We start from the raw sequence: 72,089 nt of genomic DNA, 5'->3' as shown, positions 1-72,089 counted from the left end.
AAAATATATTACAACGGGTATATTTTAACCGTTGTAATAAACTTTTGACAACGGTTTACTTTTATTGACCCGTTGTTATTATCATATAACAACGGTTCTTCTTTGAGCACCCGTTGTCAATAGTTTGTCTTAATAAAAAACTAATATAGAAACCCATACAGCATGCCATACACAAACACACACAACATTATTAGTTCAACCGTTGGTATCCTGAGTTAATTCTTCTCTCTTCCTCGCTTTTTTACATTCTCGTCATTGGCGCGCCCCGATTTAAAGCCCGATTCCGTTGCCTTCCCTTATCATCCTGCTCGTTCTCTTTATCATCATCATCAACAGGTATGTTCACTTTAATTTTTTGTTTCGTCATTAGGGTTTTAAGACGATCATGTTGTTTCTTTTTCATGCATCTGTTTGTTTTTCGTCTTCTTTGTTATCTTTATCATCCCGCATCATCTACTTTACTCCTCTTATCAGGGTTTAGGATTTTAGAAGCTCAATCTGTTGTTTTAAATTTTCATTCCTATTAGGGTTTAGGGTTTTAGATAATACTCTGCATGTACGTTGTTAAGTTGTTCATTTCCAGCTATATCATTCATATTTGGGTTTTAGGATTATCATGGGTGAAAAACGTAAAAGAAGTCAAAAGAATAATGAGCCTGGTGATAATAAGCCTGGTGAGAGGGTGCTACGAAGTGCAAGAAAGTCCTTGCGGCTATAGCCACTAAACAGTAGTTCCAAATAACATGGAGTGAGATGGGTTTTCCTACTGGTCCAAATGCAGGTCTTTTCTCCAGTTGGATTGGTGCTTGCACAAGACAGTTTGTGCCTATCCATTTAGATGATGTTAGAACTTTGAATCCAAAGTTGGCGGAGTTATACTTGGCTCGTGTAAAGGAAGGCTTTATTATACCCGATAAAAGCCATGATGAGTATTTAATGCATAAGGCAGCGGATGTCCACATGCAGTGGAGGTGTGGCGTTGCTAGGGATTGGTTGTATATGGACAAGGCAATGGGGGAGATGCGTAAGAGCCCACCGGAAAACAAGTGTCCCACCATCAAGCAGGAAGAATGGGATCTTTTCAAAAAGATGAGAACTACTGAGAAGTTTCAGGTTAAATATCCTCGCCTTTTAACGATTTACCTATCATTTTTTTAATTAATGAGTCCTTTATATAATCTTTTTATTATCTCATCTACTTGCGCTTTTATATAATTATTTGAAGGCCGTTAGCAGAAGAAATCGTGCTAACATTTCATGCAAGAAGGGGAAATTCTATGGTTCTCGAGGCGATTCTGAGAAAGATAGAAGAGGACCTCATAAGTAGCATGCATTATTCCCCTGTGAGACTTTATTTTTTTAATCACACTTGGACTTGCATTGATACACATTTACGTGTATAAATGTCACCATGTTAATGTGTAGGTGGCAAAGGGAGTGAAAGAGGTGGATCGGCATGTAACTTATAAACAAGGGCACACGCCTAAAGGATCCCGGTCGTCGCGTGACAAATATGATGAGGAAGTTTTGGCCAACATAGTAAGCATTATTTTATTAAGACGAGTTCATTACTAACTTTATTATTTTAGTCATAAATATAATTTGAAGTTTATTTAATATATTATAGGATAACGTATTGAAAGAGGTAGAAGAAGGGAAATTCACTCCCAGTGGTCGTAATGACGTTCTTGCTAGAGCGATCGGCCGACCCGAACATCCAGGTCGTTTGAGGGGCGTCCCGTTACAGGTTGGAGTAACGAAATATTATGGGAAAACTGCCCAGATAAAGAAGAAAAGGAAGACTAAGTCTGAGAAGGCTGACATGGTAACATTTATTCTATTATTTTCATTTAAGTTCAATTCACATGTTATTGTTGGGATAAAAATTGCGACACATTACATTCTTGGCAAGCGACTTGATTAATGGCATCCGTACTACTAAGGCTGAATCTTTGGAGGTAAGCTTTCCGAAGAAGAAGTGAAGATGATGGAGGATGTCATTTCTAAAGGGGGTAATAATAAGGTACAACAGATTGGTCAAGAGGCCGCTACTACCTTGGCAATACATGAGAAAGAAGTATCGGTCAACGAGATTCGAAAGATCGGTACCTAATAATGCTTCGAAGTTGTAACACTAAAGCCGATCAGGTACCTAATACTTCCTTATTTTTTTTTTTTTTTTTTTTTTGGTAAGATCGGGGGTGTGTTCACCGCCACTCTAATGCTATAACTTCTGACATGGTGCCATTGAATTGGTTAATTTTATTAGGTAAATAATGGGTCCGAAAAGGAGATGCAACTTGAGAAGACGGTGATGGAAAACAAGCATACATCCCCTTCAAGTCGGTTCCTGTTTTCGATAAGGTATGCATGAAGTGTTTAATTAGTTAAATTTATATGAATGCTTAAGTTTGTGCAAAAATCGGCCGAGACGAAAGCGTTTTTGCAAAATCTTTTGAATTTTGAAGCGTTTTTGCAAAGATATAATAATGTATGTGTATATTCTTCAGGCCGTAAACAAGAGGCCAATTATTCTTGCTGACCCTAATAGAACCGAAAAGCCACATGTGCGTGTTGGCGGGTCTCGTAGAAAACAAATCTGCGCGCGAAACGTAGTTCATGGCGAAAAACTTTTGCCGAATCATAGAATAGTAGAGATAACTATAGTCTTTCCAGGCCATGAAAACTTTCAACCGCTGTCCCAGATTCGTGACGACATTACCATTCTGGGAGATGCGCTTGGAAGTTTCATCCAATGGGCTGAAACTCACATCTACTTGGCGAAGATATCTCCGCCGCCTCGGCGAGCGAAAGCGATTGGGGTTAGAAGAAATACCTTTATATATATGTTACATTTTTAATTGTTGAATGTTTTTATATGTTAAATTTATATGTTATTTTTTTTTTTTGTAGGGAACAAAAAAGACGGCTTTGGCGGATAAGCCTAAGTCCACAGACATGCCAACGACCTCGACTTCACAACAACTTGATGAGGTATTTAATTAACTTCTCCATTTTTTAAAAATTAACCTCGCTCCCTTTATTTATATTTTGTCTGTATTTATAAAAAGCATGGTAATTTTGTGTAGCGGACAAAAAAGACCGATAAGCCTAAGTCCCCGTCTTACTGCTACTACTACCTCATCATTGAAAGAGCAGGTTGACGAGGTATTTAATTAAGTACGCTTTTATTTTTATTACTCCAACTAGGATATGTTACCTTTGGATTTTTTATTATTTTAATTATCTACTACATGTGTAGGCTGGTGGTAGTAGCACAAAATCAAAGACTCATTCTTTCCGGACACAAAGTTAGGACTTTAAACTCCACACAATATAAAGGGAAGGATTACATGCAAAAAGTAAGAACGGTGACGATGATGAGACTGCATGAGGAGGCTGGCCATCGCATAGCCACCGAGCAAGTGATAGTTATTCCGCTCGAGGAGGATATTCTAGGGGCTGAGCGCCAAGCGCTTATATCATGGGATCTGCTAGCCGTATGGGGGGCCTAGACCAGATTGATATATCACACATATTTGTTTGGATGAAGTAAGTTTCTTAATAAATAATTTCATAGTCTAATATTCTGACTACTAGATAGTGTTTTAAATACCGGAATTAATACCGTAATAATGTAGGATATTGAAATTGAGAGTGATCCCCGAGAAGAATATTCCATCTGATCTATACGGATTCCTGTGCCCCTATGTTTTATCTTTATTTATTCCGGATTTCTCGTTCGAACAACGGGTAGATTATATTGCTCAAAGAATTGGCGACAACCAAGAAGCTGATTTTTGGCGCTTATAATGAAAAAGGGTAATAAACAAATTAATATTACGTTTCCCCTACAATTGCATTTTCATAACTAATATATGTACTTGTTAATAATGATGATGTCTCTTGATGTAGGACTCATTGGGTGCTAGCAGCCATCATGCCGACAAGGAATAAAGTTTTCTGGTTGGACTCTTTACATCATCAACCAAGCGAGACTTTTAAGCACTTGATTAATATGTAAGTTTATAATACTGATTTATTTATAATAACATTTTCATTTTTTATTTATAGAAAAAAGTTCTTTCATATTTTTGCCCCTAAAAAAATTAGTTTCTGCCTCCTTTTTTATTTTTTAAAAAAAGGGCCTTTAAGAAGAAAAGAGCAAACGAGCATGATCAACCCACGGAAGATTCTGATGTTGGCCCCGATTTTATTACGATAACGAGGGTACGTGCTCAAATACACTAACATTAAGTGCAAAATCTGTGTTTAATACTAATACAATACCTAAAGTTCAAGATTCCGATGTGAGCCTTCTCTCGTCTGTTTTTTTTATGTAATAATAGGCCCCTCGCCACCCGGATAGCATACAATGTGGATACTACGCTTGTCGGTTCATGTTGGAGATTATTAGGCGAAGATATCTCGTTATTCCAGAAAAGGTTAGTAATAATTTAAACATGTGTTTATTACTTTTTTTTAAATTAGAGCTAATGTTGTCTTGCTTGTTGCTATATATACCATGATGTTGCTAATGTTGTCTTGCTTGTTGCTATATATACCATAATGTCTTCTCTTTGTTTTTTCCGCATGATGCAATCAACCCGTCTGCAACAGATTGAGCAGTACTCAAGTGTAGATATAGACGAGGTAAGAGACATGTGGGGCAACTGCGTCTTAGAATATATTAGAAATGCATGATACTCAGAGTTTAGATCAACTTATTAGTAAATTTTTTGTTGAAGTTAGGGAATGATTAGTTCATGTAAATTCAACTCCTTGTAAGTATATATATATGATCAAATTTCTTTGTTGTGGTTGAATTGAATCTATTGAGTTACGATGAACCCAAATTTGTGATTTATCTTTGGTCTTTGGTATATGGTGCTTTCGACATATGCAGGTTTTTGAATGGCATGAAACAAATTTATTTTTTCAAAACATTAGGAGTTTGTAATGAAAACGGTTACTAAAAAAAAACCGTTGTGAATACCTTTCACAACGGTTAATAAAAATAACACCGTTGTGAATGACATTCACAAATACCACAAGCATAATATTCAACAACAGGTTTTAATCGAAGAACCGTTGTTAAAAGTCTTCACAATTTTGGAGGTAAAATTACAACAACGGGTATTAAACAAAGAACCGTTGTTACTAAAAATTTCAACAACGGGTATGTACCATAAACCCGTTGTCAAAAGACTTCACAATTTTGGAGGGAAAGTTACAACAACGGTTATACATACGACAACCGTTGTTATATTATTCCCTCCAAAATTTTGAAACACTTTCCACAACGGAGAACACCCAACAATAACGGCTTTTAACCGTGGTGAATACTTTAGACAACGGTTTCACTAAATAAGCAAATCGTTGTAAATACCTTCTACAACGGCCGCTTTAACAACGTCCGCTTTTTTATTTTACAACGGTTTTTACCCGTTGTTATAGGCTGTATCTGTAGTAGTGACATCTATAACAAAGTAATGACCAAAGTTGTGCCAATAAAACAAATTTAAAAGCACGGGTAATAGACTAACGCAGCTCTTACTCAAGATGTGACATGATACCGAGACTCAGCCAAATGCTTTTCAACCTTGCAAGACAATTTTGTTGGACTCTCGCGGTTTCACTCATGCACTCATAAGGGGTGAGATATATGTAAGATAGAAAGAATAAAGACTCTCACTCAACTTATGAAATATGCATGCAATCTAATGTGATAAGAGATTCTCCAACTAATACGCATTCACAAAACAGACCAAGTACATGTATCAAAGACAGAATGGTGGTAAAGTGGCATGGGTATAGAAGTGGCTTGTGCAAAAGCACGTATGGGTATGTGAGGCTCAGACGGTAGTCGCAGCGCTAGACCAATAGCCAAATCTTATAAGAAATAAAACAATCATCCAACTGGAGAAATTATCTTAACTTTGACAACATATGAGAGAATGTAAATTCTCTCCAAAAGTGCATTAGACTCCAGTAAATACCACACACGACCTCCTAACAAAACTCAATGAAGCAAGCATTTTTTCCTTCTTTTCTTTTCCTTTTCTTTTCTTTTCTTTCTTTTCTTTTTTTTTTCTTTTTCTGAACTCTTTTTTTTCGAAACTTTTTTTTTTCTTTTTCTTCTTCTTTTTTTTTTCTTTGCTTCATAATACTTCTCTTTTTCAACATAAGAGGTCGCACAATTGCTACAAAAAGATAGCTACTACCCACATGACAATAAAAGTCCCAACCCAACCAAAGTAGCTATAACAATAAGGACTCAAGCAACTGCGACTGTCCCGAAAAAGGTAGGCAAATTCTGGAATGTAGCTAAGAAATAGGATATAAAATGGCTACATGGTTCAAACGGGCTAACAAAAACTGGGTGATGTTTGGCATATTTGAACAAAAAGAACCGCCTTTCCTCATGTACTTAATCACATGAACGCGCAAAATCTAAAAAACTAATGTCACACTTATGCAGTTTGATATTACATATTCCACAAGGAGACCACACTCTTCAGCCTAAATAACAATGAGACCGGTTTATTGATGTTCCCGGCCTAGGAAGCTCTAAAGACCTCAGTAATTTAAGTGGTTTACCAACAAAATAAAGTCAAATCTACTCGGCATAAGGCATATTGTGACGCTCAAGACTTGAGTAAAGAGCTTTGTTCATCATAGCTAACAGGTCAAAACAATGTACATGGACAACTAAATGAGACTCAAATGCAAAGACAAAGCAAATTATCATCATTGCTACACAATTCACCAAGACTCGACTCAAAATCAATAAAAACATGTTTTTGTATTTTATAATTTTTCAATTTTTTTTTGAATTTTTGATTTTTTTTTCCACAACAATAAATAAAAGCACACAACAGAAATAAACACACTCCCCCAAACCTAAATGTCACAGTGTCCTCATTGTGACGCCTATAGCATATCAGTCACACAGAAATCCAGCAACCTATGGGACACTACTAACAAAGGGAAGAAGGGAAAAATAAGAAATGCAATAAAACAAAAACAAGAAAGATAATACCAGCTGTAATGCAGTAGCCTCCCCCAAACCAGCTGGAAAGAGAGGGATGTAGTGACGAGCTGTCACTACTGGGCTCCATCATCATCATCAAAATCATCAATCTCGGCATACAGGGACATCAGCTCAGGATCAGGAACTGGACTACGGCCTCGACCACGGGTGGCTCTCCTAACACGGCCTCTACCACGGCCGCCTCCTGGAATAGCAGCAGCGGAAGTAGAAGCACTAAATTGACCAAACAGTCCTCTCTGGGAGCAAGGAACATCGACATCCTCAGGAAAAATAGAAGTAGGCTGAGTGGGGCGGACTGGAGTGTAAAAGGGACGACCCAAGGCACCATAGGGCATATGCAGTACTAAACTGTCTGAACTCTGTAGGAGTCACTCCATAGAGGTGGAAAACACGGCTGTCGTCACCAGGAGCGGTGTAATAGCTAGGTGTCACACCCCGATACTGTCCCCCCGAAGCAAGAGACATGGCCTCCATCTGTTCCCACATCCGCCGGTATGTCAAGGCGGTGTTGATGCCCTCATGTAATCTCACCTCTCGTGCAATAACTGGATCAAAATGGTAGCCCGGAGTAGGATAGGCTGTAGGAGGTGGAGGAGGAGCAGGCTGGAATGAGCCAGGCAGATGGGTGGTGGGCCGACAATGTCTCCGGCGCCCGCCGGTAGTGGTAGTAGTACTAGACCCAGGAAAAGTGACCAGAAGGTCCTGAGGAATCAGATAAGTAACGGGCGGGGGTCGCTCCACAACCGTACTCTCCTCAAGGGGGTCTACAGCAGGTAAACGGTCACAAGGTAGAAGCATGTAAGACTCGCCATGGACCTTCCAGTAATGGTCTTTCCCATTCTTGATGTCAATATAAGAGATGTCATAACGGAGGTGGTCATCATCAGCAAGTGGCTCATGGTCATCCATGGGCTCGTAGGGGTCATCACCCCTAAAATCACAAACAACCCTAGCTATCTTGGTGACAAGAGCACCACAATCAAGGTCCCCATACCTCCCAATCATCCTGTCAAAAGCCGAGCACACAAGAGCAGGGGGAGAGAACTGGAATGTCTCCTCCCGATAAGGATTCAGGTAACTAGCAAGGATCAAGACCTCAATAGTGGAGGTCTTGCTCTTGTCGTGCCGGCCATACAACAAATAGCTCAAATACCATAAAAATAAACGAAGACAAACATGTTGGACGTCCAACAAAGACATAGCACTGACATCCGCATCCGTATAACCAGTAAACAATGGGAAGTATTGAATAGCGGACAGCCCACCAACACTGTATAAATCTCCGTCGGTATGCTTATCTATTCCCAGAATTTCTGACAGACGGTCAAAGGTGAGGGACCGTTCTACGTTAAGCAATCGAAACTTGATAAGGTGGTCACTGGGAAAGTAAGTAAATGAGCTTAGAAACTCGAGGGTTAAAGCAGGGTAAGATAGTTCATGGAGTAGAAAAAGACCCTATAACCCTGTCCTTTTGTGCCTTGTCACGAAATTCAATGAAGGGGTAATCGTCCAAAGGAGACAAGTCGTCCTCCGAAGACACCACTTCTTCGGGAATCACCTCGGGTTGCTGGACCGGGGCTCTCCTTTCTCGAGTCCTCTTATTTCCTTGCCTAGAAGTTGACATTGTCTACATAAAAGACAAGTAGACAATTATACTTCAACCATAGCATAAAACAGTCCCGGTTTTTGGCATCAATGGGTCAAGAAATCAATTTTTAAGACTCAAAATCACAATTAAAGCATCCAAAAAGTTAGGGGAACATGAGTATGTATCAAATAATGAAGATTCCAAGCATAAGAACACAATTTCTAACCAATTTAATGCATAATTTCTACCCGGATTTTGAAGAACCCTAATTCCCAAATTAGCAAATTAGGCATGAATTTCAACAAACAAGGGGCTAGAAAGCAAGGAAATAGCAATTGTATACTAGCAATGGAAGATTTAATACAATAAACTCAAGTTTTAAGCAAGAAATTTCAGATTTTTTGAGACAAAATAGGACAATTCGGGACTTACCTTGGCAAATATGGCAATGAAATTGCGAAAATAAGCACAAGAGATTGATGCAAACACTTAATAAGCAAGTAAACACAAGTTGTAAGAGAGATTTGATGATGAATGATGATGAATGAAGAGAGAAAGAGCAATAGAAGAGGGGTAATGTAGGAGAAGTGTCGAAATAGGAGAGGGGAATTGAAAGAAATAATAACAATGAAGCATAGAAACTGTCATAAATTAAAACGCGGAACCGGGTTTTTTTAGGTGCCTCGATCGAGTCGCGCCTGGCTCGATCGAGGAACCAATTCCCTGACATGCTGACTTTCGTTTTAAGCGTTTTTAATCCTACATAGGTGCCTAGATCGAGCCACACATTCACTCGATCGAGCTGAAAGGTTCCTCGATCGAGTCGCCTCTGGCTCAATCGAGGAACCACCAGATGGCTTCCTTTTTCGTTCTTCGTCATTCTTAGCTCCAAATTTCGTCAATCCTGCACATAATACTTGGGGAATACATGAAATTCCCTCCGCTCATCTCTCAAAATCCAAGAAAAACGTAAAAGCAATTACAAAAGCTTAAAATGAAATCCTAATTACAAACTAATAAGTTACAATAATCCGAGCTGCCTCTCGGTAGCGCTGGTTTTTACGGTCCCGCACAACCGTAATTCTTCATCAGTGAGAAGAATCAACGGCAAAGAGGTCCAAAGCCTCTATTACCCCGACATACGCTCCTTCATGGTAGATCTTCAATCGTTGCCCATTCACTTTGAAGATTTCCCCTTTGTCAGTTTGCAGTGTAACTGACCCAAACTTGTTCACATCAGCTACAGTGAACGGTCCAGACCATCTACTCTTCAACTTACCTGGAAACAAACGCAAACGAGAGTTAAATAAGAGGACTTTCTCACCAACATAAAATTCCCTTGGCAAAATATGCTTGTCATGTCACTTCTTCGTTCGCTCCTTATACACTCGAGCACTATCATAGGCATGCAGTCGAAACTCATCAAGCTCATTCAACTGCATCAGTCGCTTCTCACCCGCCAGTGAGGGATCCATATTCAGCTCCTTTATGGCCCACATTGCCTTGTACTCGAGCTCCACAGGTAAATGGTAAGACTTGCCATAGACTAGATGGTACGGTGATGCTCCAATCGGGGTCTTGAATGCAGTACGGTAAGCCCACAAAGTGTCATCGAGCTTCCGACTCCAATCCTTCCTGTTCTTGCTCACTACCTTTTCCAAGATTTGTTTCAGCTCTCTGTTGGAAATCTCTACTTGTCCACTGGTTTGAGGATGATATGCCAATCCTCTACGGTGTGTAACACCATATTTCTTCATAAGAGAATTAAGACGACGCTCATTGAAATGCCTGCCTCCATCACTGATCACTGCGCGAGGCACTCCAAACCGTGGAAAGATAATCTTCTGAAACAGCTTAACAACAGATTTAGCATCACAAGTGGGGGTGGCAATTGCCTCCACCCATTTAGAAACATAATCTACAGCTACTAAAATATACTGATTCCCATGAGAAGTAGGGAATGGCCCATGGTAATCAATGCCCCAAACATAAAAAATCTCCACTTCGAAGATTCCAGTTTGAGGCATCTCATGCCTTTGCGAGATATTGCCCGTCCTTTGACATGCATCACAAGAACGGACAAAAGTAGTAGCATCCTTCAAGATAGTAGGCCAATAAAAACCCGATTGCATTACCTTAGCAAATGTCCTAGAAGGACCATGATGACCTCCATAAGAAGAAGAGTGACAATGAGAAAGGATGGCACGTACCTCACCCTCTGGAATACATCATCTGTAGATACCGTCTGCGCATTCCCGGAACAGATATGGGTCGTCCCCGAAATATCGCTTCACGTCATGCAAAAACCTCTTCTTCTGATGATAGGATAGATCAGGAGAAAGCATACCTCCCACCAAATAATTGGCATAATCTGCAAACCATTGAGTATTTGCAGCTACAGCTAACAGTTGATCATCTGGAAAAGAGTCATCAATGGGCAAGATCTCTCTTCCTGCAAATCTCAGCCTAGACAAATGATCTGCAACAACATTTTCAGCACCAGACTTATCACGGATTTCTAAATCGAATTCCTGTAACAGTAAAATCCATCTAATAAGTCTAGGTTTAGCCTCTTGTTTGGTTAAAAGATATTTCAAAGCTGCATGGTCAGTATGAACAATAACTTTAGAACCAACAAGATAAGCTCTAAATTTGTCTAAAGAATAGACAACTGCAAGAAGCTCCTTCTCCGTAGTAGCATAGTTAATTTGTGCATCATCAAGAGTCTTGCTTGCATAGTAAATAACATGTAACACCTTGTCCTTTCGCTGCCCCAAAATAGCTCCAACTGCATAATCACTGGCGTCGCACATAATCTCAAAAGGAAGGCTCTAATCCGGAGATCAGATAATGGGAGCTGAGATAAGAGCTTGTTTAATCCTGTCAAAGGACTTAACACACTCGTCAGTAAACATAAAAGGTGTATCTTTATGGAGTAGCCGGGTTAGAGGTTGAGCAATTTTAGAAAAATCCTTAATAAAGCGGCGATAGAACCCTGCATGGCCAAGGAAATTACGCACACTTTTAACATTAACCGAGTACGGGAGTTGCTCAATTACCTCAACCTTAGCTTTGTCCACTTGAATACCCTTACCTGGCACCAAGTGACCGAGTACCACCCCTTCAGTAACCATGAAGTGGCACTTCTCCCGATTGAGAACAAGGTTGCTCTCCTCACAGCGCTGCAAAACCTTAGTCAAGTTTCTCAAACAAATATCAAAATCAGTACCATATACACTGAAATCATCCATAAAGACTTCCATGATAGACTCTATGTAATCAGAAATATGGCCATCATACAACACTGAAAGGTAGCAGGAGCGTTACATAAACCAAAGGGCATCCTCCTATATGCAAATACACCATATGGACATGTGAAAGTGGTCTTTTCCTGATCGTCAGGATGTATGGGTATCTGAAAGAAACCGGAGTAGCCATCTAGGTAACAGAAATAACTATGACACGCTAATCTCTCTAACATTTGGTCAATGTAAGGAAGTGGGAAATGGTCCTTTTTAGTGGTCGTGTTCAACTTCCTATAGTCAATGCACATCCTCCACCCTGTAACAAGTCTAGTAGCAATAAATTCATTCTTATCATTTTTTTACTACTGTAGTACCTCCCTTCTTAGGTACAACTTGGACAGGACTTACCCATTTAAAATCAGATATAGAGAAAATTATACCAGCATTAAGTAATTTTTGTACCTCTTTTCTTACCACCTCTTGCATTGGAGGATTTAGTCGTCTCTGACCCTGTGCACTAGGCATGTGGCCTTCTTCCAGATGAATTCGGTGCATGCAAAAATCAGGACTAATACCTTTCAGATCATCAATGCTATACCCAATTGCCTTTTTATGATTTCTCAAAATAGTCAACAAAGCAGATAGTTGACCTTCAGTTAGGCTAGCATTGACGATCACTGAGTTCATTTCACAGTCATCAAGAAATTCATACTTAGAGGTGGCAATCGGGTCAGTCGGGTCGGGTTTGGGTCGGGTCACGTCGGGTCGGGTCATATCGGGTTCGGGTCATATCGGGTCAGCATACCCTTTCGGGTCGAGTCGGGTCGGGTTCGGGTCGTTATCGGGTCGGGTCATTTCGGGTCAACTGATATATCGGGTCGGGTCGGGTTTGGGTCGGGTCATTATCGGGTCCGGTAACTTAATCGCATTACTATAATTTTTTACCATTAAATTTAGTTTTTAACCTATTATTTGGTTTAATTAATCTATTACTAAGTCAAACATATCAATCTAAACACAAAATCACTTTTATTTTGATCAAACTTAAGCTTAATAATTGTCGGGTCATCAATTTAATCGGGTCAGTATCGGGTCGGGTCAATATCGGGTCGGGTCTAGGTCGGGTCACTGATAATCGGGTCGTGTCGGGTTACGGGTCATCATCAGGTCGGGTCGGGTCGGTTTCGGGTCACAATATTTCCGGGTTCGGGTCGGGTCGGGTCGGGTTTGCTCGGGTTCGGTTCGGGTCACTCGGGTCGGGTCAGACTTGCCAGCTCTACTTAAGATGAGAGGGAAAAGGTTTTAATTCAGGTTTCTTTACCTCAGTTACCTTAGATGTAGTACCCAAACTATATACCCTTTGATGTGGGCATTCCTCTCCAGTTAGAAGCCTCTCAGTCCGATGAACTTCTGGACTCCATGAACCCGTCTGATCAGCTGGATCCGAAACCAGGGCAATCTCCAGAGGATCCCTGTCCAAGCACATAGGAAGACACTCATCAATAGTAAAATCAACAACATCTATACTATGACAAGTCTCTTCTATCATGGGATGTTTTAATGCTTTTTCCAAGTTAAATATAATCGTATCATCTCCCACAGCTAAGGTCAATCTCCCTTGCCTAACATCTATAACCGCCCCCGCAGTATGTAAGAATGGTCTGCCCAAGATGATAGGGATTTGGTTGTCTTCAGACATGTCCATGACAACAAAATTAACGGGGATGAAAAATTTTCCAATACGAACGGGAACATCCTCTAACACCCCCAATAGGTGTTTAACAGTTCTATCGGCCATCTGCAGTGTCATATTAGTAACTGTCAACGGACCCATATTTAATTTCTTACAAATAGAATAAAGCATAACGCTGATGCTAGCTCCTAAATCACAAAGAGCTTTACTAATATAAAGATGACCAATATGACAAGGGATAGAAAAACTTCCTGGATCCTTTAATTTAGGTGGTGAGTTGATTGGCAACATGGCACTGCACTTCTGAGTGTAAGCAATAGTTTCCACCGCGTCAAAGGATCTCTTCCTTGTCAAAATCTCCTTCATGAATTTCGCATAATCCGGCATGACACGTCTGTCGCGTACCTGTCAAAAATAAACCTAACGGTCTCAACTAAAAATGTAGTAGAGGCAGTCGAGTATCGAATCCACAGGGAGGAATGCAACTACAGCTGTTTATCTCTAATTCTATGGTAACAATTGGGTTGATTAATTTTCGGTTCTAAACTACGGAGTTGAAAGAAAGAGAAATAAGACGAGAGCAGTAAAGCAAGAAGACGAATTAACTATCAATAAGAGGGGGACATGTCGGGAACTCGGTTCACTACGGTAGATCAACAACTTAGCAATAAATGACTCAGACGAACTAATGCGAGACGGATATTAGAAGGTCCTTTCGGTCCACTTCCCACCCTAAAATACCGCTAACTTAACTTTCGTCCTCATTAGGGCGATCTCATTTTATAGCGAGCCTATTTAATCCAATCTTTCGATCCAGGACTAATTGTAGCCAGATTAATGGGTGACATAGAAGCGTGCACTCAACTAGGTCGATAATTACAGTTATATTGCTATAGTGACAGAATCTCTTTAACCAATTCGTCTAATTCATCTACTACGTCGTCATTATTCTACCGCAGATCCCCTAATCCCAACATGAAGGGAGATTAGCTACTCATATCTATTGATAAACTAACGAAGATGTAAATTTCAGTGAAAAAACATAGCGAAATAATAATAAAAAGCAATGATAATAATTAGGGCAAGAAAGAACATAAAACAGGAATTAAAACAACAAAGGAAGGTTAATTATTATTAAAAAGGGAAAGAGAATTACAATCCGAGAAATTCCGGCGTAAAGAACGAAAGCCGATCAAAGCAATCCAACGTTGAAAAGTAACAGTAGGCTAATGTGAAGGAATAAAGATAAAAGGAGTGTAAAGAAAATGATAAGAGTAAAAAGATAGTAAAAAAGATTAAAAGATGACTAATAACCTAGTTAAACATAGGTTATATAGCCGAAAAGCCTAAGTGTTTATGCGGAGTATACTAAAACACGGACTAATTAAAGCCCACAGACGAAATCCTCTCGATCGAGTAGGTAAAACCACTCGATCGACCAGTGTCTCAGCAGGGACTCCTCGATCGAACAGCAGGGTTCTCGATCGAGGACTAGATCAAAGGCAGCTTACTCGATCGAGTAAGGAGTAACTCGATCGAGGACTTGGGAAGCTTAAGGACCACTCGATCGTCCTATAAACAGCTCGATGGACCATCAGTCAACTCGATAGACCACTTGGGTCTTCAATTCAGCTCACGTCTTCACCCAAATGCTTCGTAATGCGTGCAACGACACTTCAAGTGCAGCATCTCACTCACAGGACAATCCCGTCTCCTCTAAATGCATGCAAAAAGGACGAAATGGAGCATGGTTTCGCTTCTTTCGCGATTATCCCTACAAAAAGGACAAAATACACCAAAGTAGCCAATTCGGGGCAAAATACTATAAAAACAGTACATAAATGCATGGAAATACGTGCTGAAATAGGCCAAAAAGACCGTACATTAGGCACGTATCAAATCTCCCCAAACCAAACCTTTACTCGCCCTCGAGTAAACTCAAAACTAAACTAATGGAACGGAAATGATAACTCAGAGCTGGCCTAACTTGTCTACTTGAACCACTTTAATGCAACAAAAATCAACAGTTAAAGCTAGATAGTCAATACGCAAACGAATTATAAGCTGTTCAGAAATAAAGCTGACCTATCGACCTTGCAAGACCAACAAAACCGGACTCTCACGTGGTCACTCTTCTCTCATGAAGCAAAGGGCAAATGTTATATGTAAAAGAGAGAAGAAAAGACAGTCACTCACCTAACTGCGACCTACATAGCACGCATGCAACAAAAATGAAAGACAATTCAAGTACTAATGCACACACTCCAACCAATAATGTCCGTCACAGCCGAGGGTTTGCAAATGATATGGGAATAGTGAGGTTCAGGTGAGAAAAGGCTAAACAAGTTATGGAAATGTGGAGGTAAAAGCGTCAAGCTAGTTCCTAACAGACCATAATAAACCATCCGGATCTCAAACCGATCGAAAAACTAACACAAAAAGCCCTTCACTTGGCACAAAACTCACTAGACTGGAAACACAATCTCCTCAAAAAAATATGGAATAAGAGTGGAGGAGCTAGACGGTCACAAAGTTCCCTTTTTTAAACACCGTCTGAAACAACTAGCTGAAACAACCAACCCTCTTGTCGATTGTACATCTTCGAGCATCTTCTCAACTCTGACAAGAGGGTCCAACTTTTTTCACAATCTATCTCTTTTTCTTTTGTTTTTTCGTGAATCTCATTTTTTTCATTTTCTTTTCTTTTTTTTTTTTCTTTCTTACTTCACGTTTTTCTTCTTTTTTTTTTTTTCAACATTTTTTTTTTCTTCCTCCTTCCTTAATTCAAACACCAACTCCAAATGAGAATTACGGACCAAACTGCAACTGAAAACATACCACAAAAGGACAGACTAACTAGCTTGACTAGGCAGGCTTAGTTTGGAATGTGGCTAATGGGTCAAAAAGGCAAGTTTTGGTCAATGTGGAGCTAAATGGGTGAAGAATGTAAAGAAAGGGAAATTGCAAGACCCTCCCTGCATGTGACACCAACCGCAGACCCGAATATGTGCATTTGACGAGAAATTGAATGTCATAAATGTGCAAATGAGACGAACATGCTATGCAAGGAGTACTACTCTCAAAATTCCTAATGAACTGGTCATGAATGACACCAGTTATGGCTCTAAAAACTCAGAATTTTTAAGTAGTTTGCCAATTTATCAGGTCAAGTCTAAACAGTCAGCTATTATTTGAACAGAAATTCGTAGACTATGCGTATGACAAATCTAAAAACCATCAATAAAGTGCAAGGCTCAAGTGAATTGACAAGTTAAGTGCAATTTCATCACGGGAATCTACCGTTCCGACTCAACCTAAATGCAAAAATAAACGTGTAAATTTTTTGAATTTTTAACATTTTCTAATTTTTTTTTTGAATTTTTGATTTTTTGAAAATAAACAACAAATGCAAACTGAAAAATTAAACGTGAATGCAAAACAAATGCAGATGCAGACTCAAAAGGATGCAATACCCTCCCCAAACCAAAACGGACAACGCCCCCGTTGTCCTCCAGCATACACCAGCAGTAAAATGGGGGATGGGGGTATACAACCAATAAAAGAAAAATAAAGGAGACGAAAAATAAAAAGAGTAAGAGGACATACAAAACACGAACTTCCCCAAACCAGACGGAAAATCGGGAAGTGAGTAGACCAAAGAGCTACTCGTCGTCGGCACCCGTCTCTCGGTACTCGGACTCAACAAAATGGTCTCCCCAAACCAAGAACAACAAGGGGGAGACTCGGTCGTCATCTCGGCTGATCCTCCGGACCCGAGTACGAACGGAGGGTCACTCGCCTCCTCTCTCGGCGGCTCTCGCGCCGTCCGCTTTCTGCCCAGAATCGCACCTCCCGTGCTACCTCTGTCTCCTCCGGTTCCGACTACGAGTCGGAAGGTAGTGGAGGGTACCGTCCGCCGGGTATCGGTAGAAGGAAGGATGCGGCCACCCCTCTGGAATCGGTCGCCGGGCTCGGATGTGGAACTCGTAGAGCGGGAATACAACCAAAGCCATATCCCGTCTCATCTCAGTAAGGTACCTGCACAAATCCGGAGACAAGGCATCACGACGCCCTTGGTCCGTGACCGCGGGCGCCTCTAAAGCAGGAGGGCAGATAAAGTTGGCCGGGAAAACCGAGCCAGAAGGAGGGTCAAGTGGAGGTGGAGTATGAGTGGGTGTGGGTGTAGGGCCGAGGCGTGGGTGTCGGTCCGGCTGGGCCCGAGTCGAGCACGGGAGCTAGAAGATGCTCCGGCCTCCCGCTTCCTCTTCTTCGTAGAGGAGGGAGGGGTGAAGGTAAGGTGGTAGGTAGGTGGAGGTGGCCTCGCTCCCTCAGCAGCAGTAGGGAGTGGTGAAAGTGGCGGAAGGGTAGAGCACGACAAGGTAACAGACGTGGAACTACCAATCTTCCACGTCCTCGCACTCCCCTTCGCCTTTGGGAACCAGGTCAATGTTGCCATGGCATCCAGGTCAAGGTAAGCCACCTCATCGGGTGCAGTGAGTCCGGGCTCACTGGGGTAAAGGTGGCGGGCAATCCTGGTAACTAGCCCGCCGCAGACCACTGCGGTCGTGACCCGAGTCCCAATACCGTTCCAATGCTGAGCCACCAGATAAGCGATGTTCAGAACAAACGAGGTACCGTAGTCAATGTTGAGGTACCCCGCGAGAATGGCTAGCTCAGTGTTGGTAACGTTATTGGGCTCAGGGCGCCCAAAAATGGTCTCTCCTAACAGACGCAAGTAGTAACGGGGCGCAGGTAAGTGAACGTGAGCTCTCTTCCGTGCCTGGAAGGGAGTGTGAGAAAGAGCAGCCCAAAGTGGCTGAAGGAGCTCTCGAGGTGGGGCAGTGGGACCATCACTAACTAGTCCCAAAACCTCCCCAAACTTGGCCAAGGTCCAGTGATGCGACTCATTGCGGAGTCGGAAGTGAATGCGAGAACTGGGTGGTCGGCGGTGTAAGAGTCGGTGTCAAAGGAATAGGAGCTAAAGAACTCGTACGTAAGGGTACGAATGGTAGCCTCCTGCATGGTAATCAAACCCGACATACCCGTCCCGTTTAATAAACTACAGACCTCCTCATAGATGCCTAAGGTCTCTAGGTCAGCTCGTGCAAGGAAACGGGTAGAGGAGAGAGGGCAGCGAAGTAAAGTGACTAACCGTGTCCGGTGAGCCTCTGAAGTGGAACGTACCGAAGGCATCTTCGGTAGAGGTGTAAGTGCGCTCTCCCCTGTAGCAACAGCCGCAGAAGGGCTGGAAGTGATGGCTAATCGGCTATCCTGCTGTGTGTCCTCGGTGGCACCATACCAAGTCATGGAAAACGGGGCTGAATCCGCAGTCCAGCAAAGAGAAAGGCCTGGGAGTGATGGCTGGTGAAGCCTGAACCGAGCTCCCGGCTGAGCTGGGTGCGCCGTACACTGTCCCTGCAGCTGAGACAAGTAAAACTGGTGCTGTGGTGGTGACTGAGGCAGAGCTAGTGGTAGCAGTAGGGGCCACTTGCTCGCTCATAGAAGAGCTGGAGGACGTACTACTAGAAGACAGAGAACTCGCATCCATCCTGCAAGGTATCAAAGGGCACGAATAAGATGAGGTAGCTGCTAACCGTGGTTAAAACAACCGCTAACCAACATGTGACAGCAAAGAGAATGGCCCTATTGGTCGAAACAATCGACGTACAGCAATCAAAACCAAACAATTCCTCAAAAGATTCGAAAACCAGCAAGTGAGCGGTGAAAAGATGATAAAGCAGTGACTGCAAAAGGGCTAAAGCAACATGAAACCAGAAATGGGGGCATGTATGACTCTGGGCAGTCGAGAATAACCACTCACAACGCGAGATTCTTAACAATTAACATCATATAAAGGCGATAGGGGACGGTGACGGCAGTTAACAACAGTGATAAGCAAACATGGACTGAAGTTAAGCAAGTAATGCAATAGAAAAACCGTCAGACAGTCGATGAATTCGACTTACAGGGACCCTAGTCGCGGAAATCGCGCAAAAATCGAATTTAACATGCAAAAACAGTGAGGAACTGCGCAAATATCATCATCAAGCTAATCAAGGGCAAATAAACACAAATTAATCGAATAAATTCGACTATACATGGAATTTTCGAACCCTAATGCGGTCACCTCAAAGAAATTCGAATTAAACAAGAGAAATTGCAAAGAGTGTGATAGAAATACTTACTTGATGATGATTAACCTACAATGTGCAATTAAACTTCAAATAGCAAGCAAGCAAGGCGGATTTTCGATCAAGAAAAACCGCGAACCCTAATCCCTTTTAAAAACCGCAAAAACGAGCAAGAAGGAGGGGGAAATTAAGGGGTTATTGAAGATTAATTGACTAACAATAGAATGTAGGTGGTGGATTTGAGTATTTTGGGCAAGAAATGGGGATTTGGGGGAAAAATCAATCGCAATAAGGGGAGTGTTTAGACGGAAGTTAGGGATAAATGAAAAAGATTAGGGAAATAAAGAGTTTAAGAGAGAAAAACTCCCGTGTCCCTGTTCATTCCACTCGATCGAGTGGTTTTAATCACTCGATCGAGGACTTTTTGATGTCCCTTTGCTCGATCGAGTACAATTCCTCTCGATCGACCTGCTTCCTTTTGGTCTTCTTCGATCGAGTAACAAGCAAGCTCGATCGACCCAATTGCCATTCGATCGAGTACAAAAATACTCGATCGGGGACTTCCTCGTATACATTCCTTTGAATTTCCGTCTTTACTCCCTCGAAATGCGTGCATTTCCCCAAACCTGCATAAAACACGTCCCAAAATACCAAATATGCAGAACACAGTCTATAGTCTTAGTCTTACGCTAAAAAAAACAAAATTGTCTAACTAATTGTCCTAATTAAAAACATAATGAATTAAATAAATTCAAAAGAAATTCAAACCAAAAATCTATTACAATTTGTTACACGGGGCATTTCCCCGTTTAATTCCCATCAGCTGTCAGTAGCCCCTTCGTGGGCTTCTGACTGGAGGACGTCACTTCAGCGATACTAACTGTCCTCTTTGATTTCCATGAGCTCGAATTTCTGAGAGGAGGAGGAACATAGTTACAATCTATGTAAGTTCGAACTGCCTTCGTTCTCGCCCCTCTGTCATCCTCTTTCGCAACCTTTGCTCCAGATTGATTGATAATGGTCTTACCACGTCCCTTGACAGCTCCTTTCTTGCCTTCATCTGTACCTGCAGTAAGGAAAACAGACGAATCTTCCTCCTTTTTGCTCTTAGTATGAGGCGGAGGGTCAGCAATAATAGCAATATTCTCCAAAATTGGAGTGTCAATAATAGGGTCAACAGAAGAGAGGGCATTGCAAGGCTGAGCTTGCATAGGAGCCCTCCGGAACTTGGACTGATGAAAAGTCAGCTCCTCATCCCCTACCTGGAAGGTCAAAGTCTTCCCCCCGACATCTATCACTGCACGGGCAGTGGACAAAAATGGTCTCCCTAAAATGATAGGGGTATGCACATCTTCGGGGATATCTAGGACGACAAAGTCAACGGGAATAAAGAACTTCCCGATCCTAACAGGTACGTCTTCCGCTACACCTAGTGGCCGTGATAGACTACGGTCGGCCATCTGGACAGTCATATTGGTGCAACTCAGCTTGGTCACACCAAGTCTCTTAGCTAGAGACAAAGGTAGAACACTTACGCTAGCGCCTAAATCGCATAGCGCATTATCAATCAACTGCATTCCTATGTGACAAGGGATCGAAAAGCTACCCGGGTCTGATTGCTTGAGAGGTAGCTTATTTTGAGACGGGGCTGACCCTATCTCAGTCAAGGCTACAGTCTCATTATCATTTATGGTCCTCTTACGTGCTAAAATATCTTTCATAAATCGTAAATAAGAGGGTACCTTCATAAGCAATTCAGTGAACGGCACGGAAACTTCCAAACTCTTCAACAGCTCAACAAATTTGCTAAACTGTTGATTAATCTTGGTATTCTGCAGCCGCCTCGGAAAGGGAACCGTAATTGGAATCTCAAGTCCCTTGTTTCTTGCCTCCAAAGTGTCTTCCGGAGCAAGTTCAGTATCTTTTGGGCGCTTCTTACCTCTCGAACGAGGCCTTTCTGGTAATTCATCGCTTAAACGAGCACTAGCAGGCTCTCGAATAAGCTTCCCGTCAGTAATATCACTCGATCGAGCAATGTGTCCACTCGATCGAGCTGTTTCTTCAAGAAACTTCAGATCGATCGAGCAACGGTCCCCCTCGATCGACCTTCTTCGATTTCCAGTCACTCGATCGAGTAGAGTGACTACTCGATCGAGGGCTTTCCTCATCAATTCCACTCGATCGAATCTGTTTCAAAGACACCAGACTTGATCGATCGAGTAACTCTTGTGTCGTGAGTCCTTTCTTCTTACCGAACACCGTTCATCGACGTTTGGTAAATGTTCCCAGTCCGATTTCTTCATTTCTGGTCCCTCATAAGAGAGACCGCTTCTCAACTCTATCAAATGTACCGTCTCATTTGGGTTCTTGTCATTTTGAGTCGGTAAATGACCGGGCTTCCTGGAGGATTTATTCTCAGCCAATTGCGCAACTTGAGTTTCAAGTGCCTTGAATGCCGTGTCCTTTTGTTGTAACTGCTTTGCAATGGACTGCATCATGGTCTTTAGCTCACTTATCTCACTCACCCCACTAGATGACGAAGCACCTTGGTTAGGAGGGTTGAAAGACGGAGGCTTCTGATAGCCTTGTTGCTTCTGATGTGGCGGAATGTAAGGCTGCTGCTGATTTGGAGGAGCGGTGGGGTTAAGTACGTTGTTCTGATTACTCCACCTCAAATTGGGGTGGATATTCGGCTCATACTGGTTGTTGTTTTGCCTGTAGTGTTGAAAGGCAGCACATTGCTCATAAGGACTAGGACAGAAATCAGAGACATGTCCGTCTACCCCACACCTCGTACAGACGAAGGGACCGTCTGTCATAGCATTAACCTGGTACATCCCTGGCTTGAAAGTTCCCCCTAGCTCATACTTGTCGAACCTAGCAGTAAGGGCTTCTAATGCGGCTACCGAAGAGGATTCAGCAGCTCTCCTTTGGTTTCCCCTTGAATTCCCGTACTCATTACCTGAGTGGCTAAATCATCTATGATTTTCCATCCCTTCGTCGGCCCCAAGTTGTCAGAAAACCGACCGTTGGCTGCTGCATCTAGTATAGCTCTCTGATCATCATATAAACCATTGTAAAAATGGTTACATAGACTCCATTTCTCGAAACCGTGGTGCGGTATGGTTCGCACTAGTTTCTTAAAACGAAGCCATGCCTCATGGAAATTCTCGTCGGGCCCTTGTTTGAAATCGGTTATCCGGGCTCGATGGCTATGGTTCTCGAAGCGAGAAAATACTTTTTGTAGAATGCCAATGCTAGCGAATTCCAATCCGTTATGCCGTGAGCGGCTCGGTCCAAATCCTGTACCACTCCCTTGCGATCGCGGAGTGAGAAAATGAACATAGTTTCTTTGATTTGATCACCACACACCAGTGGGAGGAGGTATGGAGCAGCGAAATCAATGAAAGTCTCCATATCTTTGAGCTGCATCTTCCTTCGCAGCTCCCCGAACTGGTTTTTCTCTACCATGCGATGTAAGAAGGCTTCGGTTCGAACTTCCCGGCATCTCCGTGATTCGAACCCTTTATAAAGATTGTCAGCTGTGGGCTCGGAGTGACTAGCAATGGTTGCTTCCTCGGCCATTTCTGGAAATTCTGGGAAAGTGATAGACTCAAGTGAATAATCGGAAACTGGAGAAGACGGCGGATTATTTTCGAAAAGCTCGTTCTCGTAAAAATTGCCGCGAGAACTGGGCTCTTCCTCTTCCTGTTGCTCTTGAAATAGCAGTCTCCTTTTTACGCGAAGAGATCTCTCAATCTCGGGATCAAAAGGTAGTAGTGGACCACCTTGCGACCTGCGCATAAGACGAAACTACAAACAAGATATGAGAATAGTCTAAGGAACGATGTTCCTTAAACTAAAAAGAAGAATTAAAAATAAAAACAGCTAGTAATTGGAACAATTGCCTCCCAACGGCGCCAAAATTTGACACGTCCCTGTCGCGTACACTGTCAAATAAACCTAACGGTCTCAACTAAAAATGTAGTAGAGGCAGTCGAGTATCGAATCCACAGGGAGGAATGCAACTACAGCTGTTTATCTCTAATTCTATGGTAACAATTGGGTTGATTAATTTTCGGTTCTAAACTACGGAGTTGAAAGAAAGAGAAATAAGACGAGAGCAGTAAAGCAAGAAGACGAATTAACTATCAATAAGAGGGGGACATGTCGGGAACTCGGTTCACTACGGTAGATCAACAACTTAGCAATAAATGACTCAGACGAACTAATGCGAGACGGATATTAGAAGGTCCTTTCGGTCCACTTCCCACCCTAAAATACCGCTAACTTAACTTTCGTCCTCATTAGGGCGCTCTCATCATTTATAGCAGGCCTATTTAATCCAATCTTTCGATCCAGGACTAATTGTAGCCAGATTAATGGGTGACATAGAAGCGTGCACTCAACTAGGTCGATAATTACAGTTATATTGCTATAATGACAGAATCTCTTTAACCAATTCGTCTAATTCATCTACTACGTCGTCATTATTCTACCGCAGATCCCCTAATCCCAACATGAAGGGAGATTAGCTACTCATATCTATTGATAAACTAACAGCATGTAAATTTCCAGCAGAAAACATAGCGAAATAATAATAAAAAGCAATGATAATAATTAGGGCAAGAAAGAACATAAAACAGGAATTAAAACAACAAAGGAAGGTTAATTATTATTAAAAAGGGAAAGAGAATTACAATCCGAGAAATTCCGGCGTAAAGAACGAAAGCCGATCAAAGCAATCCAACGTTGAAAAGTAACAGTAGGCTAATGTGAAGGAATAAAGATAAAAGGAGTGTAAAGAAAATGATAAGAGTAAAAAGATAGTAAAAAAGATTAAAAGATGACTAATAACCTAGTTAAACATAGGTTATATAGCCGAAAAGCCTAAGTGTTTATGCGGAGTATACTAAAACACGGACTAATTAAAGCCCACAGACGAAATCCTCTCGATCGAGTAGGTAAAACCACTCGATCGACCGATCTCTCAAATAGGACTCCTCGATCGAACAATAGGTTCTCGATCGAGGACTAGATCAAAGGCAGCTTACTCGATCGAGTAAGGAGTAACTCGATCGAGGACTTGGGAAGCTTAAGGACCACTCGATCGTCCTATAAACAGCTCGATGGACCATCAGTCAACTCGATAGACCACTTGGGTCTTCAATTCAGCTCACGTCTTCACCCAAATGCTTCGTAATGCGTGCAACGACACTTCAAGTGCGAAATCTCACTGGGGACAATCCCGTCTCCTCTAAATGCATGCAAAAAGGACGAAATGGAGCATGGTTTCGCTTCTTTCGCGATTATCCCTGCAAAAAGGACAAAATACACCAAAGTAGCCAATTCGGGGCAAAATACTATAAAAACAGTACATAAATGCATGGAAATACGTGCTGAAATAGGCCAAAAAGACCGTACATTAGGCACGTATCACGGCACTTGAGTAATTAATTCAGTGAAAGGGACATTTACCTGTAGATTCTTCACGACCTCCATAAACTTACCGAACTGCTTATCCAGCTTGGATTTTTGTTGCCGATGAGGAAAAGGTAGTGCAATAGTTATGTGCTCGGCTTGCTTGACCTTAGAAACAACTTTTGAAACACCGTCAGCTGTCGAAGTGGTGCCTCGATCGAGTCGAGGGGTGACTCGATCGAGCTGGCTAGTTCCTCGATCGAGCCGGGTCTGACACGATCGAGGATCCTTTGCAGGTTCAGCTCCTTCGTCTTTTTTGCTTTTATCGTCAGCTCGTGTTTCAACTTCGTCAGGTTCTTTTTCATCATCGCTAAGCTCCAAGTTACCCAATCCTTTGGGATGCATATCAGGGACCTCATCAATAGTAATGGGCACTTCATTCTCAAGGCTTTGTAGGTCGGGATTCGCATAATAAGTACCGCTCCTCAGCTGAATAACATTAGCTTGCTCGTGAGCTTGTTTACCTTGAGGAGGAAGACCTACGGCCTGTTTTGATGGGTTTTGAAGTGCCATCTGAGCCACTTGATTATCTAGCATCTTGTTATGGGCAATCAGCTCAGAAATTTGAGCCGTCTGCTTCTGCTACATCGACAAAGTTTATTGCAAAATATTGCGCAACTCTGCCATCTCATTGTTTAGAGCTTGTTGAGGAATTTGTTGAGGAGTTTGCTGAGGAGGCTGTTGATATTGATTGTTAAACTGTTGGCCTCCTTGATTTTGCCTCTGATATCCCCCTGGCGGTTGATTACCACGATTGTTGGGAGGGATATAGACATTCTTCTGTGGCTGCTGCGAGTTTTGTACATTCTGACTGGACCATTGAAGGAATGGGTGTTCCTTCGTTCTTTCATTGTAAAAATTGGAGAAAGGTGTACCTTGTGCACCCTGTCTTTAGGCCTGAAAAGCATTAACCTGCTCCAATGTACTCATGCAATTAGCTGCACCATGACCGTCTAAACCACATCTAGCACAAGACTCCTCTACTTGCTGACTCATGACATGAACTCTCTCCTTACTACCCAGTGATTGGGTAGTCTTTATCTCAAAGAATCGGGCGAAAATAGTCTCGGTGTGCCGCAAGGGCACTATCAACACCAGTACCTCGCGTGCTTCCTCTAGGATTTCCATACCTGGCGGTATGGGTAGCAATCTGATCAATTAACTTCCACGCGTCACCATCATTGGTGTTATCCTGAAACCTCCCATTAGCAGAAGAATCCAAAAGGGCACGATGATCGTCATACAACCCGTTATAAAACTGGTTGCAAAGAAACCACTTTGGGAAACCGTGATGGGGAACTGATCGGACTAAACGTTTGAAGCGAGTCCAAGCTTCATTCAAATCTTCAGTAGCTCCTTGCTTGAAACTGGTAATTTGATTTCTCAAAGTATTAGTCTTTTGAGGTGGGAAGTACCTCTTGTAGAAAGCAAGAGCCAAGGAATTCCAGTCTGTAACTCCTTCATTATCCATATCCATATCTCTCAACCACTCAGCAGCTCCATCTTTCAGAGAGAAAGGGAAGAGCACCTGCTTAACCTGATCTTGTGTCACTCCAGCTGTTAATGGAATAGAACAGCAGTAGGTGACAAATTTCTCCATATGTGTCGTAGGGTCCTCAGCAGCTGTCACTCCAAACATATTTCGTTCCACCAAATTGATGTAAGATGGCCAAATCTCAAAAGTTCCATTGGTAGTAGTGGGTAGCTTGAATCCTTGTGGGATAGAAGCTAAGGTCGGCTCGGAGTGACTGGCTAGAGTAGGCATGATGGTAGTTTCGGGAATATCAGTCGTGACTGGAATTTCAGAATAGGAATGTCTTCCTCTTCCTCTTCGTAGGACCGATCGACCGACTCGTTGAGCTCGCCGTCTCGACGTCAAGTATACTCAAGTCTTCTACTTGACCCACTTCTTGATTAAATTTTAAATGCGTGGCGAAAAGTCTTCTCTGGTTCGGGATCAAAAGGGATAATCTCGGACCTATTAGACACAGGCATACACGGAACTAACAAGAGAAGTGTGAGAACGGTCTCAAGGAACTGGGTTCCCTGAGACAAAAAGACAAAATAAACACAAACAGACTAAACAATTGTTGCCTCCCCGGCAACGGCGCCAAATTTGATGTGGCTAAAGTCGTATCACCAAACCAAAGTAAAACTATCTCAGGACTAACAAGAATAGCTAGCAGTAAGACAGGTATCGAATCCACAGGGAGGCGGTAAAAGCTAAGTCTGTAAATATTTAAGTTGTCTAAAGGTAACCAATTTCTGGGGGGTTTGTTTTGTTTTGATCTAATCAACTAATTGCAAGTAATTAAAAAGAGGTTTAAACAATAATATTAAAGGTCTAGGATTTCCGGTTCACTAGGTCAATTTATTCGGGGTCTTTTACTCAATTGCTAGATCTACCAAGCTGTTTAAGGTCATAAGATCGGTCGACTCAATTATGCCCTTTAGATCGATTCTAACATGCAGTCGCTATAATTAGATACAATCTATTTGATTATCGCAGCCTATATTAATTCTAACCCGGTCGGCGAAAGGATTAATTCGCTACACTAATTAATAACTCAGGCCTTAAGTTAATCAACTAGAAGAAGAACAATAATCAAACAACAACTTTTGCGATATCACTAGCAATTAATTATTTTCCCCTTTTAATTTAACCTAGATCCCCTTCATCCTAGATGAGGAGATTAGCTACTCATAATGATAACAATAACAACAATGATTAAGAATGAAAACATAATTAAAAGCATGAGATAACAATCAATTAACATAAAACGATGAACGATTAATTAATGAGGAAAGATTAGTACCGTTACAAGGAAAGATTAGGGTTCTAAGAAGAGTATCCAGCAGTATGAAGGTAAAATAAAACGTAGTCTAACATAAAAGTACGAGTTTCTAATTTATAACAAAAGATAATCGTTTTAGGAAAGGCCGGAAATAAATCTGCCAGAGAGGTTCCTCGATCGAGCCAGAGGTGACTCGATCGAGGACAGTTGCTCGATCGAGCCAGTGGTGACTCGACCGAGGATCTTGCTTCACATACGGCTTCCTCACTTCTTTCACTTCTAGCCTTCGTGCTTCCTCGTTCCTCGTGCCATGCTTCGTGTATTCTACTATGCCGTCTCCACCATGCTAATCTTAGCTTGATCATACTCATAACGAGTCATTTCTGCATCAAAACACAAAATAGCGGCAGTATCGACAATTCATTGAAATACGGCATATAAACGATATTAAAGGCACGAAACGGTATGTAAAATGGTATAAAGGGAGCTATAAAAGTATATATAAAAGTGATACATCATACGTCTTTCTCCTACTGTGAAAAAAAAAAAAAAAATTCCATCAAAAAGTTCCTCTTTCTCTGCGAATGCTTCAACCAGGCTTGAGTTTCTTTAGCAGGTTTTATTTTTGAGGTGAATTTGGGAAAAGTGTTATGGGAATGACTTACTGTTGTTGATTTTTTTTACACGTTTTTTGATATGTAATTTCTTCATATCCTCCGATTTTCCTCGTTTCCAGTTACTCGGTTTGATTTTTAGAAGACTATCTTTTAAGCTTTTTATTATTCTTTTATTCTTTTTATGGGCTTTAAAGTGACATTCTTGCATTATAAGAGTTTTCTATTGATGCCTTTTCATTTATTCTTGTTACTGGGTAAGTTGAAAATCTGTGATTTTCTTTTACCGTTCTCGGTTTCTTTACCTCATAAAAAAAAATAATAATTAGTGATTTTTTTAAATGTTTTTGTATATACCGTGCAACTTTGCAGAGGTTTTTAAGTTTCCATTTTAGATGATTATGTTTACTTCCAATCAATAAAATATATTAAATCGATAAACTAAGGAACTTCAATGTAATTAAAGAAAGTTATACAAATTAATTATACTATATAGTTTTAAATCACTAGCACCGTGTGATGGACCCGATTAAGGGATCTCAGTGCAAATATTATATAGTTTGGGTTAAAATTAAATTATATAGAATCTTGGTAATTTTCCTAAACATTTGTAAGAGACTAAAATATGGTCAATTACCTTAAAATAAAATAATTTTAATTAAGATGGTCAATTTTCTTAAAATAAAATAATTAATTAAGATGGTCAATTTCAAGAGACTAAAAGAAAGAAGATGTTCGGTAATTTTCCTAAATATTTATAGAAGACTAGAAGATGGTAAATTTCCTTAAAATAAAATAAATAATTATAGTATAAACATTCACACTTATGGTATTATTTATTATCATCATAAACTTATATATTAAATTAAAATCTATGCAATTTTATTAAACTTTATAATAATTTATTAGATGTATAGAGATGTTAATTATTTAACATACAAAAATATAATATAGGTAGGTTATAAATAGTTCAAGTTAGATTCCATAATATATAATATTGCATAATTCTTTCGATTTGATTTAATGCATATATGTAATATATTTATATAAATATATAATCCTCTTAAAATTGCATGCATAAGTAGTAAAAGTAATTTCGTCAGTAAAGAAAAGAATTGTAGTAACATGGATATAGTTATATGATAGTAATCACTCATTTGAATAGTAAAATTAACAATATTATCAGCGAAATTAGTGAAAGTGAAAGTGGTAGAAACAACAACGGGAGTAGTGAAATAATCAATATTAATGCGGCAATAGTGAAAATAACAATAATTATGGCAGGAGTAGTGAAATTATCAATATTAATGCGGTAGTTGTGACAGTAACAATAACTACGGTGGGAGTAGTAAAAATAATAATGATTACGGGCAAGTAGTGATAAGAGTAAAATATTAATAGCGGGAGTAGTGAATTTGCCTCAAAATTTATTTCATCGTATTTTTAGGCATGTCATAGAAAAATATATTAATGATAAATTTATGGGTTATGCAACTTTAAGTAATTTTATTTAATTAAAAAAAAATTAACGGTAAGTAGAGATAGCCCGGGCGAAGCCGGGCAACAATACTAGTACTATATATTAAATCCAGAAACCAAGGGACTTCAATTTAATTAAAGAAAGTTATACAAATTAATTATACTATATAGTTTTAAATCACTAGCACCGTGTGATGGACCCGATTAAAGAACTCAATGCAAATATTATATAATTTGGGTTAAAATTAAATTATATAGAAGCTTGGTAATTTTCCTAAACATTTGTAAAAGACTAAGACATTGTCAATTTCCTTAAAATAAAATATAAATTAAGATAGACAATTTTCTTAAAATAAAATCTATATATCTATATAAAAGAGAGTTTTTTCGAGCGATTCTAGAGCGTCCACGTCATCAAAAATTAATTTAGGAAAGTTTCATAAATAATATTTTCCACATAAAAAATAAAGTGGAGAATCTTTTAATTATTATAATATCTATATTTCCTATTTTATATTCATGAGAAGTTTCTAATTTTTATATAAAAACTTTGACATTTCATCTGGCAAAAAAATGTTGTTATAAAAATTATGAAAATAATATAATTAAATTTGTGGTAAAAAAATGCTTTCATTAGAGTATAGATTTAATATGATTTGCACATACGAGTATTAAAGATGGTGTACTTCTTTTAATATGTTATATGTCCCACATTGAAAAACAATGTTAGTGTGGTGATTATAATACGTATAAATTATATAATTGTCCCACATCGAAAGATTAACATAAGATAGGTGATCCTATGATTATAATAGAAGTCATCATTGGAACCTATATACCAACCAAAAACCTTTTGAGTCTCTTAAGTATTGTTTTGGAGAACTCTTAAGAGTTTATATCATTATCTTCACAGTTTATATCATTATCTTCACAGTATGATATATACATATTTTTTCTATACTATGTATTATATTCAAGTGATGTTTATAATCTTTATATAAAAACTTATGCATCTCATTTGTCAAAAAAGTATTATAAAAAAAAACGTGCGAATATTAATAAATAGTACTCCCTCCATTCAAGACCAAATACAACATTTTCATTTACACACTTGCCAAGACACAAATTACAACTTAAATATCTTTAAGTTTACATTATAAAAAATTTAAAGTTTGATATTCTCATTGTACTTTATAGGTGAATCAAATAAGATCACACATGACCATATTTTGTCTTACATATTGCAAGGAATCGTAAAGATTCTATTCGTTCATGAATAGTGTAAAAAAAGGAATGTTGTATTTGGTCATTATTATTAACCTGGGTTAGATGTCGAATTATGTGTGAAAAAGATGGTGTATTTATAAGTATGTTATTTGTCCCACATTGAAAAATATGTTGGTGTGGTGAATATATTACGTATAAATAATAGAATTGTCCACATCGAAAGTTTAGCATAAGGTGGGTGATCATATGATTATAAATAGAAGGAATCCTTAGAACTTAAATACCAACCCAAAACCTTCCGAGTCTCTTAAGCATTGTCGTGGAGAGCTCTTAAGAGTTTATATCATTAACTCCACGATATGATATATATATTTTTTATATTATGTCCAAGTGATGTTTATAATTTTTATATAAAAACTTATACATTTCATTTAGCAAAAAAGTAACATAATTTTTTTTTTGAAAAATTATATAATTAGATTCGTGGTAAATAAATGTTAGCATTAGAATATAGTATCATATTATTTGCACATATTTTAATTACGATAAGAAGTTAAAAAAAATGTACTATATGAATATTAATAAATAGTACTCCTATAGTATTTGTTTATTATTATTATTATTATTATTATTATTATTATTATTATTATTATTATTATTATTATTATTATTATTAAACTGGGTTAGATGTCGAATTAGGTGTGAAAAAGATGGTGTATTTCTAAGTATATTGTTTGTCCCACATTGAAAAATAATGTAGGTGTGGTAAATATACTACATATAAATAGTTGAATTGTCCCACATTAGAAGATTATCATGAGGTGAGGTATCTCATGATTATAAATATGAGTCATAACTTAGGGGTATCAACCCAAAATCTTTTGAATCGCTTAAAAATTATCTTAGAGAGTTCTTATAAGAGTTTGTATTAACGGCAAACCTTAGTTACAACAATACCATACAAATATTAATCACGTAGATATTTATAAAAGCGATTATATATTATTATATTAGTGATATTATAATGTTATTTTAAGACAATCGATAGTATAATAACTTTATTTAAGACAAAGTCATAATTAAAAAATAAAATGGGTGCTAAATATACATAAATTTGTATGTGTCATATAATGATAATCTCTGCACTAAAATAGAAAATTTATGAATTATAATATAATCAAGTGTTGCATAAAAAGATTTTGAATCCACAAACAAATCAATAATGAACTTTTTTACTTTGATAAATAGTAGAATTAAATCTTTTTAACTTTCAAATACAGGTAATTATTATGCCTCATTACATTTGAGTAACTAAAATACATCATAATTTTTAACCATTAATCAAAATCGCACCAGGAAAAGGAAATATTTTGCATTTATTTATACATTCTATTGCTCCCTCAATTACATCTTAAAAGTCATGTTAGGAAAAAAAATAAAATTTAAATCATATCATTTGTACATATTTTAATTATGACAAAAAATGGAAAAAGACGTACGAATATAAATAGATAGTATAATATTTTCTCATTATTAAATCGGGTTGGATATCGAAATAGGTGCAAAAAAGATGGTGTACTTTTTCGTGTGTTATTTGTCCCACATTGAAAAATAATGTAGGTGTGGTAATATACTACATATAAATAGTTGAATTGTCCCACATCAGAAAATTATCATAAGGTGGGGTGATCTTAAAAATTAATTTAGGAAAGTATTATAAATAATTTTTTTTGATGTAAAAAATAAAGTGGAGAATCTTTTAATTATTATAAAATTTATTTCTTATATTATATTCAAGTGATGTTTCTAATTTTTATATAAAAAAATATTACATTTCATTTGGCAAAAAAATATCATTAAGAAAAGTATGAAAATAACATAATTTGATTCGTGGTAAAAATGATATCATTAGCGTATAGATTTCATATAATTTGTACATATATAAAATTGTGTACTTCTTAGTATGTTATACACATTGGAAAATAATGTAGGATTATATAAAAATAATAGAATTATTGTCCCACATCGAAAGATTAACATAAGATGTAGTGGTCTTATGATTATAAATATGAGGCATCCTTGGAACTTAGGTATCAACCCAACATCTTTTGCGTCTCTTAAATAAGATGTTTTGACTTTTGATCATATCTAAATAAATGATTAGAGATAAGATGTAAATATTAAGACCTTATAACCAATTTTTTTTAACTAAGTTAATTACCCCATTGTAACGCACGAGCATCCAAACTAGTAATTAATTAAAATGATCAATTTCAAGGAGACTAAAAGAAAGAAGATGCTTGATAATTTTCTATATATTTATAGAAGACTAGAAGATGGTCAATTTCTTTAAAATAAAATAATTAATTAGTATAAACATGCACGCTTATGGTATTATTTATTATCATCATAAAATTATATATTGAACTTAAAATATATGCAATTTTATTAAACTTTATAGTTTATTAGATGTATAAAGATGTTAATTATTTAACATACAAAAATATAATATAAGTAGGTTATAAATAATTCAAGTTAGATTTCATAAATATATAATCCTCTTAAAATTGCATGCCTAAGTAGTAAAAGTAATTTCGTAAGTAAAGAAAAGAATTGTAGTAACATTGGATATAGTTATATGATACTTATCAGTGAGATTAGTGAAAGTGGTAGAAACAACGGGAGTAGTGAAATAATCAATATTAATGCGACAATAGTGAAAGTAACAATAATTATGGCGAGAGTAATGAAATTATCAATATTAATACGGCAGTAGTGACAGTAACAATAGTTACGACGGAAATAGTAAAAGTAACAATGATTACGGACAAGTAGTGAAATGCTATTACTAATTTACTATTGTTTCATTAATACGAGTAAAATATTAATAGCGGGAGTAGTGAATTTGTCTCAAAATTTATTTCATCGTAATTTTAGGATATGTCAAAGAAAAATATATTAATGATAAATTTATGGGTTATGCAACTTTAATTTTATTTAATGAAAAAAAAAATTAATGGTAAGTAGAGGTAGTCCGGGCGAAGCCGGGCACCAATACTAGTGCTAACAAATAACAATAACCTGCCAAGAAAGGACCAAGAGCCTTATGTAAGTTTGAAGTTCCTCTACGATAACGCCAAAAACCGACAAAGCGCCTTCTGTGCTTCAAATCTCTAGCAAAGCACCCTTTGTCCAATTCATCAGCGTTTTACAGTTACATTTCATAACTAATACGGAGTAAATGTTATTCTACAAAATTATACTCCGTAGATTTTGAAACCTTTGAATACAAAAGTGTGTCAAAATGAACAAAAACCAATTCCGGTGTTCAGGGACTCCAGGTTGTTAGTTATTCATGCATCCGCCATTGGTTTCAACTCCTTTCTATGATTAGAAAAACTGTCCTAGCTGCAGAATGAAAGCTGTATTACAGAGGAGAAGGTCCGGTGAAAGTGTCCAGATAAATTGCAGAGACAACGAGCGAGATGAAAGAGTTATGGTAATAGAAAACTGAATTGGCTCTTGAAAAGTTCACCAAGTGCCCTACGAACGTCCATCTGATAAGTAGAAAACATTTAGAGTTAAAGCAGCCAAAATTTCAGTTTTACTAATGGTGGTAGTAAAGTAAACTAGTAAATACGGAATATGTGACTATGACCAAATGGCAAAACGAAGTACATCACGCTATGGCTGCGGAGTTGCAAAATATTGAACATAAGTGACATACTCCATATGGAACCAATTACACAGATAGGAAAACCCCATGTAGATAGAAGGGTTTAACCTGTAGTCATTCTCACGCCAACAAAAATCCCAAAGCAGAAACTACCAAATGCCCAAATCATGGGTTTTATATATAGCATGACTGCCAGTTTTCGTGTATCAGAGGAGTTATTTCTGCCTCTTTCTCAAGGAGAGTACAAAATTGGACACAGCTTTTACAGTTTTTGGATTTTTCTCATTCTAGACATGCCACTCACCACAACACAAAAACATGACTGCTAAGTAAAGGTTCTGAAGAACACCACGATCACATTTTGACATTTTGCCATAATTTAAGGCAACATTGGCCGCATTTAGAAAGACTAGGCCGCGACGGCCAATACGACAACCGTGACAGAAACTGAGATCTATTACTACGAGGTCAATGGCAAGAGTGTAAGTGCTGGCAGCTAACAAAATTCAAGATTGACAATTGACATGGATATTTCAATAGACGAGGCAACATTAAACATGATGATCACCTGATCACAGCACACCAGTTTAGCAAGCAATGGGTAGAAAACTCTGAGATGTTTTCTGAAAATTTGACTGTTCATAGCCGCCATGCCTTTTATCACCTGCAAGGAGAAGTAAAGAAAGACATAAGCTTCACTTGCAAGTTGCAAGCTTAGAGTTGAAATTTGAGCACTTATGTAAACTATCACCACTTTTCTTTTTCTTTTTTCCTTGTAAACAATTCAGCGTGTAGTTTACAAGCGAGACAACAAATGCGTTATCTATATTTTTTTTTTAACAATTCAGACTAATTGTCGCAATTAGATAATCACAGTGACTTAAAACTGGAGATGGTTGCGATATCTGAAAAAATATTGTATATTAAAATGATTTATTTAAAAACAATAAAATAACTAAATGCTCTGCGCCAAGTTAATATATACACGTAATACACAGACTTGGCACACTCAAAATCTCTCCAACATAGGAAAGATTTGGAGGGAATATGTATCCAAACACCCATACTTAATTCCCCCTCCCCTTCTCTTCCCCGCTTTTCCTTTCCCTCTATCCCCCTCCGCTCACTTTCCCTCCTACTTTGCTATCCCAACAAGGCACGATTTTCATATATGCTTAAGTGCACTATGACTGAGAACCAGATAAAACCAACGCTTATTGTTAACTTTGTCAAGACACAAAGCACAGACCCAGATTTCACAATTATAGGAGAAGGCAATTACCAGCATCGAGTAGTTAGAAAACACAATAGATACCAACTGGACATGCAATCACATATGTTGCAAGTCACAAACCAGCAAGGGTCTGAATTGAAGATATCCCAGCCTATGCTTGGATTGTAGAAAACAGCACAAGAGTAACCAATAACCTTACCTTTACAATTATAGGAGAACGTAACTCCAGTACACGATGAATCTCCTTGTTATTAGTGCCTCTCGCAGTCATCTGAAATTCAGACGCCTCTTTTAGCACGTGTCCACAAAATGATACCAGCTTCTCTTCTGCTACCTGTTCAAGCTGCTCTTCTTCATTTGAATAGGCAACAGTGCTCAGATGATTATTCGTTGGGGTTGTAAATGTATCTGGAGAGTCATTTAGTTCAACATTGTTTTCTTTGATTAATCCAAGTTCTGAGGTTGTTCTTTGTAATACATCCAGGTATACACAGGTGCCTGCCAGCTCCTGTCGTAAAAGATTTGATGGGGGCCTGCAAAAGTCAATTTGTCTTTATACAACTACTTGTCTACCATTCAAAATGTTCTCGATCTAGAAGAGACATAAGTGAAAGAAGTCGGTGCAACATGAAAGCTTAAAAGCGCTGACTTTTATAATTGCTCAGACAAATGAGGTCTGAGGATTTTCACATATACCAAGGGCTTGTTTGAATGGAGGATAATTTTTATAGGGAAAATGGAGGTAAAACAATAGAAATGAAGAGGAAGTGTTGGTAGTGAAGGGATGAGGTCATGAGGAAAGGGTAGAGGGGGTAATGCACTGCACCCGGGGAGGATCAAGCGGGTACTTAGTGAACCCTTAATGGGGTTACTTTTACACTTTTAAGATCATAATATTCATTAAAGATTTAAAGATACCAAGGGGGGTGATGCCTATTACACAAACGACACCATAAGGGTGATGACTATATCAGTCGGGTCAAGTTTGGACCGGGTCAAATCGGGTTCGAGTCATACCAAGTTAACATACCCTTTCGGGGGCGAGTCGGGTTCAGGTCAGGCAGTTATCGGGTTAGATCATTCGGGCAAATTGATGTGCCGGGTAGGGTCAAATTTGGGTCCGGTCATTTTCGAGTCTGATTATTGTCCCTTTTTTTATCACGTTACTTCAATTTGTTACCAATAGTTTTAGTTTTTGATCACTATTTGCTGTGGTTACATTGTTATTAAGTCACCTAAACACTAAATCGCTTTCATTTGAATCAATGTTAAGCTTTACAATTGTCATCTTAAGTCTTAACGGGTCAATATCGAGCCGGGTTTGAGTTCGCGTTCGAGTCACTAATTGTAGGGTTGTATCGGGTGCCGAGTCCAAAACGGGTCGGGTGAGGTCGGTTCCGGGTTGCTATATTTACATCAGTGGGTCTCATTGTAGACGGCCACTATCCGTCTAAAGCTGAAGACGGATAGTGACCCTGTCACAAAATGCAAGTGGGAGTGGGGGTATCCATTTCCCACCCACTTGCACTATCCACTTACATTTTGTGAGAGGGACACTATCCATCTTCAGCTTTAGACAGATAGTGTCCGTCTACAATGAGAATTTGTGTATTTACATATACCACTACTTTTCCCCTATGTTATTCTTTTTATTCTCTTCATCATCACTACTACCAATACAGTACCACCTCACTCCATTGTATCTCCCTCCATTATCCCCTTAGCAAATACACTCGATCCAAGTGAACCCCAAGTAAAACATCTTTACTGCCATCCTCTGCACCGTTTTATAAGAGTGGCCGCTTTCCATTGGTGTCAAAGTTCCTAGATTTTTTTATAATTCCTTCAAGTTTGTTCCAAGCCTTGAGGAAGCTTCCATAAGAAAGTCGTTCTCAAGTCATATATCAAAAAAGGGAAATGTAATTTGGCATATCAGTAAACAGTGACAGGGAATAACTTGTTTGTTGCAACCCGAGTAGTTGAGTTCCACACAATAGCATACAGCTGCTTGTAATATTTGGTGAAATGCTAAATATGTTTGCTTATATAGACCATTCTAGAGCAAAGACAATATATCAGAAAAGAATAAACAATGAACAATAATACTAATTGTATGTTTATTGGATACCTATCAGCTGGAAGTTGTTGCATGCGTAACCGGAGGTTGTGGTAGGAATTATATGAAGCAGCAAAATCCAATATAGATAGCAATATCTCCATCATAGAGACCTTTTGCTGTGCATTCAACTTTAGCCAATACTTCTTCTGTTTTAAAGAAAAAACAATAGTTGAATGTCATAGACTATAGAGGACTTGTGAATGCGAGATTGCGAGCCATAATCCAAGATGCATATTTGAATGGTATCTAGTAAATATTAGCAGAACAATTTCTCTTATAAAAGAGTTCCATTTGAATTAAATTTCCTGAAAATTTAGAAAGTGGATTGAGAACATGAACATGTAGAAGAAGCAGCATTTGAATTTATAATTACAAACTTGCTCTGAAACATAGAGGAATGTCATTTCAATCAATCAAAAGCTCCTTCAAATACTGAATAATGTAAAATTATCACATCGAAATTATCTTATTATAAGTTCATAACTACTTCGCCAAGCATCTATAGAGAAACTCAAAGAAAATGATAAGCCACCTTCATTTTGTTGGATATACACAAATTAGCCTAAATGCCATGAAACAAGCAACAACAACTTCACAGACGAGCTAAAAACTTAAGTGCGAGTGGATAAGGAAAATAAAGTCACAAACCAAGACACACACCTAATTCCCAAATACCATCAAACTCATCAAATGCTAAGCAAAATCTTCAATACTAACTTTGATGCAAGATCATTGTTAAATAAAGAAGGCTGTTTTACTCCATCACAGAATGTTCAAAAGAAGGGGGAAAAGGCAATACAATTGAATATACAAAATATTGAACCTCTTAATGATGATAAATTGACACTACACCTTACATATAGCTACGGCAACCCCCACTTCATCCAGCCCTCTGACATGCTATAAACTTAATAGCCACAGATTTTGAAGACCCTTTCCACTATCAGAAGTTATAAGTAAATTGCTGATTTCCTCAAATTGGCAGCCACTTTTAGTGATCATATTTTCACCTTTTTAAGTTACAATTTAAAAGTGAAGAATCACTGGAAACAATCGATGCACAAGAGAGGAATAGAGACAGTATATGCTGGAAAGCAACAGTTTCCTTTTTCCCCTCGCCTTCTCTTTTCATCAAAAAGATCATATTTTAGCACTCTGGAAAAAAGTTCATGCATCCATGCATATTCTTGTCACTTGTGCACATATGTAGATGAAAAGAATTTACAAATATCATAGAGACGAACCGAACAGTCGCTATACAGTATTAACAAAAAAGGGATACTGTTCGTTACCACGATATGGTTTCAAAAGATAGGACATGTATATGCTAACTTTTATGTCCACTATTTTATACGAGCCATAAACATGCTACCTCAACTGATAGTAATGCATGGTATGACATAAAGCTCAGCAAATACCTGGATACTATCGATTGCACCCAAAAGCAACAATTGAGTGACACATTTACCCCTGACAACCATGAGCAGCGGGGTTTCCACTTCGTTCTTTGAATCAAACTCCATGGCTTCAAGAGCCTAAAGCAGAAATAACAGGCAGAACAGAAAGATAACAGTTAGCAAGAGCAAAATCCAGAGGAACCATGCATATGATTATATGAAACCAATCCCAAATATCTGGAGTGGGTTAGCGACAGAGGACAGATCTGCAGATAAACAAGAATTATTGTATGACAAAAATATCGAAGAACTGCCAAAGTATATTGCCTATTAATCTCAATAATACTTGGCCTTGGAATATACTTTGGCAATTCTTACTTGGCTACGCAAAAAAACATTACTCCGTACTAGTTTTCCCCTTACGTGGCAATATACTTTGGCAATTCTTCGATATTGTATGACAAAGTATATTGCCTATTAACCACGGAGTAATGTTTTTTTCCATAGAAAAACAACTAATAATTAATCTTATTTCAAGATTTTGGTTGGTTTCCAAAAGCACTTCCTAGCATACATGGCGTGCAAAGACTCTAAAATCACCTAAGACTTATAAAGCTGTTGAATTACCCGAGTATTTTTTCTTTTTTTTTTTCATAAGATATAATATTAATTAATGGGCACCAAGGGGGTGATGGCATAACACCATGTACAAAAGATAGCATAGATGTGGCGCCGATGTACAACAAAGACACAATGGGGGTGACGATCTGACGACCATATACAAGAAGACACCCCAAATGTGACACCCATATAATACACAATGAGAGAGGGAAAATTACGCTCTCAAAGTATCATGTTCAATTACCTGAGTTTGAGATTGCACTGGAACATCAAGTTCATACTTGGCCTTGGATGTAAAGCTTCTGAGGAAAACGTTGCCCATTATTCTTTGACCCAAGCTTTGATTTCTTTGAAGCTCCACAGAGTCGTAAGGTTTCTGAGAGGGAGTTGGTAAGCCTGCATATCAGACATTTCTCATCATTACCCCGGTGGAACAATGGAACAGTAGACCCCCCATTCTTAGGTTGTTGATTGTGATGGAAGACAGTAAAATTGCTCACTAAACCGACTCATTTGATGCAATTCTCGATCACTGTCCGGCATCTGAAAATGCCTCTCCGTGTCGTTATAACAAAGGTAAGGCTGCCTAAATTAGGAACCCCTTACTCCGCCATTTGCAAGAGTCCTTGAGACACTGAGGTAATGTTATTGTTACCCTAGTAGAACAATTTTGATATTTGGACCAACTAGCATACAACACCTGTGTTAGTCCATAAGAAGTAAATCATATTAATGACAGTAATTACCTTCTGTTATTTCTGAATTTTGGCGCAGGTCAGCAGAATCACCTTGGTCCACATGATGTGTAGTAAGATCTTCACTACCATCAAACGGCCGACTATTCGCAGACTCATGGCCAGGTGAATCCAAATGACCCCCACCTCCAACATCAGGCTTCGAATCACCAAGACTCGTGGGAGTGTTGGAATGCTGAAAACCCAATTCATGCAGCAGCTCAAGTGGCTGCGTAGTGAATGAAGCATCTCTAGAAACCCAATTCATTCAACAGCTCAATTGTCTTGACATTAAAGCTAAAAAAAATGAAAAGTGAAGGCAAATAGGGCACGAACCTTATGCTTTTTAACAAGGTATCCCAATCATTATCACTGAACTGATGTCCGCCGGCTTCTACGAGATGAACTAATGCACCAAGCGCTATAGACACCACTGATTGGTCAGTCTTCTTTGCACAATCCAATAGCAAGCTTAGCAATGGGGGTAGCATAAAAAATACTTCCTGAAAGCCGGAATACAAACAATTCATCATGAAACATTTAATGCAATAATATGAGTATATGACGACAAACTGAAGCATTAGCGAGTAACAACATATAATCTGATCCTCCTCAAGGCCCTCAACAACAATAATCGAGGTGCAAGGTAGACAAGAAACATGACAAGAGAAAAAATAACCAAGACTAAGCCACTATAGGCAGGTACTCACATACACTTCAATATAGTCATCAAAAATTTGTTTGCATTCAATTCTAGTTTCTGAATAAGCTAGGTGGATATTGTTTCAGGAATGTTCTGTCTTCTGTGTATGTGGTTTGTCATCTTTCGTAGCTTTTTACTCTCACTTGATAACAACTGTTCAAGACACTTATTTTTAACCACTCTTATCTGGACATCTTCTTGTGACTTTAATGTTCGAACCGACTGCCTTGCTAAAAACGACTTACAAAATCCATCCCAATAAGTACATGAAATCTACCATGTCAGTGCTTGTGTCAAATGAATAACTACAGTACTCCAGATTCCTTAATTTGTATTCTGCTGGTAATGATAAGAGCAGTGTAATAATATGGGATTTGTAAAAATAAACCTATAAGGAACTACTTCATTCTGAATGTACAACATGCTCATTTTGGGAAAAAAAAAAATGAAAAACCAAATGTAGAACACAATTGTTATTATGAACCACCAAGAGGATGTTTGTCGAAATTCCATACCAAAATAAATGTTCCATCAGAAGCATTGCCACAATAAAGTTCTAGTCCCACAATAAATAAAAATGTTCTATGTAATGGTGCATGCTTTGTCATTTCACCTTAGTTTTAAACAAACGCACCAGCAGTGAATTTAAACCAAAGGCTCACTGAGTCACTACCTAAACACCTTGGTTTGCCGTAACTGCGCTTTGTAGAAGCGACTTGTAGAACTATGCAATTTTCAAATTTTTTTTCTTTGACTTCTTTTAGAATGACATTCTATTTGTCACTTGTCACTTTTACTCCTTTACGTGTTACCTGTCTTTAAAATCCAAAAGGAGTTATTATTGCAGAAAAAATTATTTTAAAAATGCCGCCTCGTCTATGTCGCGTTGTGCATCGGCGCACTTCTCACCTTTTAAACAAAGTATGTTTCCTCTCTGATGCCAATAAGCTGTGAAGACCTTCCCAGGCATACAGCCCCTCCCTAATGCATTAGTGGATCTACGTGCAAGTACTCAGAGTGCCAGTACAACGGACAACTGAGTTTTTTGTGCTTTTTGCTTGATTATTGTTTTAAAAGAAAATTAACTTAAGCAGCAACGAAACAGGTTAATGCAGGAACGACCCTGAGGACTACACAAAGCATTGAAGCATCTTTAAGTTTGGAGTAAACGACAAAACATTTCACATATATGACCAACATACTCATACCGGCTCGGCGGCTAACCCATTCAGACAATTGAAAAGAAAAAGGAAAAAAACTACATACCTTGTAAAAAGTGTTAAAAAGATTACACAGCAACTGGAGTGAGTGAATGCAGGTCTCATGGAGCCACTCGTCATCAGAAGAAATCAGTGAGGTCTCGTTTCCAGCGTGTCTTACATGGTCGATGATAGGGAAAAGGACTCGACGAAAGATACTTTCCCAGAACGACGGAGAAAACTTGGTACCTCTCTCATTCAACAAATCAAAAAGTACTTCCAGGGCACAGTTTCTGACCTCAACCCTTGGATCTGATGTTAGGTCTGACAATCCCGCTAACATTGGGAACCAGTATTGCTCAGTCACATCAAAATTTTCATCAGGACTTAGATCTATAGGCTTTAGAGCACCACCTGGTACACGACCCTGACAATTTTGCAAGCAAATAAACCCTCCCTTTAGTAGAAACGAAGAGTATATTATCTAAGGCAATCACCATAGATCAAAAGTGTCTCACTGATGTAAGCAAATACCAGCAGCTATCCTACTACTTACAGTCGTGCTCAATGATATGCAATTATGCACCAATTCACAAATGCCCATGGCGATATCATCAAGCTTCATTTAGAAAGGAACTCCTGCTACTTCATGCTTGCATGCCCCCAGCATGTTTTATTTGTCATAATTATATGCAAAGATAATGTGTGCTCACATGTAGGTGCACAGGAAACAGAAAATTTTACAGCAAAAAATTGCTGGAAATGTCTATAAGTGTCCTTATAAAACCCTAATAATTGTATGTAAAGACGATGAGTTCACATGTAAGAGCAATGGAGAAAAACTAAAAGTTTAGGAATTTAATCAATTGCTGGAATAATTTAAGCTATTTTGCCTGAAAACCTCATAACCGTTTCTAAAATAATTTTTTTTTACATGTAGGAGCACTAGAGAAGAAGAAGGTAAAGAGTTTACAGATATTAAATGTTCGGGTGATAAATAAATAAGTAAAATGAAGGACAAAAGTGCCTGTATTCTAAGTTAACGATTTTGAAGAAACTACACCTTCATAGGTGACTTCTGGTAATATTTATTAAATGGAACATTAGTAAATCGAAGAAACAAACGAGATTCAAGAGTGCAGTTAGTTACCATGGAAGACTTGGTAAAGTTATAATAAGCTAGGTTAGTGCCAAGTTGAAGGGCAACACCACAACTTGTTAGAATATAAAAGACAAACCTCAGCAAGTCTGTCTTCACAAATACGCAATAGTGCAATAGCCTTCAAACTTATCCGGTGAGAGCTCTTATTGTTGGCAAATCCAATAAGACAGTTGACACAGTCCATAAAGCAATCGCCAGCAACTTTATCAAAATGTTCCAAGATCACTGTACATCACATGAGTGTCATACAACAATCATTTTCAAGGCCTAATCTGTGTAGAAACTGAAAGTAATGCGATAAACTCTTTTACAGAAGCATCTTATAGCATGATACGAGACCAAGTGATAATAGTACAACAGGTCAATAACAATACTCTAGTGCCTCAATGGTCCCCACTCCCCACACAGGGTAAGGAGGTCAGAGGTGTCTGTACCTCTGTGTCTAACACAGAGAGACTGTTCCAGACGACCCAAAATGAAATTTGCATTGAGAGTTAAATCAAATGACTGTCATTTCACAATTAAAAAAAAATGCAGTCACTTACTGATAATAGTCCATCATATAAACAACCTAATGAATTTATTTTGACAACTTATATTTATAATGATGACTAGCTTAAATATGCCCATCATCATTATAAAATATCAAGTTGTCAATAAAAAAACGACATGTTATATACTTGACCATTTTGTTATCTGGGATAGAAGTGTTAACGGCTGGTCAACAATTTTTGAAATAATATTGAGGAAAATTCAACACTTGGTCTCACCCTGCTCCACATTCTCAAATGCACTTTCGACGATAGGCTCTGATTCGTCAACTGCAGCGGCTGTGAAAATCATGAATACACTTCGCCAGCCTGACTTTATGCTTCCAACCTTTAATTTTATCATCTGCAAAATGACTCACTTTTTATAGCTGAGAAGATAAAAAATAATAAAAAAAAACTGTGTAGTAGTCAAGCTGTTGTCAATGATGACTAAAAAATCGAGGAAAACTAGAAAATGTTTAGCAGGAAACCTGAACAATGCAATTAACAATGAGCCTCCTCATGGATTCATTTTGACTGTTCCGCATGAGAACAACAAATGGTTTCAGAATGTCATTTTGAAATGTAAAACTGGAAAGTTCAGCACGCTCCAAATACTTCATACCCAGCTGCCTTAAAGAATCAATAGCATCCATAGCTACCTTCTCATCATGATGACTTCCAGCAAAAACAAAATGGTCCGCCAGGACAGACCAGATCCTAGCCCACACCTGAAAGAAATTTGAGCATCTGTTATACAAAGGAGAGGTTTGTACAGAGAAACAGCGGGTTAAATTGTAAAATGAGATCCTTGTGAACAATACAAGAGCAACATAACCTTAATGACTTAAGGGCTCCTGCCGATGGCGTGTCAAGGGGTAGATGTACACAATCTTACCTTAGTACTAACAATACAAAAGCGCTATTTTCGAATGACTCATAATGAAAAATCATGCCAAAAGTTGCATCAAGTGACTGTTACTTCACACAGTTTTGTAAGCCAATTTGCTTTATTCCATCATTATCCAAAACCGGAGAATTATTCAAGACTGGAATAAACCGAAAAATATATGATTACTCTATGGTATTCTCCTTTCTAGTAATACTAATAACACAAACAAAGAGTACATATTCTACAAAAGAAATACCATGCGTATGCGCGCCATGTTGTAATAGCTAATTTCAACAAGTTTCTGTAGGCTATAAACACGCGCAGGATTTTGTTTCAGTTCTTCTGCTGATACACTGCAAAGAGCAGTGAAGAACTCGATTACTGCATCACTGGGAAGCCTCGCGCTGTTTAGGAATAGTTGTTCTGTAGGTTTTCCCGCTAATTGTCTCAAAGACTGAAGAAGTGCATCTTTGGAGATCTGATTTGATGCCTGCATCACAGTTACAGCAACAACAGAATTCGAGGTAATAAAATCTAGCCGAGTAATGCATTCCAAAACAGAATTCCATGTGTTCTCAAGGGCATCAGCATTAGACTCGCCCAAATCTAACAAAGTTCGTAAGGCTTCAACATTTTTACTGCGCATTTCCTTCGGTGCATGTAAGAAAGTAAATCTGAGACAAATGAAAAAATAAACTCATAATCACAAGATAACAAGATGACAGAAATTTAAAAAGACGACTTTGCATTCTCTTCAAGGACAATGGCTTCATATCATAAATTACCTGACTAATGAAGTTAAGAACGCATAACGCATTGTATCCATTCCTAAAACATTTGTTATGTGAATTCCTGCTTTAAATCCCTCCATACAAAGTTGAACCCTTGACATATTATCTCCTTCCTCCATGATAACAGAGAATGTGGCAAGCAAAGGCCATCCAACTGCTTCAGTCATCAGCGTTAGGAGTTCAACCCTCTTTAAGGTATAAAAGACCCCCCTATTAGTTCCTCTATTCTGGAAAATAGCTTGTGTTTGCTTAACAATAGCATCTCTCTCAGATATAGTTTCTGTTGAGGGCTTTCTTCTAGGAAGACCCAAATTAAGGATGCTTACAAGGCACCCTTTTCCTTCAGTATCGTCATCTTTCATTTTTAATTTTTCCTTTACAATAGAATCGTAGATCTCCTCTAGAAGTTCTTGAGGTGGGATCTCTTCCGCATCGGCCATAGAATTTAAATGCACAAAATCAGCCTTGGACATTTTAGCAGTAACTTTAGGATTATGAGCATCACTATTCAGTATGATGACTGCATAGGTGAGGTTATAAACTGTATCCGCATTCGTAAACAGAGCTGGATTATCTGCACAATATCTGCAAACCGAAGATGCAGATTTAAAGAGTAAGTTTACAGCCAGTATCATAGAAAGCCAGCAAGGCACATTGTATGCAAGAGTTCTTAAGAATTTATTACTTCCATCCCAAAATATGTGAAAAGTGTTAAGTTCCACACAAAGAGCAAGAAATCCATATTATAGTAGCGCTACTGACCCAAAGAGCAAGAAAGTTGTGATAAGTGTTAAATTCCACACAAAATGGGTTTAGGCCACACCCACGATGAGAAAAGAGAACCCACTTCATAAGCTCAAAGTAGGTTCTATCCTAAAACCAATTGGCAGTTGGAGGAGTTCCTCTGTGGCTACCTTTAGAAATCAAACTGGAGTGGTTTTTAACAACCCTCAACAGAATGCTATGTCAGTTGCAATACTGCATAAGTGGAAAGTCATACAGTCGAAGCTATGAGTTCTTATAATATGTTCAATTTCACATAATATGGGCCTATGATGGAGATAATGTCCGCCATAGGCCAAAATGAGGCTCCATCCTAAAACTGATTGGCAATAGGAGAAGTAACTCCTTGGTTTGTAAAGTGAACAACATATCATATACGAGTTCAACAAAAAAAAAATATTATAAACACGGAACACAAGACACACTCAGTGTCATAAGGACCCACCGCTCTGCAAACTTCTCCATTATGCGGTCAATCTTTTGGGCTTCTCCGGGAAGTGTAAACCCACTCAAGAATTCGCGTATTGCGGCCGCAAAAGTCATTCCAGAAAAATTCATAGAATCAACATAAGCATGCATTACCGACAACGGAAATTCTTCATCTTGACCTAAGAAATCACCAACCATACTCTGTAGAACAAATGGCAATACAAATCACTAAATTTCTGCCTGAATGCTGAACTATTTTGCCTTTAAATGGCAAACAAAAAATTGAAATACTTATTTTAAGCAAATAAAACATACAAAATAAAGCAGGTAGATGATGCTGGATATATTATTAATCGTCCTATTTGTAAACATTATTACAAGGCCTAGTAAATTACAGTGTTCCGTAGTAACGCATGAAAGGCAACTGTATGAAGTATGAACCATCTGCTTTCAAATTTGTCACATAATACACTTTGTAACAAATTTCACAGAGACCATAGTTAAAAAATAAAAATATTCTTGGCATTATTATATTATTATTAAAAGTAATCATTAGAGAACAAGGAGTCCTCCACTCAGCCTGTCATTCAAGGGTCGAGACTGAAAGACAAATGTCCACTTCCAACATTTTTACCTGAGCTATCGCAGCTTCAACAGTAGATTTACAAGACTTTGTCTCCTCAAAATCACTGTTTGTGTCCTTCCTCTGTTCAATTTCTACGGCATCTTTACCTGAACAATCATCCAGTGACTTCCCATCCTTGATTTTGTGGTCTAATTCTTTATGGGACTTCTCCCAATCGACCAGTGTTTTAAAGACATTTACAAGGCACTGCACAAGCATGAAGAAGTGAAACTTCCACAAATTAGCGAAAAACATAAGACAAGTCAGCTAGCTAGCTGCTAAAGTATGATCAACAAAATCACTTAGGAAGGAGCAATAATACTGCAGCAAATGATACAACTTTCCATCTTCTGGGAATAAAAACCTTTAATATTTTCAAATCTAGGGCCAATAGGGCTTCCATTTCTATTGTACTTCGGACACATTAGTTTTTTCATACTTACTTTCATGTATGCATTATCTTTATAGCTAGATGCAAATAAGATATATGAGGATGAGAATAATATTGTTCACCTAAAATGTTTCAATACAGAAATTTCTAAAAAGGATAATTTTGCACTTGCAAAAAAGTAAAGCGTAAGAGGATATGTTATCTATATCAAAATTAAAAGTGTAATCAACTCATTTAGACGGAAGTAATTGGGATCCCATTGATACAACCAGCTCCAGAGCTCCGTTCTCCTAAAGGGGAGCTTAAAAACAACCTGCCCCCAAACTTAATCCTAAAGACTAAAAGTGGCTACAACCTTGAAAAAAAAAGTTGAATTATGTTCATTTCATAAATAAATATAACAGCTTAAACTACAAAATCCCAAAGCAGCATCTCTTATTTTTGCCCGACATATAACATTGCCTCGGTGCGTCAAGGGATTCTACAAATTACGATGTATGGCGGATGTACAACTACTTACTGATACGATTCCTGATGATGACATATTAATTAATTCAGTACACGGGCAGGGATGGAACGCGGGTAAGCGAGTTCATGTAGCAGCATTCCTTGGGACTCTAGTTTAGTCGGTTTAGACGAATAAAAACTGATCATTGTATCAGGGATTTAGTTGTTTTATGACTTGTTAGATTAAGTTTAGAATTATTTAGTTGTTTTCTAATTAGGTTAGGAGTCTTGTCGGTGAAGAAGGCGATAGCTATTTATAGGGAGTTTTGTATGAAGTTTTCGGGCAGAAAAGCATTAATAAGAATTCAGTTAAAACGATCAAGGTTGATCAAATTTTCCAGATTTGAGACAATACTTCAAATCTCTCCCTTTCGATTGAGCGAGGTAGTTCATTCGTTAGAAACCATTAGTTCGTTTTCGAGGTAGAAAACTGAACTAAATATCTGTTTTTATTAGTTATTTGGTTACTGTTGGCATGCGGTTTATCACGCCTAGCACGCGACATTAGCAAGGTCGTTAAAAGTCGTTATTCGTTTCATCATTCGTATCACTTACCCTAGCATTAACAACACAAAGACATGGTTTTCAGATGACCCGAAATAAAATAGTGTTAGAAAATTGCACCGAATGACTTTTGCTTTACAAAAAAAGATATACACCAAAGTTTAGTGAGCCATTTTGCTTTATGAACTGTTCATAAAATGAAATAAAGGCTTCAGTGCATTCATAATGCATCAATGTGTCAACTGGATCAAACCTTTCTTTGTCAATCCAGACAATTTTCTAACATGACTAACTTAATCATCACCTATGGGCGAGTTTTCCAGACCTTTCAACTTCGATGTTTTTAGTGCGTTTAGGAAGTAGTACTCTTTTACCTTTTGAGTATAAGCAGTTCTATACTACCACTTGAATCCATGGATATGCTTTGCAGATTTTTTCCCCTCTACGTATCTTTTTTGCTATCTTTACTAAGGTTTTCTCTCCTTGTTTTCCTTTTATCTTTCTTCACACACATTTTTTTAAGGTTAGTAATGAAATGGCGAAGCAACAGAGGAAGGGAATTCTTTTATAAGATTTTCACACATTTTCCATCTGAGTTTCCACTTTATGCCCCCTTTTGTATGCTACTCCCACTCACGTCACTCTCTTTCACATTATATCACTTTTCTTAGTTTACTTATTCTGATCCCCTTTACTAATGTAAAAACCATTTTAGAAATAAGGCTTCACATTATATCACTGTTTGTTTTACCACTTACATTGACAGCTACATATGATGGTTCATGTTCGCTAATGTAAAAACCATTTTAGAAATAAGGCTTTACTGATATATTGTTGTTGCCAAGTACTCTACTAAGACAAATGTGGGGGCGCGCGCGCACACACAGACACACACACACATATAAGAACAATAAAACACAAAAACAAACAGCAGGCGCAACATTAATATTGAAGAGTGAATTAACTTGGGTCTAATGAACACACTGCCACACTGCCACACAGAGACGTGAACCAAAAATTACCAAAGCAGTCTTCATATAATATGTAGCTCAAAAAGATCATCCAAACTAATGCCTAAGGTGTCTCAAAACTAACTTACCTGAAGTGAGGAATCCTTGATTGATGCACTTTGAGAGGCAGCAACAGAGTTGAGATTTGAAGCTTGAGTCCCTTGGGCAATTTTTGATAATGTAGTCACCTTAGAAGAGAAGAAAAAATGTCAAAAGGCCACCCAAAAAAATAATATTTCAAATAAGGGAATGCAGATAGCTGGTAGTACCATGCGTTCAAAGAGATTTGGCCCATCAAGATCACAGTCGTAGTTAACAAATATGTCCAGAAGCATCTGTGGATCCTTGCATAACTTCTCAAGCATCCTACATATGTTCTTCAACTTCAGAAGCTTATAAAACAAAGAGAAATCCTACAAACAAAAGAACAAGAAAATTCCACCACTAAAAGCAAATTGACCAGCAAATTCTCACCTTAACACGCTTAGCCTTTGGTTAGAAGGACATTCTGCATTATCCATGCATCTTAACACTATCAATGGAAACAAGATCGCGATTTCACCCTTAGAAGGAGAAAAAAAAGAGCAATAAGATCACAGAATCAGACCCCTAAACCAACCTTTTATAGAAATTGTAGTACCTTGAGAGACTCTCTAAATCGTAGCAAAAGTACAACAAATATTCCAGCTGCTTGCTATCAGGATAAACAAAAACACAGGCCCATTAGTAATCAGAAGAAAAGACCCATTTAACAGTGAAACTATCTCAATAAATGGGAAGACGGTGAAACGATGATTGCAGGTCAACCTGAAATATTTGAGGAGATGAAGAAATGGATGCCCGCAACAAAGTGTAGGAAAGATAAGCCTTTATTGTGTTAATAAAATGAAAGTTCTTAGTGAAAGCATGGCTGACATCTTCCAATAAGCCCTGCAACCAAAACTAATATGATGAGATTCCATATAATCACTTCTCAATACAAAGTTACAAACACTTGTATATAGAAACTAATTCAAATCTACCAAAATCTGGATTCGATCCAGCCTCCAGGCAGCAAGGCAAAAAAGAGAGTACAACAGCCCCTTCTTTATAATGAACTTGGTAGACACTCCCACAGAACTTGAGGAAAGTAGCTGGAGTATGACATGGTAGTGGTGGTGAGAGGGTGGTAAGAATGCATTAGGCGGGTAAATAACTTTGGGTATAACGAAAAGAGTGCATACATGACTTTTTTGAGTTGTCTTTAAGTATTTTGCAAACACAGCAACAACAAAGACTTGATTGAAAAAGAACTTGAAGTGCGCTAACAGATTTTATTGTTGTTTACTTGCCATCAAAAGGAAAAAATTGATAGAAACAAAGAGAAAACTGGGAATTATACGGGCCTAAGAGTAAACAGAAATCCAGTAATTAAAAAAACTAAGAAAATCAAATATAACGAGGACTAGTATAACCACGAAAACACCTAACCAAATCAAGTAATGAAATACTAAAAAAGAACCTATGAATCACTGTCTGAAATAACCTGCAAAAGTTATTAAAAAAAGAACCTAAGATTCACTGTCCGAAATAACCTGTAAAAGTTCCAGAGATAGAATATTTGTCTTTGTCACCATTATGTCATTGTCGGCCTTCACACCCATCTGCAGAAACCAAAGAATCACAAGTGAGCCAACAAACCTTCAAATTACATATCAATAAGCAAGTCGTTTACGACACAAACCTTGCAAAGAGTACGAAATAGCAGAAGAGCATCACGATGCCCGACACTCATACTCTCAAGATCCAGCCCACTTGTCAAAAAAAAAAAAATTGACCATTACATTACCATTGTGCAACAGCATACAAATGGGAAAAGAGAGTAAGAATAAAAATCAAACACCTCGTAATTGCTTTTACAGTTTTATCAAGGTTGACATTACGTCACTACATTACCAATGCGAAACAATGCACAAAAGGAAGAGTACGAATAAAATTCTAACACCTCAGAATAACACTTACAGTTTTATCTTTTCTACGTTTTCAAGATGTACTGCCTTGTCCAGCATGGCCTCCAAACCCTGGTTCAATGAAAATCCATTTTAGAATCCAGTAAGAAGACCCATCAGAAGGAAATTTTTTGAAGTAAACTACACAAAGCAACCACGGGAAGCTACTGAATCAATTTTCAAACACACGCACCTTTATATCAGCGCCACCTGCAAGCTTATGGATTTCCTCTATGGATGCAAGAGATGCATCTTTTACCGAGTTTTGAGGAATCGTATCTTCAAGTGAGTTAACTTCTATGTTGGATGTAGGACTACTTGTAGAAGTATCACTTGCAAGTGCGTCAAAACCAGTGGAACAGTGATCCTGGAACTCTTTTGAGGCATGACTGACATTCTGAATAGTCACAAAACATAATTACAATCAGCACAAACCTACTTCCACGCGTAGCTTGTCATATAGATAAATGCAACTTTGAGAGAGAGAAAGTAATTCTCCTCCGTGTATAAGTAGCAACAATATGAGATTTCTGGGGCTTGAGGAGAGTATGGTGACGGAGAGGGCACAATGGAGGGAAAGGATACATGTGGATTTTTAGTATTTGATGTTTTTTTTGACATATTTAGTGTTTTTTTATTTAATTTAAAGAAATTAAATTATTTATTCTTCTCTCCTTTATTACACTTTTTTACCAACCACTTTCTTATAGATTTTACTTGGTTCATTCCGGATCCTTAATTCTATTTCGGTTTTTAAAAATCGTTTTAATCTTTTCTCTCGATTTAAATTTTAAGTTTTTATAAAAGAAATCCGGAATTCGATTTTAAAACCCCTAAGTTTACCTTGACTTCCAATTACATTTTCGTTCTTCCTTTTTGTTTTTCATTTTCCCTTTTTTTATTCGCATTTTGAGGCGTGCGTTCACCCATGGACGGTTCGAAAGGATGATTCATGTCAGCCGACCCCAAATCATTTTGGGATTAAGGCTCTGATGTTGTTGTTGTTGTTGTATAAGTAGCAACAAAAAAATAACTGGAATGAGTTTATGTATAATTTTATTTTGATAAGAACAATATAATATTAAATAATGGACACCAGGGGGTAACATCCATGTAAAAAAGATATCTCTAAGGTGCTGTCATCTACAAAAAAAAGACACGGTGGGGGTGACGACAACAAATAAAAATACATCCTAATGCGACGCCCCTATACATAATGAGAGGTGGATAAATACGCTCTCAAACCATCATGCATATTGGTGGTTGAGGAAGAGGTTCAGGTCTGTTGCAATTAAAAGGTTGATGGCTGCTTGTATCTAGTCTTTAATGTATCATATTTGGTGGTCGAGGAACACCTTTAGACTGCAAAATTTCCTACAAAGACCGGAGAATCTGATCAAATCAATCAAGAGTTAAAGAAGGATGAAGAGTGGAGCAAGGAGTTAGATGGGTGATAGGCCTTGTTTTGTTTATCTGGCCTGATTAGTGTATGTGCGTTGGCAAAAATGTTGCTAAATGTGATGTAATTGAATTGTCCTTTGGTTGATTAATATATGCTTACCTTTTTCACCAAAAAAAAACCATCGTGCATAACCTTATTTACCAAATATAGAAAATTCACGTTTCGAATAGGATTGAGTATATGACTCCAAATATATAAAGCTTCACAAAATGAAACTTGAAATCTTGGTATGACGAGACAACATCATCAAAAATATGGCGATTCTGTTCAATCCAAGTGCACCATCAAATAGCCAAAGGGACAATTTTTCACAATTCAGCATATGAGTTTATGAAGATAACAAAATATGAGTGTCACAGATTACATACCAAGTCAGATTCCATTCTCTGGAATATAATGCTAACCATTTGAGTCAACATAGCCTTTGATGTAGCTTGATTCATAGGGCTTTTACTGGCAGCACAATAACGACATATGAAACATCTTCAGATCAGTTCAAGTACTGTTGCACAATTATATTTGTAGCCTTACGCTAGGGGCAAACTATCATATAATTGGAAGGAGGTATAAAAACAAGATGTCCCAGCATGGAGATAAAATTATGTTATTGGAAAAGATGAGAAGCACTAGATGCAGCCTCTCCACAACCTGGAGGGCAAGCTGAAACCACCAAGAAGGATACCCAATGGTGATAACCAAGTGTCCCCCATACAGAGGTTCTTGGTCATGGCAGCCCAGTCATTAGGTGGTTACACTGATAAGCTATGACTGCAAAAAATATCTACCCTTCTTAGTTTAAAAGGCGCAAGAAGCACTTAGACAACAAGGGCCGGCATGACGAGGAGCGAGGTATAGGTGTGCACGTCATCCACACAGGACTCACTGTTTTCTTAAACAAATTTGTAATTTCAACATTATTCCTCGTGCACCAAACCACTCCGCCTTAAGTAACTGGCGGACCTAATTTCTAAGGTTCCTTGGCTAGTGCCGCGGCGAGTCTTGCACTCTTGAGCCTAGACACACTTCCTTAAACTAAGCCAGCCTTATCAACCTTGCTAAGAATTATATACATCCAGAGTTGTAGGGATTACCTGTTTAGAGCTATATTTAAACAAACTCTTATCACCCCGAGCAAAGGTTCACCATGCACTGCAGGAAAAGCAAATATTAGTAATTCAGGACTGCCACTTGGTACGTCAAAAACTAGAAACAGATACAGAAAGAATTCTAACACAGGAGCAGAATAGTTTTCTAGCTTCTAGTTGATTAGTAGTTTAAAGGACTCCTCCAAGTATTTTGTGTTTAAAATAATACAAAAATCAGTCAGAAAGGAGCAATTATTTTTCTAAACATCTACAGACAAGTGAAATAACACCAATAAATACAATCTAACACACTCTAAATCTTTTTTCGAAATTATTCACTAACAATGCTTGGTGATAGGTCATTCGGGTCAGGTCAGTTTTGGTTGAGTCATTTTGGGTCAGGTGATTTCACATTTTCACATTTCCGATGTCCTATCGGGTCACTAGTAAAGATTTGACTAAAATAGAGTGGTTTACTAAATTACTTATCTATATGGGAATGCTAGATCATTTTAAGTATGATTTAAAAATTAGCCATTTTAGGAAATTTGGATTGAGTCAATTGCGGGTCAGATGGTTTAGGGTCCAACAAAACTCGAGCCAGGTCATATTTGGGTCAAAATACCGGTCTTGGGTTGACTTGAGTAGTGTCGTTTTTGCCTATTATAATTTCACTTTCATGTCAATGACATCATTAAAAAATAAAGACGTATGCATTGAGAGACTCAACTCAACAAGAATACAAACAGCACAGTGAACTAAGCTTCTAATCCCAAAGTTGATAATCCTAAAACTGTAAAGGAATTTCGACCTATTGCCTGCTGTAACACTATGTACAAGGTAATATCCAAGATCATTTGTGAAAGACAAAGTGACTGCCTCTGTAGAACATAAACCCTGCCAGAGTGCCTTTGTCAAGGGGAGAAGCATTCTTGGAAATGTGTTGATCAGCCAGGACTTAGTTAGACTGTATACCAGGAAAAGTGTTTCAGCTAGATGCCTGATGAAAGTTGACTTGAGGAAAGCCTAGGACTCCATAGAATGGGTATTTGTACAACAAATGTTAGAAGCTCTAACTTTCCTCCCAACATGGTGAACTTGATCATGCAATGTTTAAGTACTCCTACATATTCCATTGCCTTGAATGGACAGATTCATGGGTTTTTTAAGGGTTGAGGCAAGGTGATCCTATATCCCCTCTTTTGTTCACCATGTGTATGGAATACTTGAGTAGAATGCTAGCTTTGGCTTGTGAGCTGCCTGGTTTCCAGTTTCATCCTCTGTGTAAGCAGAGCAAATTGACACATCTAATGTTTGCAGACGACTTGCTTTTATTTTGCAAAGGGAATGTCAAATCTATTTTCATCATCATGGAAGTTTTCAAAAAGTTCTCGAATGCTTCAGGACTGAATATTAATTCAGAGAAATCTGACTTCTACTGCAATGGGATAAGCTCTGAACTTGTCCAAAAGATCCTTCATGGTACTGGATTGAAGAAAGGGGAGCTGCCTTTTAAGTATTTAGGGGTCAAGATATCTCCTAAGAGACTTACTAAGATTGATTGCAATATCTTGGTTGACAAGATGATCAGCAGATTTAGAGGGTGGAATAGCAGGAAAATTTCTTACTCAGGTAGGCTGGTGTTGGTCAAATCAGTTCTCGCGACTATCCACAATCATTGGTCTCAGATTTTTGTGCTCCCAGCAGGTGTAATGGATAGAATACAGGCCCTATGTACAAATTTTCTCTGGGAAGAGGAAGATAAGTATTCCAAATCCCCTTTAGTGGCTTGGAATATCTTGTGCAAAGACAAAAAAAATGGGGGATTAGGGATAATTGACAGCGAAGTGTGGAACGTGGCAGCCATAGGTAAACTTGTGTGGTGGCTTGCTAGTAAGCAGGATCACTTGTGGATTAGGTAGGTGGGTAGACAATGTTTATCTCAAAGGCTCTCCTTGGCTGGATTATACTCCTACTACTTATAGTTCCTGGGCATGGAGGAAAATCTGAGAGGTAAAGAACACACTAAAAAATGGCTACATCAATGGCAAATGGAGGGGCAGTGATGAGTGCTATACTATAGCAGATGGGTAGAGGTGGTTAATGCAAGAACCTGTTTCTAAAGTTCCTTGGTACAATCTGGTGTGGAGTAGATATAACGTTCCAAAATGCAGTTTTCTCGTGTGGGTTATTCAACAGCAAAGGCTGCTCACACTTGATAGGCTAAAGAGGATGGGGCTTGATGTTCCTACTGACTGTTTTATATGTGGTACTGAACCTGAGACTCACACACATCTGTTTCAGAAGTGTGTCTACACAAAGTGCTGTTTTCAGCTGGTGGCACAATGGCTGGGTATTCCCTGTTCTGCTCTGTTCCAGTGGGATCATCTTATGCGAATGAGGTGCTCCTTTATGCTCATTAGGTAAGTGCCAATAGCAGCAATGGTTGGTGTTTTCTATGGTATTTGGCGCACTAGGAACCTGAGTCGTATTGAAGGGTATGTTGTGCATCCTAGTAGGTTGTTTTTACTGGTTAAGGACGATTGTAAGAGGAGGTTGGCTGGCACTTTTAAGGGGACGCTGAAGTTCGCTGATAGAGATTGGTGTAGAAAGATTAGCCTTATTTGATTGTATTCTAAATTAGTCTCTTAATAAATGTAAACAGGCAATAAGCTTGTAGGAAAGTTACTAAACTCTGATGTAATTTGGGTTGTTTGAGCTTAATACTACTTACATTCCACCAAAAAAAAGCTTCTAATTCAAAGTGAATAACACGCAAGTATATTTATGCATATAGAGCTCTTCCCCATTTTACCACAAGAGCTCCCGCATCAAACAAATGCACAGTAAGTATCAATAGTTAGTACGATATTCAAGCAGATAGATTGACGAATGTCAAAAGATATTTCGCATACCTCTGAATTTTGTTGAAGCTATTGCAGTCAAAAGTGATTTCAGTACTTGCAAAACAGTACTGCAATAACAGACATGTGATAAGTAAGTACAAGCAATCGGTCCAGTAACATCACCTATAGAGGCTTAGATGGAATATAACGTGCCTGTCAGAGGATGAATTTTCGACACAACTGCAAATCATGCTCAGAATGTCAGCAAACAAAGCACCATTCTTTCCACCATCCAACCCAGGATCACCCTCCAAATGGTCGTAAGCAATTAGTTTCTGATCCAAAAGAATGATATAAGGAGATTATTTAAATGTTCAAATCCAATACAGAATACAATAGATGTTTTCTGCCAAAAAGTGACAAATTCTCAAGCATAACATATATATGGATCTTAGACTGAGAGACTGATTGTTTAAGGTAGATAACGTGTAAGATTATAGAAATGAGACAAAAGACACATACATGAAAACAATCCAATGCTAGTTCTACAATTTTTATATTTTTAGTCTCGAATGCAATTCGGAGTGGGCTAAGAACAAGCTCCGCTTCAGCTTCTTCTAATGTGTGTCCCGCATTGGACAAGGCTGCTGTAATAGAGATATTGGCTTGAACTGTCTGTCCAGCATGTTTTGTCTCCCCAGAGGCATGAGGGATTTCATGATCCACCTTCTTCTTGTCAACGGCTTCACCAGATCCAGGTTCACTAAACGAAAATGAAAGAGGATAAACAAAAGCAAGGTGTCAGTTCTTAAATGAGGCTCCAAGCCTTGGAATTGGATAAAGAAATATGCTGGTAGCCAGCACTACGATTGGCAGCTTCCCCATGTTGAAAGAAGTTTCAGTTAACAACACCGAGGTTGTCATCAATTGAAATGTTGCAAAATAAATCCTCCTTACCCAATCATACAGCAACACAGCTCATTCTTCTAGATTAAAAACATGTCATTTTTTGTGAGATAATGAATAAAGCAATATTAAGGGAAATTTTCACTTTGGTCCCTAAGAGGCCTGGGCAAGTTTGCTTTACTACCAAGATGTTTCACTAATTCCACTTTCGCATACAGAGGTTTGGGCTATTTCCCATTTTGACGAACAAAAGTGTAATATCACCAAAATACCATGGAAATAACATATCGTGCAAGTAAATATTAAATTACTCTCTCCATTCTAATAGGTCGTTTACAATTAATCAAAATATGTGAGGGGGGCGTTGAAAAATGAAAACAATCTATTGGAATAGAGCAGCAGTAGTTTTCACAATCACAAGAAATTCCACCTAATTATGTACTTAAATGTTCACTTTCGCACTTTATTATGCTGAAAACGCCACTAATTTAGATAAATTTTGACAATATTTTACTCCAAGGCACCAAGTTCTAGAGGAAGAAAGTTTTATTTTTCAGTAGTCAGGTTACCAAAGTTGATAATGACTCGGAGGTTAGGTCAACAAATTAGTGAAAACTCAAAGCACTTAAGTGGAATTATCCCAAACCTCGGGGCACCAAAATGGAATCATTACTTCACTTTAAAGTTGTGTCAGTCATATATAATAAAACTTTACCCCCTATAACCGTCTCCTCCCGCCCAACCCTAAGATAGGATTTAAAAGGACAAGGAAGTAAGAGAAGTTAGTGAAAAACAAGATTGCATTCCCGGAAGACTGAATAGTAAATCTTTTTGTGTTCATAAAAGTCAATTCTCCAGCCACTTTTTACTTCTTATTAAGGAATTTTGTAGGTCAAATAAATTATCAGAACTCTCAGAAACAGCAATTCCACTATTAGAACAAATGTTGCATACAACTAAACCTTCCGAAACCCTACACACAAGGATTTTACTGAGTTGTTCTACTTATTTTTCTAGCTTCAAGAGGTCAATCAATCCGCAAGGGGAATCTAGGAACGTCACATTTGGCTAGTTCAATGTGATACCTTTCTTCTTTTGCAAAACGGGTTCAAGAGGTCAATCAATCCACAATTTCCGATGTTTGAGCCTATATCTTTACTTGTAAGCATTACAACCAAACTTGAAACCAGTGAAATTGACCTTTTAACAACTTTCCTTAAGCAAATCAGACAATAGACGAACCCATGTAAAATTCTAATCATACACCAACTAAGTACGACCGCAGACCGTCACAAATGAGAATTTGGGGGAACCAATTAATCTATTTCTCTTTTGTAAATTGTAAATAAAACATTTGTTAACAATACAAGTAAACAAGTACACACAACAATCTGATCAAGAATCTAACCTCTTTGTCGCCTCGGACACGGGTTGTTTCTTCTCCTCCTTAACGCCATCTAAACAAACACATTCATCCCAAAATAATGAATAGATGACCACAAACAAATCCAATAAACATTAGAATTACAATCAAATAAATAAAAAAAACGAAAAGGGTACAAACCCAGATAAGATTGAATAGCAGAATGAAGAGTAGTAAATTTTTTAGCAGAGGATTCTTTGAGCATAGACTGAAATGCCCTGGTGACAAATCCACCTGCTGCACCCGCCATTTTTGTTGTTTGATCAACAATCAACAAAACTATTGCATTCCAATGATGTACTTCGTTCTATATTTATAATCTCGTATGCAATATACTGTTGAATTAAAGGATTATGGTGTTGAGATGAGATGTGTATTGATGAATGAAGATCCAACAGAATTGACAAGGTAAACTCTTCCTCTTCCCATTTATGATCACGTTCATTTGCTTATGAAGTCTTTTGGTTTACATACAAGTCACAACTAGCTTTAAATTTTTTTTTTTTTTTTTTTTTTTTTTTTTTTTACAAGTAAGCAAACTAGATTGGATTCTCTGCTTAGAACAACTATTTTATCTTTTTGAATAAGAGAGGTAAGTTAAAGCTACCGGCTTTTAAACCACTTCAAAAAAAAGTTGGACATGAATGTCCAATAGAAGCCATCAAGTCAGCAACAACCTTGGCATTTTTTTGATCCTAATAAAACGACATTATCATTATAATCTCTTATAAAATCCTCTCACATCCAAACCAAAGATAACACTTGCTTTTTGCACTATTTATGGTTAATATTATTCTTAATCTATAAGACAAAATATAGTCATGATATGTTCATTTTATATATACTTTTATCCCTCATTTTAGCTCGATTTCTATTGTTTATCGTACTTTAATTAGTATATTGTGAGCTAATCTTGTGTTCTAGGTGTATTGTTTGTATTTGTTACCTTTTGTAGAAATCTAAGCATTTAGAGGTTTTTTCCTATCACATTAGCATAGTCCAAGTTCACTAACTCCAAGTTCACTAAGCTAAGTGAAAACAAGATGGACCAAGCATGACAATGAAAGGTATTTCCAAGCCCAAGCAAGTGTGTGTGAGAAATGCAAAATGATCCTACAAATAGCCCAATAAGTCTTCCAAAAATTATGTGGAAAATATCAAAGCTTAGGATGCTCATTTGGATGCTTTTAGAAGGATTTATGAAGCATTAACCGAGTGCATTAAAAATCATTTATCGCAAACATTGGATTCCTTCAAGCATTAAACAAGAATTTAAGTCAAAGTACCCGGATAACCACGACCCCGGTCGGGGCCGCTCAACCCTGATCGGGGCCGCATGCACCTTGATTGATTACGTTTCTTCTTCCTATCCTATAAATAGGAGAGGCATTCCAAGGCTTATGACATCCAATTTTTACGTCTCATTTTCATATATAGCCTTAAACAATACAATTCTCTCAATAGTTTTCATTTTAGATTTCATTATAAGTTAATCTTGTAGTCATCAACATTTGGTTCTTAATAAACTTCAAGCATTTGGTTATTATTTGTTCCTTCCATACAAGTTCATTTCTTCTAAGGTATTTCTATTTCTAGTTTATAATTCTACAATTCTATTTAGTTTATACTTAGTTTATAATTAAGCACTCCATTTAGATTACTTTAGTTTTATTTCTCTTGCATGTTAAATTATTTAGTTTATATAAAACATATAATCATGTTTATCATTCCTCTTAATATAATTTACAATTTGCACCTTAATATGAGTAGCTAAATTTCTTAGTCAAAGGGCTAGAGGAGTCATGCAAATCAAGTATATAACATGATAAAATAGGTTGATAATAATATTGATAAATTGCTTCTATCACATGCTTGTGCCATAACGTTTAATCTTTGTTTAAGGCCTTATTCAATTGATTAAGTCTGTTCATTCGTTCTATAAGTCGAGAGGCACGGAATTGAATTAGACTAAGTATGTATAGTAGGACGACCTAGTCATAGACGAGAGTTTCTCTAGGACCCGGTCTATGGTTGATGCTAATGCCGCAAGGTGGGTATCTTTAAGCCTAAGCAATTGACAATGTTATTAGTACCGAATTTATCATGATCATATGTTTACCCTTGCATGCGTGACCCGAACCCCTTAGACTCTCCTTTTAATTATTAATTTACATCATAATTTCTATTAATCATCAAACAAACAAACCAAATCAAAATCAAAATCGACCTTGATAAGAATCTACCCATAGCAATTCACGACGTAATTCCCGTTTCCTTGTGGTTCGACCCCTATTACTACATTTATTCGTGTTTAGGGAATTTATCTTTGCATAGGTACGCGACAAACCTATCAAATTTTGGCGCCGTTGCCGGGGAAACGGTTTTATTGCATTTTGAATTGTCGATTTTTATATTGTTTTCCTTTGTCTTGGGGAACACTTGTTCCTTGAGACCGTTACTTATCACTTCTCTTGAAATTGTTGTCTTATGCCCAGGTCCTCTCGTAGTGGAGAATTGCTTTCACCGGATTCCGAACCCGAGAAAACCTTAGGAGAAGACGACGTTTTTGGAAGGAAGTGAAAGAGGCCTCTTCTCCCGTACAAGCTAAAAGTGCTAGAAAGTCTTACTTAGACGATCTAGAAGCCCTTGAAGAGGAGGAGGTTTCAAGTTCATCATCTCCACCACCACCACCATCTACTAACAAAAAGATGGTGAAACTTTCCGATCACTCAAAGCCCACCGCGGCCATGCTTCCGGCCGGTATCACAACCACTCAAATCACCGCGCCGGAATTCGAGATCAAACCGGCTTTTATTATCCTTGTGGAGAGGAAGCAATTTGGGGGAAGTCCTTTGAAGGATCCCAATTTGCATGTGCAAAATTTTTGTGACTATTGCTCCATGATCCGTCAAACGGGCGTCACTCAAGCCCAAATAAGGGAAATACTTTTCCCTTTCTCTTTGAAGGACAAGGCCAAGCTTTGGATCAATAGCCTTGACCGCACCGCCATGAGAATCACCAATTGGGAAACTTTGGCTCTAGCCTTCTATCAAAAGTTTTTTCCACCGGAGAAAACTCAAACTTTGAGGAGCCAAATCACCGGATTCCGTCAACAAGATCTTGAGAGCTTATATGAGGCTTGGGAGAGGTACAAATAGTTTCAAATACAATTCCCACATTATGGGCTAGATGATTGGTTTCTAGCAATAACATTTTACAATGGATGTTGTGCCGAGTCCCGAAGGATTCTTGATTCCGCCAACAATGGGCGGTTTGATCAAATTGACACCGACCTTGCTCATGCCACGATCGAATCTATGGCGGTCCATGATGCACAATATGTTAATTCCCGAGTTGTGTCATCTAAAGGTAAAGAATAATCCTCCAATAACTCCGTTTTGCTAGCTCAAATTGCCTTGATTCAACATTAATTGGCGGAAAGAGATGCTAAAGATTCCTTTCAACAACTCAATGTAGTGTCTTCAACAAGCCAAATCATTGTTTGTGATGGTTGCGGAGGTGCGGGTCATTATGCCGCTCATTGCCGAGCTCCTATCGAAGAGGTAAATACTTTTCAAGCTCTTAGACAAAGTTCATATCCACCGGGTACATTTTCCAACACTTATAACCCAAATACAAAATTCCATCCGAACTTGTCTTACACTAGCAACAATGTGCTTAACCCTCAACCTCCACCACAACAAAATGCCTATGTTCCTCAACAACAAAAGTATATCCCTCCACCGGGTTATCAAAATCAACAAAGGCCCCCACAAAACAATTACCAACAAAATCTACCACAAAATGGCCAACAAAACAATCAAGGAGTTGGTAAGCTCGAGGGCATGATAGTCCAAATGCAAAGGAAATTATTGGCTCAAATTCAAAAGAACGATCAAGCTCATAGTGCCGCGGTCAAGATGTTAGAACAACAAATGGCTCAACTAGCCGCTTCTAATTCTCAAAGGAAGAACGGTCAACTACCTCCCCAAGGTGAGCAACCACATGAAACTGTTAATTCTATTTCCTTAAGAAGTTGTACAAGCTATGATGGGCCATCCATGACTTTGAATGAAGAAGTGGTTGTTAAAAAAGTCAAGCTTGGGGGAGATGACAAAAAGAAGGCTAGTGAAGAGCCTCTTGTTAGGGACCGTGTACCATTTCCCCATCGATTGTTAATGCTAAAAAGGAAGAGCAAGCTTGATGCCAAAGTTGTTGAGCACCCTATGCCCGACAAAAGTGATGAGGTAATTGTTGAAGAAGTGTCTCCCAATGCTAAGGAGAGTGATGTTGTTTCAAAGAAGGTGGATGCTCCCAATGAGAAAGAGAAAGTGAAAGATGTGGAGGATGCTCCTCCCAAAGAAGTTGTTCAAGTACCATTTCCCCATCGCCTAGCAAAGCACAAGGAAGAAGGTAAGTTCGGTAAGTTCATAGAAATGTGTAAGAATTTACAAGTCATCATCCCGTTTATGGAATTGCTTACCCAAGTCCCTTCTTACGCAAAGTTTATGAAGGAGATTTTCTCAAAGAAGCGATCTTCAATGAGTTGAGACCATTGCTTTCACCGAAGAGTGTAGTGCACTCTTACAAAATAAGTCTCTCCCGAAACTTAAGGACCCTGGTAGCTATTCTATTCCTTGCACTATAGGCTCATATATCATTGATAAGGCCCTTTGCGACCTAGGTGCTAGTGTGAGTGTAATTGACAATGTTATTAGTACCGAATTTATCATGATCATATGTTTACCCTTGCATGTGTGACCCGAACACCTTTAGACTCTCCTTTTAATTATATAATTTACATCATAATTTCTATTAATCATCAAACAAACAAACCAAATCAAAATCGAAATCGACCTTGATAAGAATCTACCCATAGCAATTCACGACGTAATTCCCGTTTCCTTGTGGTTCGACCCCTATTACTACATTTATTTGCGTTTAGGGAATTTATCTTTGCATAGGTACACGACAAGCCTATCAAGTCATGTGAGATCTTTTTTATTTTATCGTCATGAATGCAATAAGAATATTAAATTTTTATAATTTTAATAATGTGTAACTAAAGATATTCACGTTGCAAAACGTACCTCGACAAGTGTGATAAAGCAATTGTTACCTTTGATTTGGATGGGAGGGAGTATCCTAAAGCACCTTGATGACTCATAATTATATACTACATATTTATGTCTCCCCTTAATTGCTTTTTATAAAGTTTTTGTTCTAAATTATATTAATTACATGTCTTTTATGTAAGAATGTCGATACTTCCGCTATTTGATGTTTAATGCAGAAATGATGCATTTGAGAAACAAAGGAATGAAATGGGCATCGCGAAATAGGCATGAAGGAATACACGAAACATGGCAAGAGAATCCATAAGAATGAAGGAAGAGAAGTTAAGAAGACAACACGAAGAAAGGAACGGAAAACAGAGTGATTCCTCGATCAACTGAGAATGGGCTCGATCGAGGAAATGATGACTCGATCGAGTAGCTCAAGGCTTGATCGAGGAACCAATGTTTCTAGTAATTTCCGCAAATTTCCTTAAGTCGGTTATGTTTTATTATAAATACCTAATATCGTACCCTAGTTTATTTGCGTCTTATTTTCCGTTAAGTTTCGTAGAATTCCTCTAAAACTCTCTTAGAATAGTTAGTTTAGTTTAATTATTGTTCTTACTTCCGAATCAAAGCTATTTTACGGAATTGTTCTAATCTTTCTTCAATAGTTATTATTCAATCTTTATTCGTCTTTTATCATTGTTCATCAAGTTTTCTTATATTGCTATTATTGTTATTGTTATTAATATGGGTAGTTAAATCTTCTATCTAGGGTGAAAGGGAATCTAGGTTGTTAGAAAAGGGTTTACTTATGAATTGATTGTTAAATTGCCTTTTGATTATTGTTTAATTATCGTCTTAAATCTAATTGATTAATTACTGATCAGAATTGATTAATTAGTCTTGCATAAATTAGGATTATCACCGACATGGTTAAGACTAGTATAGGCCACGATAATTGAATTAGACCGACTTAATAATAGCGATTGCATGTTAAGTTAGATCTAAAATGACATACTAGAATCGACCGATCATATGACTTTTAATAATATAAATTGCTCAATCAATGAATTAAATCCTACCCTTTGATGACTGTCTAGTGAACCCGATCCCTGGACTCTTTAATATTATTGTTATTCATCCTTATTTACTCTTCAATTAGCTGTTAGAAATCAAATCAATCAAACCCCCAAAATTGGTTACTTAAAGACAGACTAACAAACTAGAATAATTACCTCACTTCTCTGTGGATTTGACCCTTCTTACCGCTAGCTATTAGTTAGTAGTAATTTAGGTTTACTTTGGTTAAGGTTATACGACTTTATCCTTATCACAACTTTATTGTCTTCTATTCTCGACCCGTCAAAATTTAGCTTTAGGAAACCATTTCTAGATTTCTCCCACCAGATTTCCTCCTTCCTAGAAGTGTTTCTAGCTGACTCGTCTTTCTCGAGATTGTTGAGATTTTTATGTCTAGTCTCATTCCAGGTCTTAATGCTATTATTACTTAAAGTAATAAGTTTGCTCATATTGATATGAACATTATTAAAGTAATGTCATTTCTATAAAATCATGCATTCCACCAAATAAAAATAATCTTAATGAAATTATCTTTTGGAATTAAGTCTATAAGATATTAAGTTTCATTAAAAAACTCTCACTTATAATATTATCATAATTTGACAAAAAAATGTTGAAACTAATATGTTCATGTCTTGGATAACAGACTCGGTAAAAGGGACATTCGTAAAAGAAATGATCTTTGTTTTCATTAGGATAATTGCACAAAATACAATGTTACAAGTTTACAACCTACCACTTTTGAAACAGAAGTTGCTATAAAATGTGACAGTAACTGGATTATATTTGGCCATAAAATGAAGGTAAATTTTCGTCTTTTTGGAAACACAAAATTGGTCAATCTGAAACAACAATTTGTGCACTGGCTTAGACCCGTGCAAAATTACACGAGTATATAAATTGAATATAAATAAGCTTTTATAATTTTATTGTGACAACATAAATTAATTTGACTGTGCAATATTATAATGTTTTAATGTACTATATGTCTGCATCTAATACAAATGGTTTAAATTTTAGGAAAAAAAATCGTTTAAAATCAATATTAAAGAATTATATGATAGCCGAACATAGAAGAACGAATATAGTATTGTCATGATTCAAATGTATATAGTAAAAAACGTAGTTTCCCTTTTATGTATGAATTTTACATTTTATGGACTTTTATACATAACTTTTCCATACCATGCCCCTTTTTTCTAAAAATCCAAAACTAAATTCTCTCTTTTTCTCTTCCCCTTAAGTTAATCAAATCCATGTCGAATTGAATCATAATTGTCAAATTGATCAAGTACAAATTCTGACATTATCATATACGCATCAACCTTTTTGTATCACATTTAGTAAATGTAAATTAAATTAGGGATGATGGAATTAGGGTTTATGAAAATAACAGATTACACTTCGTTGATTTCCAACAATTAAATTGAGCAAATTACACAAACAAAATTCGTGAGTTTGATAAAGTCCCCTGGTGGATTCCTATGTACAATGTGTTAGAATATTTAATAATATTCGAGTGACCTAAGTGTTTCGGATTTAAAAATAAGTTAAGTTCATATTAAATATTACGAGACTTTAATATAAAAGACGATACCGTGATGGATCGGTTTCTATTAATGTAATTAAAGTTCGGGGATTATTATTCCCTCTTACCTTACCTTAATATACGTTCTCTTTCACGAAAAGGTACGATCGTGTTTGATTGTGCGAAAAGTTACGTAGTATATTATATATATACTGGAAATTAAAAGAAAAAATCATCATCTGACTAAAACATAAAAACATACGTATATTGAAAGTGAAAGGGTGAAAAGGCAGTTTTTTCTCCATCATCAAGAAACAGTAAAGAAAAGGGTTAAGGAGGAGAATCAATCAGCATATACTTCTTATTGTATTGATTGCGTCTGTAAGACATGGACCAAAGTTAGTCCTTTATTCCGTCTTTTAATTGTATAAAGGGTTGAATTAATTCAAATCTATATTGTATCTTGGGACTGATTTCATCATTGAAATCATAAAGTTTATCTTACATTTGGTATCAGAGCCATTATAGATTTGATTAATTTACCCATTAAAAGTTATACAAATTAAATTGTTTTTGCGTGATGTTTGTTCGTTCACCATTATAACAGTGAGAATTGTATGGATATGTTGATACTCTGTCTGATATCTTAATACAACTATCTCGTCATGTTCCTTTTCGGTATTAAATAGTGGGCACGGATATAATTTCTTGTAATTGTATTTAGTGCTTCCGCTGCACTCCTTTATTATACTGAGTTTTTCTGTTAGTTTGATCATGGGTATACTTATTATGGTTAAGCATGATCCATGTTCATAAAAAGAAGCAGTCGATGATGGAAAATTCCTTCATGTCATTCTTTATTTTATTTTTTATTTTTACTGTGTGTTGGCATGTAGCCTTCTTGGCAAATATCCTTCTCTATTTGCATTAATATAGATTCCTTAAAATTAAAGAAATTGTTTTATTTCATGGTCTCTTTATTTGTACAGTATTAATGCATTGCCCTTAATGGTTTAATTTTTCCCACTACGTACCCATTAATGGTTGAAATTTAAAGGTTGAATTTTTCCCACTATGTGTAAAAGAAAATATGTATTGGGGTTCTTAGTTCAAAGGGTTCTAAAGAATAAATAATTATATAATATTAAGAACTACTCCAGTACGTAACCAAACTTAATGCAATGAAGGATTAACCCTTTGTTGGGGCTTCTTGTGGTGATGCAAAGGTGGAGACAATGATTTTATGTACGTATGAATTATGTTAATAAAGTCAAGAAGAACAATCACATTAAAGTAATGGGTAAACTCATGTTATGAATTATTAACATATTATGATGATATATTTACCATTAAGTTTAAATGTTTATTTTGTATATTACATGTTAGTCACCAAAGTGGCCTTATTATATTGCATTTAGACATTTGAAATTAAAGTTTTAACTGATCATGATTAAAAGAGATGGTTAAATGACATTATAGTTTGATTGATCAATTATTATTTTTGTCATCTATATTTTGGGAGACCACCCAAAGGTGGGTCATTAAATATAGTTGATAATATAAAAGGATTAGTTATTCATAAATTGGGTCTTATAGTATGTATATCCAAAGATAGCATTCTTATTTGATTCATTTGTGTTAATAATTAATTGTTAAAGTATATATTAACATCAATGATGGCTACTTGTATTTAAGTGTTGCCCAAAGGTCATTTAAATACATGTATGAAAAGTTTATATGATTTTATTTGAATCTGTATGATAGTTTTTCAAGGCACTAATAGATAAACATGTATAAATGTTTGCAGCATCTACAAATATGTTTGCATCTGCTGACTCTTTTATAAAGTTCAATGGGCTTAATTATGATGAGTGGGCCTTAAAGATCTAGTATACACTGGGTATAATGCTTTAGACATTGTCATCCTGACAGATAAGGTACCAACAAAAATTACACCTGAAAGCTCTGAAGCCAAAAAGTGTCATTATCAGGCTTGGAGAAATCTAACAGGTTGGGTTTACACCTCATGAGGATGACAATGGCTAATATTATTAAGCCCTCCATGCCTAAAACAAAGAAAGCAAGGGAATTCATGCTTAAAGTAAAGGAGTGTTCACAGTTGGATTTAGCTGATAAGTCAATTGTTGGTAGTTTAATGAGTGAGCTGACTACTAAAAGGTTTGACTGGTCTCAACCGACTCATGATCATGTGACACACATGTCTAACCGGGCAGCAAAGTTGAAGACTTTAGGGATGGACTTAAGTGATACTTTCTTGGTCCAATTCATCATTAACTCTCTACCTTATGAGTTTGACCAGTTTCAGGTGAACTATAACACCATTAAAGATAAATGGAACTATCAAGAGTTAAAATCCATGCTTATACAGGAGGAGGGGAGATTAAAGAAGATGAAAGATCAAGCTATTCATTTCTTGAGTCATGATGGTGCCAGCAGCAGCAAGGCTAAATCGAGTAAGAAGGGTAAAAATGGTAAGAAAGGAAAGTCTTTATTTAAGGGACCTGAAAGTGCGATCCAGAAAGAGAAGAAGTGTCACTTTTGCAAGAAAACGGGACACTTCAAGAAGGATTGTCCTAAAAGGAAGGCATGGTTCGAAAAGAAAGGTAAACATTATAGTTTTGTTTGCTTTGAATCAAATCTTATATAAGTACCTAGTAATACTTGGTGGTTAGATTCTGGTACAACTACTCATATTTCTCACATTAAACAGGGATATCATATGATCCAGCCCATAAGAGGAGCTGAACAATTTGTATCCATGGGAAACAGGATGAAAGTACGCAGTGAGGGCATTGAGACTTACAGATTAATCTTAGACACTGGTTGTCATATAGATCTTATAGATTGTCTCTATGTACCTGATTGTGCTCGAAATCTTGTATCATTAAGTAGATTGGATAATTTAGGTTTTAACTTTAAGTTTGGACATGGTGTATTTTCTATGTACCGTAATGAATACTTTTATGGTAGTGGTACTTTGATTGCTTCACTTTATAGGTTCAATCTTGATGTTAAATTTTCCGAATCCCTATTTTATGTTGAGTGTCAAGGTATTAAACGTAGTGCATCGAACGAAAAATCAGCTTACTTGTGGCATCAGGTCACATATCCAAATAAAGGTTAACGAGGTTGGTAAAAGATGAAATTCTACCTCAATTGGATTTTAGTGACTTAGATGTATGTGTAGACTGTATTAAAGGTAAGCAGACTAAAAATACAGTAAAGAAATCAGCTACAAGGAGCTCTCAGCTTTTAGAAATTATACACACCGATATATGTGAACCTTTTAACACTCCATCCTGGAGTGGTGAAAAGTACTTTATCACTTTTATAGATGATTTCTCGCGGTATGGTTTCACTTATTTGTTGCATGAAAAGGCTCATTCTGTGGATGTCCTTGAGATATTCATAAATGAGGTGGAAAGGCAGCTAGAAAAGAAAGTGAAAATTGTGAGGTCTGATAGAGGTGGTGAGTTTTATGGAAGGTTTACTGAAAATGGACAATGTCTTGGCCCATTTGCAAAGTTACTTGAAAGTAGGGGTATTTGTGCACAATATACAATGCTCGGTACACCTCAACAGAACGGTGTTGCTGAAAGGCAGAATCGTACTTTAATGGAAATGGTTAGGAGCATGCTAAGTAATTGTTCTTTACCTCTTTCACTATGGATTTATGCATTAAAGACAACAACCTATGTTTTAAACCGCGTTCCTAGTAAAACAATTCCAAAGACTCCTTACGAACTTTGGACGGGAAGAAAACCGAGTTTAAGACATCTTCGAGTTTGGGGTTGCCCAGCTGAAGTAAGGTTGTATAACCCAAATGAAAAGAAGCTAGATCCTAGGACAGTCAGTGGTTATTTCATTGGCTATCCTGAAAAGTCAAAGGGGTATAGATTTTACTGTCCTAATCACAGTACGAGAATAGTAGAGACTGGAAATGCTAGATTAATTGAGAACGGTCAAACTAGTGGGAGCATTGAACCACGAAAAGTGGACATTAAAGAAATTCCGGTTGAAGTTTCTTCTCCTGAAGTTGCACGTGAAATTGTTGTACCAATCGTGTCGTCACA

At 37.7% G+C, this 72,089-nt stretch overlaps 1 protein-coding gene and 1 non-coding gene across 2 annotated transcripts; both read right to left on the bottom strand.

Moving 5' to 3' along the window:
* Positions 1 to 34,416: 34,416 nt before the first annotated feature.
* Positions 34,417 to 60,870, bottom strand: LOC141599810 (brefeldin A-inhibited guanine nucleotide-exchange protein 5-like). The gene is made up of 32 exons (XM_074419929.1): positions 60,466 to 60,870; positions 60,310 to 60,358; positions 58,518 to 58,758; positions 58,209 to 58,330; positions 58,065 to 58,123; positions 55,156 to 55,213; positions 54,433 to 54,517; positions 52,796 to 52,999; positions 52,616 to 52,674; positions 52,338 to 52,407; positions 52,189 to 52,257; positions 51,422 to 51,544; positions 51,255 to 51,308; positions 51,089 to 51,177; positions 50,884 to 50,980; positions 50,704 to 50,802; positions 48,212 to 48,409; positions 47,594 to 47,778; positions 46,360 to 46,950; positions 45,831 to 46,248; positions 45,174 to 45,413; positions 44,923 to 45,046; positions 44,229 to 44,377; positions 43,058 to 43,417; positions 41,425 to 41,591; positions 41,101 to 41,339; positions 40,599 to 40,750; positions 39,755 to 39,871; positions 38,346 to 38,482; positions 36,417 to 36,750; positions 35,552 to 35,647; positions 34,417 to 34,864 (listed from the first exon to the last, which is right to left on the bottom strand). The coding sequence occupies exons 1-32, from the start codon at positions 60,572 to 60,574 to the stop codon at positions 34,802 to 34,804; spliced, it is 5,157 nt and encodes a 1,718-aa protein (XP_074276030.1). The 5' UTR covers positions 60,575 to 60,870; the 3' UTR covers positions 34,417 to 34,801.
* Positions 60,871 to 63,404: 2,534 nt separating this feature from the next.
* Positions 63,405 to 63,511, bottom strand: LOC141603567 (small nucleolar RNA R71). Its single transcript, XR_012525433.1, has one exon. It is a non-coding gene; the product is annotated as a small nucleolar RNA R71 (small nucleolar RNA).
* Between the last annotated feature and the right edge of the window lie 8,578 nt (positions 63,512 to 72,089).

The sequence above is a fragment of the Silene latifolia genome, chromosome 9 (assembly GCF_048544455.1).
Source record: "Silene latifolia isolate original U9 population chromosome 9, ASM4854445v1, whole genome shotgun sequence".
In the NCBI taxonomy this organism is placed as follows: Eukaryota; Viridiplantae; Streptophyta; class Magnoliopsida; order Caryophyllales; family Caryophyllaceae; genus Silene; species Silene latifolia.
Note: the sequence above shows the minus strand (reverse complement) of the source record. Positions and strands in the feature narration are given on the sequence as shown.

Excerpts from the sequence above, each read along its gene's own strand:
- LOC141599810 (XM_074419929.1), bottom strand. The coding sequence starts at position 60,574 with ATGGCGGGTGCAGCAGGTGGATTTGTCACCAGGGCATTTCAGTCTATG. Across the intron at positions 52,258-52,337 it reads TATTTCGTACTCTTTGCAAG|ATGGGTGTGAAGGCCGACAA; the intron begins GTTTGTGTCGTA and ends TGGTTTCTGCAG. Across the intron at positions 48,410-50,703 it reads TCAAGGATTCCTCACTTCAG|TGCCTTGTAAATGTCTTTAA; the intron begins GTAAGTTAGTTT and ends ATGCTTGTGCAG.